The sequence below is a fragment of the Mytilus californianus genome, unplaced genomic scaffold (genome assembly GCF_021869535.1).
Source record: "Mytilus californianus isolate M0D057914Y unplaced genomic scaffold, xbMytCali1.0.p SCAF_31, whole genome shotgun sequence".
Lineage (NCBI taxonomy): Eukaryota > Metazoa > Mollusca > Bivalvia > Mytilida > Mytilidae > Mytilus > Mytilus californianus.
The window spans coordinates 545,369-617,457 of record NW_026262681.1 but is presented as its reverse complement, the minus strand read 5'-3'; the positions used below and the strand labels follow the sequence as shown (position 1 = coordinate 617,457).

Here is a 72,089-nt window from a genome sequence, read left to right as displayed (position 1 = left end):
CTTTTGCAATTAGACTTCTTGTATCATGACATCTTAGCATAGAAATGAGCAAAAAGTAACAAATTTCAATTTCTTATAGCCTCTGTGTGCATTTTTATATGTAAATATGGGCTACGGCCTAAATCGACTCTAAATAATTCTCAGTCTTACATGGCCTAAGACCATTTTATACTCATGTGGTATGCTTTTTGTAACTTTTCTTTACATTTAAAGTACATTTAATATATATGGAAGAATAATGTATGGTTAAAAAACTTCAAAAACTTCAAATTGGTTGAAAAAAATGCATGTTTATGTAAGGCTTCCCTTAATTCGAAAATCTCTATTTTCAGGCACAGGCTCATATAAATTTGACTTTTGAATAACTGAAATAAATCTGATAAATCAAATGAGTGTTCCGTTGCTTTAAATACTTATTATATTAAATTCAAGAGTATTTAAAAAGCAAATTTTTGCAATATTTAAATTTTTTAGGCCAAAATCTTGACAGTTGAAAATATTTGATTTAAACGTCAAAAATAAACATCCAAATTTCAATATTAAAATGGCCCTAGTTTCTATAATATATATCCTATGGCCATGAAACTTGGCCAACTATCTTATAATTGCCTAAGCTTAGGTCATGCAAAGTTTTATTAAAATTGGTCAAGTCTTTCTATCCTATTAGGTCCAAGGACACAGTTATCGTCCTTTGGTTTTCGTTGTCTACAAATATAGTCCCTAGTGTGAACAGTGTATAACTTGCATTTTTTTTTGATACACTTTCCCAATTTATTTCTTGATATTTTATGCATGAAATATTAAGTAAGGGGATGAAATTACATGTTAAAAAAATTTGGGTGCTGAATCTTTATGTTAAGTAGTGATTTGGTCCAGTTAAAAAAGGTCAAAAATTAGAATGTCTGAAGCTGTCAAACTGAATTTTAGCCCCCCTTAACACAGAATTGTCAATATTTTGAGTTAGAGCTGGTAGAAGTTTCTATAATTTTGATATTATTTGTATCAATAGTAGTACACTACACTGTAAAAATCTTTTTGAGATAGAGCAGGTGCGATTTTTTTAATTTGAATTTACTGTCTAAAAGAAATGCACTACGAAATAACTGTGTTCTCGGGCCATGTGTTCTGATTAAAATTTGTTTTCGAGAAAACTCTAATTATCTATTATTTTTAACTGGCTTCAAAATTGTTAATTGTTTTTGACAGTTTATAATTATGTCGTAATGTTCCATTACTGTCTCAGTTTAGGGGAGGAGTGAGCGCTCGCAGAAATGGTTAAACCCACATCATGATGCATGTGCCGGTCACAAGGCAGAAGCCTGTAAATAAGAAGTTGTTGTTGGTTGCTTACTGTCAAATTTGTTTTCGTTTATTGTATTTTACATTATTCAGGCCGTTGGTTTTATCATTTGCATTGTTTTAAATTTTGTCAGCTTTTTATACAGTATTGGTTTTGCTCATTGTGAAGGCCATACGGTGACTTACGGTTCCTTAATTTCATCCACATTATTTTGTCTCTAGTTAACTGGTTCCGGTTGTATGGCAATTTAATTTCCTTAGAAAACTTATTGGTTTAGACTACAGTTTCAAAGAAGATTGTTTTACTGCAAATTAGCAGCAAGAAATAAAGATGTTTTTAAACAACGCTATAATGACGAATTATTTCTCTTTTTCTCTTTTTACCATTAACAATAACCGTTTTTAAAAGTGTGAGATCAATGTTATGATATGAGTTTTAAGACTGCACTGGTGCAGATTTGTTTGCTTTAGTCGAAAGACTGAATTCTTGATCGTGTAAAATCATCCGACACTAAGGGACGACAATTCTATAATTGTCCGTTATTGTTTGTTAGGACGGAATTTCTTCTGTCTAAAAGAAGGTGCAGTTATGTTTATTGATGCAAAACTTTACAACAAAAGAGATTAATTCAGCTTTCAAATTTTGAGCTTAATATTTATATGAAGCAATGTTGGAACAGCATCTTGAGTAGACCAAGAAGACATTATGTTCTAGAACTGGCGTTTCCTATCAAACGTTTTTGCTTATAAACTTCCGAACACAATGTTCCTACTGGTAAGGTTGAGCTTTTTCTCTCAAAAAGTTTACCAAATTAATTGGTTGACCGTTATGGAATATCTGTGTCACAGGTAAACACTGATATGTTTCAATTGTCGTGGCCACAATTTAGTATTTACCTCGATTCTGACATCGACGACGAGGACTTATCACCGAATATGAACTTATAATGAGCCTCATTACGGATGCCACATGCTTAGCAGGATTTGCCTACCAATCTAGAGAGCCAGAGTTCATCCCGGGAATTTGTTTGGGTTCGTGTTTCTCTGTCTTTTGTTTGTCGTATAGTGTTTTGTTAACTCTTTTTTGTTCTTTAGTTGTTTTTCATTATGTGCCATGGTTTTTGGATTTTGATCTACCATTTATTTGTGTACAAAAATGCCTGGGAGCTTATTCACAAAGTATGCGTTAACAAACGCATCCGTTCGTTAAAATTAAACGTGGTATTCACACACGTTTCCGTAAACATTGTGATAACGGGTTCGTTAGTATGCAAATTAGACGTAATTGATGTGTCGGCTGATTTAATTGGTTTATAAATCCACTCGTCAAATACAGTAAAAAAATAGAATATTTACATTTTTATCATAATAATGTAAACAGGCGATGTTTAAATTTTCCCCCTAGTTATGCTTATGAAATTTGCTACAGTACGTCTAAAACAAAAAATTAATCAAGACTTAGTCTTCGTTGAATTTATTTGTTCATTGGTTCATTTGTTCATTTATCCGTTTATTATATTCTTAATTGTTTGTTATTTGATCTTAAATGCTAGTGTAAGTAGCGTGCGCACCTCCAGTGGAGAATGTGGCGGTTCAATTCTTCCAAAAACTCCCCAAGTGGTCTGATGGTTATATTTCAAAGAAAACATTCTTTTTCTATCCAACATAATCTAATATTTTTAAAAGGAAGTCAAATGTCTTGCCCTGCGTCCATCCTGTCGATCCACTTATGCAAAGCCTACCATTAATATTAGATTTATTGTTTATATGTTCTCAGTCTGAATACGCATTAAATATATTCACTGAACATTAAGCAAGCAACAACCAATCAAGCAAATGGTTAGAGTAGTGTTAGTATAATATATATTTTTTTCTCTTATTGGACCACATAAGGATATTGTCTTCCGGAATCGCATGATAACAATGAAATATTTCAAATGATGTCACTACTTAGAAGAAACCCGGGGCCATGTCAACGAAGCTGTCTTAGGACTAGGACGTGTCTTAGGGTGGTCTTAGGACACGTCTTAGTCCTAAGTCAGGTTAACGAAAGTCTCCTAAGATAAGATATGTCCTTAATTTGGTCTTAAAGTTAGGATAGGTGTCTTAGGATAGTCCTAAAATGTACGATGTCCTTAATCGAAATAAAAACACAAATATGGCCTTCAGGCAGCATTTGGAGAATTTATCTCTGTGTAGATACTATACCATGTCTTCTCCTTAATATTATCGTAAAAAGGGTACCCAATTTTTCCATCGGAATCAGTTTCTGGCCTATTTTCTAGGTGTTTTGCAAAAAAAATACTGGGGCCTTCAATAGAAATTTATTTTTTCAAAGATCAATCTTTATCTTTCCGTGGTATTGTTTCAATTGTATATATGATAATATATCTAAAAGATCCAAAATAATTTGCACCTACTGAAATCAACTGTTTATGCGAAAGCACAAAAAAAACTAGCATAAAAAGTCAGAAAGTGCCAATACATAAGTACTCGCGGTTATTAAAAGCAAGTTCAAAGCTCATAACTACTAATACATAAATCAGTTCTACCAGCCTAAAGTACCAACCAGTACACATCCTTCTGATTTAGTGTAAAGATATCATAATAATAGTCTGAGAAAAACATGACATTTTGCAATTCCAAAATACAGATACTTAATATCAAAGTAGGACCATTAGTTTTCCTAAAAAAATAGCAATATATATTTAAGTATGTTTAAATTGATCAAAACCAAAATCCATATTAATACAGATAAAAACAATATTGAAAGAATTTACTACGGTGTAAAATTGATATCATTTAAGTGTTAGAGAAAGTCCAAATAACTGTCCATTTCTGGGAAATAATGGAGCGGAGGCCGTAGGGCCGACGCCCATTATTTTCCAGGAATGGACAGTTATTTGGACATTCGCTAACTTAAAATACACCCTAATTATTAAGAACGAATCTTCAGATTATAACATTTTAAAGAATTTTATTTCGTTTTGTATGGTTTTCTTTTCATTTTCCCCGTGTTGTACCCAATAATCCATGGGCAAAAATTTAGGATCAAGCTGACCATCTACTCACTGAACGAAGTATGTATGAACAGTAGAATAATTACTACAATTAAAAACCAATTGTTCAGAGAACAATTGAAGGTCTTTCCACATCAATGTTCTAAATTATTGATGAGAAGCTACATCCAGTTTACTCAAAATTACTATTGGCGTCCAAGCTTTGGTTTCTTCATACTGATTCAATTTATATATGGTTTCTATATACTTTTGCCTGAAATAAGGGAGATAATTGCCAACTTCCGATATAGAAAATGTCACTTCCGGTCTCATATGATAGCTTTATTTATACTGATTCCAAAAATATATAGTTTGTATATACTTATGCCTGTATAAGGAAGATAATATGCTACTTCCGGTTTATAAAATGTTACTTTCGGTCTCAAAAGATAGGTTAACCTATGGTCATTCAAAAAATATATGGTTTCTAGGTACTTTTCCATGAAATAATTGCAAAAAATACTACTTCCGGTTCACTCAAGGTCGCTTCCGGTTGACATTTTTCAAGGTCATATGTCAACCAACAGTTTGCAAAAGACCCTATGGCTTTATCATGTAATAAGTTGGAGTAATAATCAATTAACCTTAAGTTTAATAATTTCAGGGACAATAACTCCTATAAGATGTCATTGGATTGTTTCAGACCAAATGTATCATATCTTAATCACAATTAGGCAAACATTTTGCACTTGTTCTCTAATTTGTATCTTTAAAAGTGACAGAGGAGATCAAATAACAAGGAAAAGTCAAAATTTAGAATATGACCTTGACCTTTGACCTTGGCCTCAATTTCATTTAAATGAACCAAGGAACTCAAATCAATATACCTTAGGTCTCTATTACTTACCATTCATGCTATACATTTATATATCCCTTATGTCAAATACAGAAGGGGAAATAACTCTCATATGGAGTTTACGTATCGCCTCGGTCAAAATTGGACAAAACATCCTGAGGATATAACGAGCAATTTGGTAAAATAAATTTGTCGCTTTCTTTTACGGTTACGGAGGAGATGCAGTAACAAGGAAAACAGTGTTCAGGGAGATAACTCCTACAAAGAAAATTGTTCGGCTTAGAATGGGTGAAAATAAAAAGCGCATAAACTGTATGATATTATATAAGAAATATCTAAGCGACATCTTGCGAAACAAAAATTTTACGTGAGAAAAAAATTAGGCGGAAGAAAAAAAAAAAAAAATAATAATAATAATAATAATAATAATAATCAGAACAAATACAATAGGTCTTTCCACAGAAAAGTGGAAAGACCTAATAAGATCTTAAATAAAGTTCATCCAGATTTATGTTTTAAGTCATTGGATACGCACGTCTTTCTTGTAGTGGGAATGAAAAGATATTTATTTTTGTCTTTAAGTGATATTTCGGGAGAGATAAAAAAAAAAACTAGTATTTATGCACATAGTTAATGGATTATATGTGTTTTTTTCGTTTGGTATTCTTGGATGTAGAATCGTCTCAGAAAAATGAAATGGAACAACTAGAATAAATTTCCAGGTATGTAACACTGTATAACTAATAAAGGTGTGCTCGATTACAAGTCATATCTGAAACAAAATATGATTCTATATTTCTAACCATTCTATTAGATCAAATAAAATAAACAAGAAAACAGTGTTTCGTGCATAACCCACCATTTTTCTTTCCCTTTGATCATAACAATTAACAGTAATGTTATGCATTTAAGATGAGTCTTAAATAGCAATACAAGCAAACTGAAAATATTTATCATTCTTCCCTATTATCAGATAGGAAGCAAACAGTTTTAGAAGAGAAAAAAACACGTGATTAAAAACATTTCCGGGTTCCGTTTTGTATATATCTAACTTAAGTGGAAAGCTACTTTTTAATTTCATTTTAACACTTCAAGATTAACGCCGTCATTGTGATTATCGTGTTAAAATTAATTTCCAAACCCTTCAGTCTCATTTGCACTGCCGATATAACTGTTATATTTGCCACTGGACATATACCAACAGTGAAATAATTCGATTATGTTACGCTTCACTGTTGAACATTGAATAAAAACCCCGCCCAATGTTTATCACAAGCCTTATTCAAATGTTATTCATACCCCCTCAAATTCTATTCATTAGTACTATATTCAAATTATAACAAAGAACAATCAAATTATATACCGAATATGCCATTTTGATCATTTTAATTTATTGAACTATTTATTCTTTTAAACCACAATATTATTGTAGAAACTATCCGAGTTATTTTTCTGTGTTTAATGTACATATTAAAATGGAACAAACGATTTTTGCTGTACAATATCAAAATACAATACTTTAAATTTCAAGGAAATGATATCTTAAACGGTAAAATTAAAAGCAAATGTTTTAAGTGAAATATATTTTTTGCTCTAATTTTCCGAATGATTATTGAATATTGTTAATGTGTTCAATATTACAAACTGAGAATTCAACTGAGATAACACATTTGATATTTTGTAGATGAACAGAAGAGGAATGGCACTCAATGGAAAATATTCGTTTTTACCAGCTTGGATACTATCCGTGACAGAAATTCAGCGGAAAACAAATTGTGGATAATGTTGTGGAATTTTAGTGAATTCGATACTATATATTTTACGATACTATATATTATACGATGGAATAACGACTGTTTGTTGATAATGAGATATTTGGTGTTCATTGTATTACTAGGATCCCAATTAAATAATATCCAGTATCAGCTGCCTTCTTTAGTAAGTTTTCATCTTCGTTCAAGATGGAGTTACGTCCTTTAGAATTATTTAAATGGGCGAACACTTTTTTTAGAAAGTGCCCATGGAAATATCCAGAGGGCAAAACGTCCAGATGAATGAAGATGAACAATAGAAAATATCTCTCCATTCCTGAAAAATAATGGAGAGTTTAAACAAAAGATTTACGTCACAGGTGTATTTTAAGAATTAGTTAATTCAAAGAATCAAAAAGTTGCGTGAACGTTTTAAATAGTATTTAAACGGGCATCTAAAATGACAGTTTGATGATTTTCACACTCAATAGTGCCTATTTTACGATGTGTGTATAAAAAGGTGATAATGTAGTTTAAACCCAGACAATGTTATACCATTAGTTTTCCCTGAGAATCAGTGATGTACTTTAATTATTACATTATTTTATATTTATCTACCTTTCTTCTGTTTATTTTGAAAAGTTTTCACCTTCAATTGGTCCCTTCCGATACGCTTCTTTGGTTGATCTCCTCCTTTACTCGTCTCTGATTGAATTCTTTTACCAAATCTCTGACCTCCTTTATTCTTACCTTGATTTCAATAAAAAATGAAACTTAATCTCTCATAACGATGAACCAATTCACGGCAATTATTGAAATGACATATGCCATCAATATAATTCGATTTAAAGGGCTCGACCATTAAATCGCGTTATCAGAGGAAGACCAGCAATAGTTCATTAGCGGGTCAAAGCAGACGCGCATGTCTAAATTTATTACACTACATATAAATTAACTGTTCTTGCACTCCTCATCACAAATTTTGCAAACGCTATCTTCAAGGATTTATATTGATTTAAGGTCAGATTATTGAGTTAATTTAGTATACACATGATTACTTGATATTTAATTTTAATACATTCAATCGATTTTATTTGTTTATGTTTATTATATGCCTATATAACGAATTATGATGTTTGATTTAATTCAATTTTTAGTTTCATTCATATTATTGCTTTGTCTTTTATTGAGGCATCTAATGTCGATGCTATCTATGCTAATTACATTTTGTTATGCAGATTATGCTGGTAGCTTCCTATTATCAGGTATGTAATTTATACTAAATATTCGATGCGCGCTGAGAGTCATCTAATATCGCTAGACAATTCAATTATCCATGGTACACCTAATTGTTGTTTGATGTTGTGAATTATTTCAGTGAGTTATATTTAACTAGGCTTCCGTTAAGAAATATTCGGTAAATGCTTTAAATTGACATTTGATTAATTGATTTATTATCAATTCTTTTCCGTCATAGATATTGCGTTGTTCATTTCATGTTTACTTTTATATTTAGTTATACACATATTTTAAGATTGACAACTTTTATTATTTTATTTATACTGTGTTCATTTATTGGAAGGTTAGTGATGCCTAGGGGGAAAACTGTCGCGAGGGGAAAAGGCGTTAAAAGAAGGAGAACAGCCCTAGTTACTATGAATGACAGGACAGCTGCACTGTCCCAAACAGAACATGATGTAGTGCCGCCCCGGATGCAATTTCAAACATCTAATGCACCAGGACCATCTACCATGTCTAACAGTTCAGTGGATTTGCCGAATAATGAAGAGTCCGTAATGCCTGTGTATTCACAAAACATCAATGAACAAGGTACATTTCAAAATTTTGAATCTAATGTCAATTCTGTACATGAAATTCCCAGCATCAGCAATGATTTGGGTAATAATGTTTCGAGCAATATCAGACAAAAAATCTTAAATGGTGAATATATTGATCTGGGTTGTTTATTGTCGAACCCAGTACCTATTGATGATAATTCTAATACTTTTATAATTATAAAAGATGGTGTTCTACAATCTAAACCAAAAGCATCAACAGTAAAGATTAATAATATTAGTCAGTGGACTGATGCATTTCTGATTTTTATTGATATTTATTTGTCAAGTCATTTGGGAGAGGCAAGAGGGCTTCTGAAATACATGAGTAACATACGACTGGGAGCTAGTAGGGTTCCCGGTTTAGGCTGGAAGAGGTACGACGAGCAATTCCGTTTAAAAAAATAAGAATGCCGTCTTGTAACTGGGGAACAGTTGATTTAGAGCTTTGGTTACTCTTCATGTATGATGATAACACACAAAATAACCAAAACCATGTAACTAATGTGTATAAGTGTTATGATTATAACAATGGCTCCTGTACTAGGCCTAACTGTCATTATTCACATAGTTGTTTACGTTGTACAGGTATTCACCCATCGGTAAACTGTACAAGATTTTATGGTGCTCAGACAAATTTTAATTTTAGGCGTGGTCCTAGATTCGCTGCTGGACAACCAAATAACAGTTCGCAACGAGGCTCGAGTGCTAATCCAAGGGCAGCTGTCAGATTCCAGCGACCAGCTTTCCACGGTTCATTCAATCGCTAATACGCCAATTAAATTTGATGTTCTTTGCAAGTTTTTGGGAAATTATAGTAATAAAATAGTCGCTTCGGAATTATATTTGGGATTTTTGGAAGGTTTTCGTCTAAATTATACTGGACATAGGATGACTACTGATTGTAGAAATCTAGTTTCTGTTTTTGGCAATGAAGTTGAAGTTGCAAAAAAATTATTGAAAGAAATTAATTTGGGTAGAATAGCTGGCCCCTTTAACAATATACCTCTTTTTAATCTAAGATTGTCTCCGATTGGCTTATGTCCTAAAAAGGATGGTTCTTGGAGGCTTATACAGCATTTATCGTTTCCACACGGTTTAAGCGTAAATGATTATATTGATAAGGGCTTGTGTTCTGTGACTTATACGCCGTTTGACCACGCACTAGATATGGTGGGTAGCCAAGGAAAGTTCGCCCTAATTGGAAAAAAAGATATCAGCTCGGCATTTAGGCTTTTACCAGTAAACCCGGATGATTTCGAGTTATTGGGTTTCAAATTTTTGGACTTTTACTTCGTGGACCGCTGTTTGCCTCAAGGTTGTAGTTTGTCTTGTGCAACATTTGAGAAATTCTCAACATTTTTAGAATGTATCTTTAAGGACAAAACGGGATCGGATAGTGTTATACACTACTTAGATGATTTTTTGTTTGCAGGCCCGGGGACTGATTCAACTTGCCTTCACCTGATGAGTGAATTTGATTGTTTATTTGATCACTTAGGAGTTCCTTTGGCACATGACAAGACCGTCGGTCCAACTCATGTTCTTACTTTTTTGGGGCTTGAAATTAATACAATTGAAATGTCAGTAAAAATTCCCCAAGAGAAATTGCTAAAATTGAAAACAATAATTTCAAACTTGTTAGGCAAAAAAAGAACAACATTACGTGTTCTCCAGTCTTTTACAGGCATTTTGAATTTTTGTTCGCGAGTGATCCCTACGGGTAGGGCATTCAACAGACGTTTTTATGATGCAATGTCAGGAATATCAAATCCTCGGCACCATTTAAGGCTCACTGCGTCAATTAAGGAAGACATAAGGCTGTGGTCGTTATTTTTAGATTGTTTTAATGGCAAATTTTATTTTCCCGATTCCGATTTGATATGGAGTTATTTACTGATAGTTCTGGGAGTGCATTTGGTGGATGTGCTTCGTATTTACATCCTAATTGGGCTTTCTTTCCTTGGCCGTCATTTTGGTTAGGTTGCGATATATTAAAGGACATTACATTTTTAGAGTTATTACCTATTGTATTAGCCTTTCATTTGTGGTATGAGACCTTTGCGAATAAAAAAGTTATCTTACACGTTGACAATAAAGCACTTGTTCATATCTTAAATTCTAAAACGTCTAGATCAAGAAGGGTAATGCATATTCTTCGTCCTTTAGTCTTAAAAGCTATGGTTTATAATATTCAGTTCAAAGCAATGCATATTACATCAAACAAAAACTGTATTGCGGATGCAATTTCTCGTCAACAGTGGGCACGGTTTCTTCGCATGTCTCCAGAGGCTCTACAAGAACCAGAAAAGGTCCCACAGTCTTTTCTACAAGTGATCTCAAATTTGAATCCAACAAGTTGTTAACGGCGTCAATCTCACCAAACACAAGTGACACTTATGAAACTGCTGTCAGGTCATTTGATCAATTTAGATCTTCACACGGACATGCCATTGTTTGGCCACCCTCACTTAATGGTATCTGTAACTTTATAGCATATTTATCTGTGCGAGGTTATGCTCCGTCTACTGTCAAGTCTTATATTTTTGGTATAGCCATTAAATGTAAAATGTTAAATATTACTGATAACACTCAAAATTTTATAATTAAGAAAATGTTAATTGGAATGGAAAGGCTTGACAAACGAGCGGATTCAAGATTGCCAATTACGCCACAGATTTTAGATAAATTGATTTCATTATTACCATCTGTATGTCTCTCACAGTATGAGACCTTATTGTTTTCGGGGTTGTTTAGTTTGGCCTATTTCGGCTTTTTCAGGATAGGGGAATTAGTAGTCAATAAATCACTGGCACATTATCACACTTTGTCGTTAGATGATTTTAGATTTTTGGAAAATAACGTTTCTATCAACCTAAAATTTTCAAAAACTGATCAGTTAGGCAAAGGTAGTTTAATAATTATACCTTCAATTAATTCTCATGTATGTCCTGTTCATTTATTAAAGAGATATTTTATTGCCAGGCCCAAAAGTATTGGTCCTGCATTCATACACTTCGGTGGAAACAATGTTACACGTTATCAGTTTAACGCTGTTCTAAAGAAAGCTCTAAATGTGGCGAATATTACATCGGATAATTTTCAAAGTCATAGTTTTAGGATCGGAGCTGCATCTCAGTCTTCGAAAATGGGGTTTTCTGATGATGAAATTCAGGATTTGGTCGTTGGGAATCGAAAGCGTATAAAAGATATATCAGAATACCAACGCTAAAGTTAGCAAGTCAAATTTAATATGTGTCATCATTTATTTGTTTGTATATATTGTACATTATTAATTTGAAATTTGAATACTCGCCTGATCGTCACTTTAAGACTTTCAGGTCAACAAAAGAGTGTTTGGTTGGTGGGTTCTTCAATCATCAAACATGCATTTGTACATGCTAGAAGGTCTGTCGATGGTGTAAATTTAGGTTTGGAACGAATAAAAACTACAATATGGTGGCAAGGAAAAAGTGGAATGAGGATTTGTGAGATAATACCCAAAGTCAAACATTTGCTTACATTTGAAGAACCCCCGCAAGTATTAGTATTTCACTGTGGTGGAAATGATATCGGACAAAAAGTGTCATGTGTATTAGGACACGATATTTTAAAAGTAATTGATTGCCTTCGGGTCTTACTACCACAGTCAAAATTTGTTTAGTCTCAAATTTTACCCAGATTGAAATACAGGAATGAGATTGTACACAGATCTTTGAACAGAACTAGAGTTAGATTAAATAGTTTAGCAGCTACTTATATCATCAAACACTACATATAAATTAACTGTTCTTGCACTCCTCATCACAAATTTTGCAAACGCTATCTTCAAGGATTTATATTGATTTAAGGTCAGATTATTGAGTTAATTTAGTATACACATGATTACTTGATATTTAAGTTTAATACATTCAATCGATTTTATTTGTTTATGTTTATTATATGCCTATATAACGAATTATGATGTTTGATTTAATTCAATTTTTAGTTTCATTCATATTATTGCTTTGTCTTTTATTGAGGCATCTAATGTCGATGCTATCTATGCTAATTACATTTTGTTATGCAGATTATGCTGGTAGCTTCCTATTATCAGGTATGTAATTTATACTAAATATTCGATGCACGCTGAGAGTCATCTAATATCGCTAGACAATACAATTATCCATGGTACACCTAATTGTTGTTTGATGTTGTGAATTATTTCAGTGAATTATATTTAACTAGGCTTCCGTTAAGAAATATTCGGTAAATGCTTTAAATTGACATTTGATTAATTGATTTATTATCAATTCTTTTCCGTCATAGATATTGCGTTGTTCATTTCATGTTTACTTTTATATTTAGTTATACACATATTTTAAGATTGACAACTATTATTATTTTATTTATACTGTGTTCATTTATTGGAAGGTTAGTGATGCCTAGGGGGAAAACTGTCGCGAGGGGAAAAGGCGTTAAAAGAAGGAGAACAGCCCGTGTTACTGAGTATGACAGGACAGCTGCACTGTCCCAAACAGAACATGATGTAGTGCCGCCCCGGATGCAATTTCCAACATCTAATGCACCAGGACCATCTACCATGTCTAACAGTTCAGTGGATTTGCCGAATAATGAAGAGTCCGTAATGCCTGTGTATTCACAAAACATCAATGAACAAGGTACATTTCAAAATTTTGAATCTAATGTCAATTCTGTACATGAAATTCCCAGCATCAGCAATGATTTGGGTAATAATGTTTCGAGCAATATCAGACAAAAAATCTTAAATGGTGAATATATTGATCTGGGTTGTTTATTGTCGAACCCAGTACCTATTGATGATAATTCTAATACTTTTATAATAAATGATGGTGTTCTACAATCTAAACCAAAAGCATCAACAGTAAAGATTAATAATATTAGTCAGTGGACTGATGCATTTCTGATTTTTATTGATATTTATTTGTCAAGTCATTTGGGAGAGGCAAGAGGGCTTCTGAAATACATGAGTAACATACGACTGGGAGCTAGTAGGGTTCCCGGTTTAGGCTGGAAGAGGTACGACGTGCAATTCCGTTTAAAAAAAATAAGAATGCCGTCTTGTAACTGGGGTACAGTTGATTTAGAGCTTTGGTTACTCTTCATGTATGATGATAACACACAAAATAACCAAAACCATGTAACTAATGTGTATAAGTGTTATGATTATAACAATGGCTCCTGTACTAGGCCTAACTGTCATTATTCACATAGTTGTTTACGTTGTACAGGTATTCACCCATCGGTAAACTGTACAAGATTTTATGGTGCTCAGACAAATTTTAATTTTAGGCGTGGTCCTAGATTCGCTGCTGGACAACCAAATAACAGTTCGCAACGAGGCTCGAGTGCTAATCCAAGGGCAGCTGTCAGATTCCAGCGACCAGCTTTCCACGGTTCATTCAATCGCTAATACGCCAATTAAATTTGATGTTCTTTGCAAGTTTTTGGGAAATTATAGTAATAAAATAGTCGCTTCGGAATTATATTTGGGATTTTTGGAAGGTTATCGTCTAAATTATACTGGACCTAGGATGACTACTGATTGTCTGATTGGCAATGAAGTTGAAGTTGCAAAAAAATTATTGAAAGAAATTAATTTGGGTAGAATAGCTGGCCCCTTTAACAATATACCTCTTTTTAATCTAAGATTGTCTCCGATTGGCTTATGTCCTAAAAAGGATGGTTCTTGGAGGCTTATACAGCATTTATCGTTTCCACACGGTTTAAGCGTAAATGATTATATTGATAAGGGCTTGTGTTCTGTGACTTATACGCCGTTTGACCACGCACTAGATATTGGTGGGTAGCCAAGGAAAGTTCGCCCTAATTGGAAAAAAAGATATCAGCTCGGCATTTAGGCTTTTACCAGTAAACCCGGATGATTTCGAGTTATTGGGTTTCAAATTTTTGGACTTTTACTTCGTGGACCGCTGTTTGCCTCAAGGTTGTAGTTTGTCTTGTGCAACATTTGAGAAATTCTCAACATTTTTAGAATGTATCTTTAAGGACAAAACGGGATCGGATAGTGTTATACACTACTTAGATGATTTTTTGTTTGCAGGCCCGGGGACTGATTCAACTTGCCTTAACCTGATGAGTGAATTTGATTATTTATTTGATCACTTAGGAGTTCCTTTGGCACATGACAAGACCGTCGGTCCAACTCATGTTCTTACTTTTTTGTGGCTTGAAATTAGAACAATTGAAATGTCAGTAAAAATTCCCCAAGAGAAATTGCTAAAATTGAAAATAATAATTTCAAACTTGTTAGGCAAAAAAAGAACAACATTACGTGTTCTCCAGTCTTTTACAGGCATTTTGAATTTTTGTTCGCGAGTGATCCCTACGGGTAGGGCATTCAACAGACGTTTTTATGATGCAGTGTCAGGAATATCAATTCCTCGGAAGACATAAGGCTGTGGTCGTTATTTTTAGATTGTTTTAATGGCAAATTTTATTTTCCCGATTCCGATTTGATATGGAGTTATTTACTGATAGTGCTTGGAGTGCATTTGGTGGATTTGCTTCGTATTTACATCCTAATTGGGCTTTCTTTCCTTGGCCGTCATTTTAGTTAGGTTGCGATATATTAAAGGACATTACATTTTTAGAGTTATTACCTATTGTATTAGCCTTTCATTTGTGGTATGAGACCTTTGCGAATAAAAAAGTTATCTTACACGTTGACAATAAAGCACTTGTTCATATCTTAAATTCTAAAACGTCTAGATTAAGAAGGGTAATGCATATTCTTCGTCCTTTAGTCTTAAAAGCTATGGTTTATAATATTCAGTTCAAAGCAATGCATATTGCATCAAACAAAAACTGTATTGCGGATGCAATTTCTCGTCAACAGTGGGCACGGTTTCGTCGCATGTCTCCAGAGGCTCTACAAGAACCAGAAAAGGTCCCACAGTCTTTTCTACAAGTGATCTCAAATTTGAATCCAACAAGTTGTTAACGGCGTCAATCTCATCAAACACAAGTGACACTTATGAAACTGCTGTCAGGTCATTTGATCAATTTAGATCTTCACACGGACATGCCATTGTTTGGCCACCCTCACTTAATGGTATCTGTAACTTTATATTTATCTGTGCGAGGTTATGCTCCGTCTACTGTCAAGTCTTATATTTTTGGTATAGCCATTAAATGTAAAATGTTAAATATTACTGATAACACTCAAAATTTTATAATTAAGAAAATGTTAATTGGAATGGAAAGGCTTGACAAACGAGCGGATTCAAGATTGCCAATTACGCCACAGATTTTAGATAAATTGATTTCATTATTACCATCTGTATGTCTCTCACAGTATGAGACCTTATTGTTTTCGGGGTTGTTTAGTTTGGCCTATTTCGGCTTTTTCAGGATAAGGGAATTAGTAGTCAATAAATCACTGGCATGTGGCAGTTAGGATTATTATGTCATTGTTATTTCCCTTGTTTAAAACTATAAATTTCATATTTCTTTATTTAATAATTTACATGAAGCTTATTCAGTACATATTTGTTAAATTGAATAGATATTGATATTTTGAAATCATTGGTTAAAGATATTTATTCATATTCTAAAGTTTAATATTTGCATCGTCGCAGAACCTTTAATTACCTTCTTCGGAAAACTTATATATTTTATATAACTGGTTTGAAATTATTATGTTGAATTGTCTGAGGACTGACGTTCAGTCCAACCTAGGAAAGCCGTGCTTTCCAATCACCCTTTAAGGTTAGTGCATCTGCCATATGCCTTCTTAATACGGGTTAATATTGAAGTCATTGAATGCTCCATTTCTAAACTTTTGGATTTCACACATGTTCTACTTATTGAATAAATTATATATTGTTTTCACTGTTTTTTGGTTTTCATTTACTTAGATACTTTATAGCGCTTTTACATTTGGCATCCATCGTCTCCGTTTAAATCATATCACAAACTAGAACAAGCTGTGGTCTGCATCCCCGAATCTCCAGCAGAATTGTTCCTGCTACAGGTACATTCTCACACTTTGTCGTTAGATGATTTTAGATTTTCGGAAAATAACGTTTCTATCAACCTAAAATTTTAAAAAACTGATCAGTTAGGCAAAGGTAGTTTAATAATTATACCTTCAATTAATTCTCATGTATGTCCTGTTCATTTATCAAAGAGATATTTTATTGCCAGGCCCAAAAGTATTGGTCCTGCATTCATACACTTCGGTGGAAACAATGTTACACGTTATCAGTTTAACGCTGTTCTAAAGAAAGCTCTGAATGTGGCGAATATTACATCGGATAATTTTCAAAGTCATAGTTTTAGGATCGGAGCTGCATCTCAGTCTTCGAAAATGGGGTTTTCTGATGATGAAATTCAGGATTTTGGTCGTTGGGAATCGAAAGCTTATAAAAGATATATCAGAATACCAACGCTAAAGTTAGCAAGTCAAATTTAATATGTGTCATCATTTATTTGTTTGTATATATTGTACATTATTAATTTGAAATTTGAATACTCGCCTGATCGTCACTTTAAGACTTTCAGGTCAACAAAAGAGTGTTTGGTTGGTGGGTTTTTCAATCATCAAACATGCATTTGTACATGCTAGAAGGTCTGTCGATGGTGTAAATTTAGATTTGGAACGAATAAAAACTACAATATGGTGGCAAGGAAAAAGTGGAATGAGGATTTGTGAGATAATACCCAAAGTCAAACATTTGCTTACATTTGAAGAACCCCCGCAAGTATTAGTATTTCACTGTGGTGGAAATGATATCGGACAAAAAGTGTCATGTGTATTAGGACACGATATTTTAAAAGTAATTGATTGCCTTCGGGTCTTACTACCACAGTCAAAATTTGTTTAGTCTCAAATTTTACCCAGATTGAAATACAGGAATGAGATTGTACACAGATCTTTGAACAGAACTAGAGTTAGATTAAATAGTTTAGCAGCTACATAATATATCATCAAACATGGCGGTGCTTATATTAGATATCCAGAAATATCCGAAGACAATCCAGATTTATTTTTAGACTGTGTTCATTTATCAGATATCGGAAATGATTTGTTTTTGTATAGGTTACAGCAAGGTTTATTTGACATTATAAAATTTTCACATACAATTTGTCCACAAAACGGCGAAGTAGGTCCATGGTTTCGGGAATCTGTTAGCTTGTCGTTACGGCGGTCAGATTCCTTAACATACAGGTTTTTTTATTTTAAATAAATCACCTTGAAAGTTCATAGTACTGGTTGGCGGTAACAATTTTCGAAACATTCTGTTATGACAGAAATTTTCTAATTTGTTTAGTGGCGGACTTTATAGGCTGCACCAGTACCGATAAACTTGATTTATTATTATTTAATTTAGAACATTAATCCATTTAATCTTCATTTACACTTCAAACGTAGTTTCTCATGTTGATTTGGACATCTGTTGCCAGGGTTCAATTCAGCACACTATTAATTCATAATTTCATTACATTTTAGTTTTATTTCAATTTTAATTATCTGTTCTATTTTAAAGATTTGATTTGCAATTTTAATTTACGGTTACCCAAAGACCCTTTGTTCATGGGTTGGTAACCGACAGAAGCCGTGATCTTACTTCGCCAATAAATATATATTATTCTTAACATGTGTTATCTCTTATAATTCGATTTAAAGGGCTCGACCATTAAATCGCGTTATCAGAGGAAGACCAGCAATAGTTTATTAGCGGGTCAAAGCAGACGCGCATGTCTAAATTTATTACACTACATATAAATTAACTGTTCTTGCACTCCTCATCACAAATTTTGCAAACGCTATCTTCAAGGATTTATATTGATTTAAGGTCAGATTATTGAGTTAATTTAGTATACACATGATTACTTGATACCCACCCAGCCTCTCCCTTTATTTTCGATACTGCTGTTTTTGTTTTTATTTTACAGATTTATGTGTGTTGTCTGTACATATACTTCAACTTTAAAGAAAACCTGTCACGGCTTCTGCATCTGTTTGTGTTGATGTAAACACAAATAACCGAACTATGACCTCCATATGGCGAAGTGATAATGTATTGACAATAATAATGCACTGATCAAAGATGATGTTATGACCGTCTGTTGCCAGAGGTCATGGACGGCGGACTCTATAGGCTGCACCAGTACCGATAAACTTGATTTATTATTATTTAATTTAGAACATTAATCCATTTAATCTTCATTTACACTTCAAACGTAGTTTCTCATGCTGATTTGGACATCTGTTGCCAGGGTTCAATTCAGCACACTATTAATTCATAATTTCATTAAATTTTAGTTTTATTTCAATTTTTTAATTATCTATTCTATTTTAAAGATTTGATTTGCAATTTTAATTTACGGTTACCCAAAGACCCTTTGTTCATGGGTTGGTAACCGACCGAAGCCGTGATCTTACTTCGCGAATAAATATATATTATTCTTAACATGTGTTATCTCTTATAATCTAGAGAATTATTGTTATTGAATCTGTATATATAAGTGGTCCCCAGAAACCTGCAATTGAATCTCTTAAACAAGTGATACCGAGGTGAACACGTTGTAATTGTATTTGTTTAATGGCGTTTCTGGAGGAAACGTATTGTTAGCAATTTGTTCAAAGGAACAATATGATGGAAGTTATCGTTCATTATACCAGCATACCCATGAACAATAAAATAATATGAAAACTTGCATACTAGTGATTACGAAAGACGAAGACGGTTATTGTAACTGTAATTGAAATTTTTATAGCAATTTTCCTAAGAAAATAGATGTCAAATTATATTTCAAAATAATTATTTGAGAAAAAAACAAATTGTAAAAATGAAATCGGTTATATAATGGAATTTAAGTAAATAGACTTAAATTCAGTTATCGCTGGGGCCACTGACGGATTGTGTTTCATGTTTTAGATTTACCTAACATGAGTGACGTTATATTCTGTGACGTAATTTAGTCCTTTACAGAATTTCATCGCAGCAAGCAAGTTGTTTAAATTTCGTAAGCGGTAAAATTGAAAAAAATGAAAAGTAGTATCTTGTAAATGGTAAAGTAGTGTTTGTATTGTATGGTTATAACCTGCCTCATGCTTCCAATGTTTATTAGAAGTAATCTTAGAAAGAATTCATTTTATCGATCGTCATTTTTTTAACCATATTCCATCAGGAATTTCATCGCCACGTGGAGAGCACATGCAAAGACTGAAAGAGATTGGTCCCATTATTCGTTTTCATTTTTATAAATTATTTAATTTTTACAAATATGAGTAATTAGATGCATTATTGTCCTAAGATTTGCAGATTATAATAATGATTTCGTCATTGTATTTCTACATCAAATTAGATGCAGGTATATAGTCTGCCTGATACTGATATTAAGGTACTCATATATATATATATGACGACTACTGTCTGATAGTCGAGTTTGGCATATTTTTACACCGTTATTGCTAGGATTTCAAACTCCTGTGGCCTAACAATTGTATTTGCGCTGTAACAGATCATGCAGGTTAGTAACGTGTCTTTAATGTTTATGTGTTGTGGGGCAGGCGTTATCTGATGAACTCCCGAATTATAATTAAATTTTCCTTAAAAGGGTATACATCGGTAATTGTGTATCTAGATCTTTCATAGCACATATACAGCAAATATTCCATGAAAGGATATGAAAGTACAAAGGTGTAAAAGGGACGTACCCTTTGGGGCGAAAGGACCCAGGTTCGTAACCGGAATTTCAACTTTCGATACAAATAAACAAAAATCTTGGAAATCTTGCACATAGACCATGCCCGGAGTTAAGAAGCAGTGGCCAAAAATCGTCATGTCTAAATGTTAGCTTGCTGGTGGAGTTAAGCAAACATATATCATTATCTCATATCTGTATATATCCTGTTATAAATTTTGCGTGTACCTACACACTTGTTACTAAAAACTGTCAGAGTGTCGAGTCTGTCACATCAGTCATCACAGTGACATGTATATTTGCTACTACTCTCTAGCTTAGACTAGGTCGATATGGTATGAATAGTTCAGATAAATCAAAAATTTAGTCATAATGTCATCAACAGGTCACAGTTTAAATTATTGTTGTAATAACTTAATTATATACAAATATTACACTATGTCACTATCAACTGACTATGGATTTAAGAATTAATAAATATATATATCATGTATATATACTAATTTTAAATTAATTTTTTTTTAAATTATTGTAACTATCTTCGACACAACTAGGAGTATACGTAATATTTTTATTGTTATTGTTTCTTTGTACAGTCATTTGATTTTGTTATGTCAATGCTGTAGCATGGTGGAACTAATATTTACTTTTTGTTGAGTTGTAGCACAATGTTGGGAAGATCAGTTAGAAAGCAAAAAGTGCGACCTTGCTCTGCCACAGAACACCACCAGGGTTGTGACAGTTGGACCAGAGACCTAGACAACAATGACACACCAGTTTTTACAAATGGGTCACCAGACTGAACTGGATTCACGACTCATCACGCCACTAACTCAACTCCTTTAGGTCACATACATTTGTACATTGGATCATCATCAGACGTCATTTATGCAAACCCCCAGACCTCTGCATTAGTATGTTCTAGTTCACGGTTGATAATTTACCAGGTAATCATCAGATTTACAAAAGCAGTATATTACTTTTAAGTTAAACCCCTACATGTACATGTGATTCTAACATATAACAAACATATGTATAAAGATTAAGGCAACTTTTATTTTTTTTTCCAATCTTATGGTTTAGATTTAAAAGATTTGTGTAATGATTATATCTCAGTTTCTAAACTTAAATCCACAAAATGTTGCTGAATGTGTTATTTTTACAATTTATAGGGGATTCCACATCATGCGTTAGAAATAAAAAACAATTCTTAGATATAAGGTTACAATTTTATATTATTATAAATGTATTACATGTGAAACTTTTAAATGTTGTTTTGTATATTATCATATGATTTGTGACATATGATTTGTAATGGAGAACACTATTGACTAATATAATATTATTTATCTTGATACATAATCTGAATATTACAAATCGATATGCATGTACTGCATGAATACGATGTTGCAATAAAGTACCACAATTATAAAGGACAAAATTTATAGAAGTGTATATTTATTTATCACTATTTTAGGACAGACTACAAATATTTCTGTTTGCCCAAACCCTACCAACCAGTCTCAGGTGTGTGGGAAATTTTCATTATTTTTAATTTTATTTTTTTATATATTTAAGGGAAAAAAGGGGCCATAATGGTTTTATCTTGTAAACATTTTAAAAATGAGACTATTACAGAGTTTTGTGTAAATTGTCAGATGCAGATAAGCGAGGATATATACATGTATGTACATGTAATATTAGCACAAACTAGTACAATTTAAGTAATTATTTACAGCTTGTCTTGCAGTCTGCTCCAAACCAGTTAAAAATCTTTAGTATTTAGGTGTCGACAACAGCTTTAATTTATATATATACTAGAATTTATTGTAATCTTCATTCTGGAAGATTCTAGGAGTTGCTCAAATAGATGAGTATCTTACGCTGTACATTTAGGTGCCAAGCTTTGTTAATTTTAGGCTGGAAGCATTATGACAACAATTTCATTTGCATAAAACCATTGGCCCTACTGGTTGCTGGGCTACTGTTGATTCCAAATTATGGTTGATATTTATTAATGAAAATTATAGTACAGGTTGAATTTCAGTTAGCATGAACACTAGGACTAATTTGAAATGGTCTGCTTTTAATTATGAGGGTACCTAGATGTTGTTAAGCAGCTTGTTTGTGTTTTTTTTGTTTTTTTGTTTTTTTGTTTTTTGTTTGTTTGTTTGTGTAACACAGGTCATCCTTTATAACTTGTTGGTTGTCCTAACAGAAGACGTTTACCATGTTTACTTTGCATAATCTAGGCCTTCTTATGATAATCCAAGTTTTAGGTCACATAGACCTCAAATGGAAATAAGTTTTCATTTGGGCAACCTGGTTCAAACCCAAGACGAGACAGAGAGTGGTTGATGCTGTTATACTAAATGTTTGTTTCTTCTTACATGGATTTAGACTCTAGTATACAGGTCCTCATAGTCATTTTTTGAAATTTGCATTTACCTGAGTTGATCCAGTTCTTCTTGCCTTGTATTTATGGGCAGTTTTATTACATTATAAGAAATTCACTTCTACATGACATCTTACACATTCAGGTATTTCCCATCCAATCTTTTATGGTAATATACTTTACAAAGTACAAAATGTCAGTTTACCTCAAAAGCTAACAAAACATTAAAGCAAACTTATAAAGAAGGAATACTGTTGCCTGCATAAAAAATGGCATATTTTGGCTTCAATATTGATTTACTTGCACAGTCTTTGCATCGGACAAAAACTCATTTATTCTTAAACCAGTTGCGGGTTGATACGGGTTATGTTCCTCTAATATATGTTATGATGATATGATACTAAACCCCCATTGGAGGGATGGTGCTAGATATTTAATATAATGAAGACATAATCTTTCGAACAGGTAAATTGAGGTCTGGAGCTGGCATGTCAGTAACTGTTAGTAGTCCATTGTTGATTTATGTAATGTCGTCATTTTTCAGTTTTTGTTTTGTTTGTTTTGTTACCTATTCTGATATTGGACTCGAACTTCTTTAAACTGTGTGATTTTTACTGTGCGTATTGCTGTGTGTTTGTTGTTTGTTTGTTTGTTCTGCATTTGGTTGAGATTTTAAATAACTTGTTCAACCCTACGCAATTTAGTACCTGTTCCAAGTCTGGAGCCTCTGTCCTATGTTAGCCTTGTATGAATTTTTATTTTAGTTCATATATTTGGGAGTTTAGTATGACATTCATTATCACTGTTCTGGTACAAATTTTTCATTATGGCTGAAGCCATTTCTGGTTTTTAGGTGGATCGCTTCAGATGCTTGGTCCCAACTGCAGATGTTTATCCTGCTATAACCCCACGGGTTTTATTACTGTTATTTCAGACCTTTAGTAACCGTTTAATTGTAAGTTCCACAGCACCCAGTACATACAGATGTATCAGAGAGGACAGTCTTTCTTTTTTCATGAGTTCAGATCTCTAATTGTTTTAATGAATACATTTACTATCTCTCTCTATGAATTGTTAAGGTATTGCTTACTTGTACATTTTGTATCTCTCGCAACAAAAATTGTGACATTACTTTTACTAGGTTTGGATATTTTCTAGGAAAATTTAACAGATGTGTCAAAAAAATAAAAAAATTGAGGTTTGTCAGTTTTTAAGAAGGTATTAAACACTCCAAGCCTTTACATTTACCTTAACAAGAGTCATGCTGAAGTCTAGCAAATATTTTCTTATCTTGTTGTTGGCTAAACTTGGTATGAATTCAGTGTGTTTGAAGCTGTCTTTTCAATTGTTTTTGAGGATTATTAAAGGGTCGGAGATCCAATGCTGACAACTTAAGACAGGGGTTACAGAAGAATTATTATTTTTCTCGATTAATTATGCTTTAAATTGTATTCAATGGTATAACATATGTAACATATACTTCCATGTAGCTATTTGCTGTACAAGAATTGTAGGAGATTTATTAGCTTTAATGTTTGGATAGTAGAATCCTCAATAGTAAGTATGTTTTTGTAGCAGACCGACATCCTCCAAATGGGGTTGACTTAGGTCTAGGCACGGAAATAAATCTTTGTGGTGGCATGATTGTCAAGCATGTTAAAAGTTAACTCAGAACATGAAACTATGAGGATCCACCATATTTCGTAATAAAACATGTAGCAGGTAATGACACAGGTAGTTCTAGAGTGGGATTTTTGCACAATGAGATGACGAACATGATCAGATGGATTATGCGGTTCATCAATTCTTAAGTAAGTATGGTCTCAAATTTGACCAGGTTATTGCAAAGCATGGACTTGTGTTGCTATAGAATATACAACTATATTATTGCCTTTATAATTAGCTGTCAGGGTTGCTACATAAAATATTATGATTTTCGATCAGACCAGAAATTTTTCAACTGGATGTTTTTCACTTGTCACCCTTAACATGCTTATGAAATGAATTGTTAAACATCTTGAATATATATTTGATGATATACTATAATATACTATATTTTATGGTATACAAATACAATCAACTATCTTATGGTTTGGTGTAGTTTTGGTTAGTATTTTTATCTGTGTAGGTAAATATGTTTTTGAACAGTTGTTCACAAAACATCATATAGATTATTTAACATATATATGTACCAAGTTGTACTTTGAATAAAAATATCTATCTATCTATCTGTAGTTATCTTATATCTGGTTCACAGCTTTGCAGCGAACCGCCCTTTTTATGGCGGTTGACAGAGTCTCTGTTTTCCTCCGTCAATGTGGCAGAATTCGCTGCATAGAATCTTAATGTTAACTATGAAATTTTAGGTTTTTGGATAATACAGACTACACTTGTGTATCCCACGGTGTTTTCTAAATTTAAAGCACCAATGTATCCCACGGTGCATCTTTACATTTTCATATATATCTATCTATCTATCTGCATTTTGCAGCAAGGTTGCCATATTATCTTCGGGTAACCAACCATATATCTATCTACATATACATATACATCTATCTATCTATATATATATATATATCATATGAATCTATATTATGAATAAAAGCGGTGGCCAGATATCGCCAAACCATATATGTATTTTGTTTTAATGGCACCATCTGAGATAACTGGTGCCCCAAAGAAATTATTGTAATAAAATGTGTAGTGATTACTGTTTCCAAAAGGAAATTATTGTGTAATGAATAATTCTGTTAAGTGAGAGTTCGCAATACAGTTAATGAAAATCGACCTTGTTTTATAGTTGTTCAAGAGAATTACATTGAGTAAAGAAATTTCTTTTTTTCAATGAGAAAATAGAGAAACAAAGGTGTCAAGAGGGTAATCATAATCATAAGACCGATAAAAAATGGACTGCCCCATAGCTAAATAGAAAATCGACCAAAAGACAGACGACAATAACAAACAAAACACTGAAAACTAATGGTTGAGCACCAATAGCCAGTGATTACTCATGTGCACTTGGAGGATCAGCAGTTCTTGCTCTACTGGTGGCGACCGTTTAGATACTCATTTCAAGTAAAAATCCGATAGTAGTGACAACTGGTTAGGTCACAATCCAACAAATACGACCATACACATTTCTGAATTGCAACATGGAGGAAAATACAGTAAAAATAGAATTTGTACACTATACTTTCACACATTCTTTTCAAAAAGAAGTTTTCTCATTTAATTGATCGGTCCATTGAGAGAACATCTGATTTTAGATTTAATTGCTTCAATCATATGAACCCTTCATCTGTAATAAAAATAATAAATGGGTTTGCTATACTAAATAGAAAGTTTATTTACAGGTTGTATGTATTTCTATCAGAGCCCATTGCGCCTATTTATTGCAGACTTTTTCTTGTATTGACATGAATTACAGTTCATGTCCAAACTTAGTATATATCCGTTTAAATTCAATTTAATTGGTGAATTTAATAACACTTGCCGTTAACTTCATGATATTTTTGTTTTAGACAATTATAGGATTCTCCAATTAATCTGCCGATTCATTGGTACTTTAAATCAATCAAAGATAGAAATCAATAACTATCATTTTTTAGATTTCGATATTTCAGTTTTACCCGTGAAAATATATACAAAAATTTAGTACAAAAGAGACGATGTTTCGTTCCTTGTTGTTAGTTTTCCTGTTTGGTTGGTGGTGTTCCATTGGACATTTGATCTTCTTATGTTGTTGATATTTCCCACCGTCTATAGCATATATCTCCTGAAGATGATCTCCAATTGTTGTGTTCTATCTGATTATATTTCGTTTTCATAAATTTTGATGCTCAAAATAATTGATACAACCACACTGTTTTAAATTCTCAATTTAACCTATGATTTACCTTGTCTTGGTTATAAAAAAATATCTTGATGCGTGGACAATTTATCTTGCTAGATATAGCTTGTAAGAATATCTAACAAATATTAAGGAAAGATAAATCAGTGCTGCACACGTTCCATCTAAACACATGTTGTCGTTATCGATATATAACAACAAGTTTTGCTTACAAAACATTACTTCGACATTAAATACATTTTGACCTTTTATTATATCTTTGTATCTTTAATGAGAGTTTAATCGTAGTCAGCACTACTGCGTTGACATGAACTATCATTGATACGTTTTTTTTCTGTAAAAATTTGTCTAAAACATTTTGAATTATAGTTACACTAACGTTTTTCTACCCTAAATCATAGACAGCCTCAACCAAACTTATCGGAAATTGTGTTTTAAATGCTCTATAACTTTGTATTTAAATTGACCTTTGAACTTTTCTGATTCAATGGCCACTGCTGAGAATGATGAAGACGAAACGCACGTCTTGCGCTTCAAAACATAAGCTTGGGATCTTTGATGGTTTCTGAGGTTTGTCAACAAATGTCATGATCAAATATGAAAAAGAAATGAATGAAAACGTATTTGCTTTAATAAAAGTGAGACGAACGATATCAAAGGTATATACAAACGCACAAGTCAAAAACAAACTAATAATGCAACAGCAAAAACCAAAAACCAAAAAACGGCAAACAACAATTCACACAAAACAACAAAGAAAATTGAAAATTGAGCATCACGATATCCAACTAAATCAGGGGTGATATCAATAACTCCTCAAAGATAAGCAGATCCTGCTTCATATGTGACACCCAGCGTGTTGCTCATGTTAGTATAAAACCGGCGATAGGTCTAACTTTCATTCCTTTATATTTCTTGATATTCTTGTCTATTTTACATTTCAATAATATTCCGACATTTGAATAAGTTTTCATTTCAGAATTATTTTAATGTAATAGATTTAACACAGTGTTACATACCCGAATGATGAGATCTTTTCGCTTCCTGTAATCGTGAATGCATTTCCCCCTTGCATTTACGAACAAAATACTGCCTATGCACTAAAGGCAAATTTCTTGTTTTACTTCTGGTCGAAGTTTTTGGAATCATTTTATCTTCACCTAAAGATAAAGGAATACATATATATTAACGATGATTGATTTTGCCTTCAAACAAATTAAATACAAGTACCACTTTTAAAGACAGTTTGTATTACTAGCATTTTAACATAATAATATATTGATTAAAGTACTAGTACTAGAGAGATTATAAGGGAAATATATATATATTTCAAATCATAAGGTTATGACGAATTTGCAAAGTTAGTCCAAGAAAATGCTAAAATATTGAAAGTTTCGTACTATGTAACGATTCGTTAGCCGTAGTTGAACTTTTCTTGTTGTCAATATTGTCCACGGCTGCTACTGTAAAACCATCAGGCTTCGAGGGAGGAACCACATATTCAACGTTGAATGTTCATAAATCTTCTAGTATTGTAGCTAAATGGATTATTTCATCATTCATAAACGTCAAAAGTTAACTGTGCATTTGGTCATTAAGTAACTCCTTGATTGGTTCTAGCATCCAGACGAAGGCCTTTACACATTAAGAGATGGCTTTAGTTTAGTTGAAGATAATATTCAAGAAGAATAGAGAAAACAGACAGAAGTAACTTTGAAAGTGATAGCGTTGTATTTACCTCAATGGAATCACTCGACTGCATCTGAATATTTGGCCAAACGATTATCAACAAATGTTTTAAAGACTGTGGAAAAAACTTTTGCCTACATCATGTCTTCTTGAACTACCTGCATGTGAAGCTTTTTCAAGTATCGTCGTCATACAAACATATTGTTGTGGTTGTTTGTTTAATTGCAACATTAAAATAATCATTAAACAGAAGAAACAAACACCTGCCTTGTTGATGGCCTGGCAAGATTGAGATTACTGCAATTTTGTAACTTCATTACTATGTCCTTTTCCAGTTGATCACAAAGAAAACTGTTCTAGTCGAGAAGTAAACATTCATGGTTAAGTCTAGCTCAAATATTGGAATAACGTAAGTGTCTATAAGTGATCCCTCGATGTAGACTACTGTTCTTCAAGAATAATACCGTAGTAACTATTTTCTATACTTTCCTCCTAAAATTTTTAATGTTTGGCTTTATTAAAAAAAATGAGCAAACACTTGGTATTATTGGGCACTTAGTTTTATTGAAGGTACGTCAAAACAAAACACTTTGTAACCTGCTGTAAGGGATATTTGTTGATTTTGGCGTCTTATAGTGGCCATCTTGAAATTTCAATTTGGGTCCATAGCTAATATCGTTTGAAGTACCCAGCATTACTGCAAAATTTGACCTTAAATGTGGGTTCATATCTAATATGTTTTGAAACACGCAGTACTACAACAATGCAAAATTTTACCTTAAATGTGACTTTATATAAGTTATATATATTGATTTTTATATTTTATGGCGGCCATCTTAGAAATAGCTGCCATATAAGAATTTCAAGGTGGGTCCATAACTAATATTGTTTGAAACACCCAGAACAACTGCCATGCCAAATTTGGTGCTTTTATCACCAAACCCACAATTTTGTCACCGATCTGCAGGACTAGAAAAATTGATAAAAGACAAACAACAGTACACAAAACACAACATTAAAAACAAAAGACTGAGAAACACGATATTCAACAAAATCCGGGGTGATATCAGGTGCTCCGTAATGCTATGCAGATCCTGCGCCACATGTGGTTCCCGTTGTGTTGCTCATGTAAGTATAAAACCGGTGATAGGTCTAACTTTCATTCCTTTATATTCTTGTATAATTAGCACGTCAATAATATTCCGACATTTGAATGAGTTTTCAGTTCAGAATTATTTTAATGCAATAGATTAAAAACAATGTTACATACCCGAATGACGAGATCTTTTCGATTCCTGTAATCGAGAATACATTTCCCCCTTACATTTACGAACAAAATATTGCCTTTGAACTAAAGGCAAATTTCTTTTTTTTCTTCTGGTAGAAATTTTTGGACATATTACATCTTCATCTAAAGATAAAGTAATACAGATATATTAACGATGAATGATTATTTAAACAAATTAAATACGAATGCCACTTTTTAAGACAGTTTGTATTACTAGCATTTTAACGAATATTTGTATGTCCTACTAAGAAGCCCACGAATAGAGTTTACAGTATACAGTTTCACGTTAAACGTAAATCAAATATTATCATTGTCAGTTTGATTTCTGAGTTTGAATATCCTTTTGGTATCGTTCGCTCTTTATTTATAATGAGCTATGGAATATTAACATAATATAGATAGGATAACCTTCCCGTTGCTGTAATCAAAATAGCTTTACCCATTTCCAATTTGCACGTAGATAAAACAGATATTATCAATATCAAAGTGTGTACGTTGACTCTTCAATGTCATACGTACGAATATCACAGAAAAATAACTAATTCAAAATGGAATTTGTATTAAATTGTGAAAAAGGTAGATATTGTTTCAAAGTAACAGTAACCAAAAACAGAAAAAGCACAAAAAGTAAGTAGAGTTAACCATTTACATTTGAAAGGTCTCATTCAGTCGATAGTAGGTGACACACATACAGACATTTTTTTAATGTAATGCCTACTGACCTATTGATCAATGGAGAAGAAACATTGCGGATATCATTTTTAGGAAGACTTTAATTACGAGTGTAATATTAAGATTTTTTACTGATAAGACTTTATATATTTGGCTATTTGGCAATGTGCGTGCTTGAAAATCAGTACATTTCTGTTTTATTATTATAGAAAGATATTGCTTACGTCATTTTAATGGGTACTTTTTCTCTTGAATATGATATAATTCCCATTATTTTAACAAAAAGGCATGATAAGGCTTTATTTGTTTCCTGAATTCGAGGTCAAATTCAACCATTCTTTTGTCTGACGTTATTGTGACATCACAAATTACATTTTCAATATCATATCAAACTGTTCATTTGTCAATAAAACGAACAAAATAAAACGGTGCTAGGGGCCGTCTATAACATACAGTGAGGTGAGAGTTTGTTTTTGTTTTTGCTCCGTGTTGAATGGCTCACTGTGACTTTGAGATGAAGAAAAGCAATGAAAGCGCTTTTTCTTGGCTTTTTGTGTATGTTTTTTTGCTGTGCATGTACTGATTTTGTGTCATGGAAGGTTACCCCATATCCTTTGTTTTTCTATTATATACTTGTAATGCTTCCCTCATAGAACTTAAAGGGACAAATAATGTCTCTGACACTGACTCCTCCTTTTTATACCTTACAACTATTATTTATATAATTGATTGATTTCCCTATTAGAAAAAGAGTAAAACAATAATACCGAACTCAAAAGCAAATTTAAAAAGGGGAAGTCCATAAAAACTGACAAAATCAAACGATATCAATCATACTTTAGCTTTGTTTTGACATATAGCATACAAGGCCACTTGTATTCAAATGGAGACTTACTGTGTCCATTTAATCGCAGAATATTTCATTTATAAAATTGATTACTGATTTTTGTTGAAGTAAAACTCTAATCGCAACACTAAGAAAATCATTGTCTAGTCATTTAAAAGCAGTATCATACCAAGCATACTGAAAAAGGTCCTAAAACTGACATTTGCATAATGAAGATGTGGATTTGAAAGTAAATAGCTACTCAAATATTTATAAAATTACATTTGTTTATATTCATGTTCATGGTAAGATAATCATTTATTCATATAATAGTTACATATTTCTTTTAAATATTCATATTTACAATATATTTTCAACAACCTTTAAGTGATCAAAGTTTTTTTTTTTAAACTAACGTTTTCACGAAGTACACGACGGACAATGTGTGAGAATAGTTTTTAACTTAATAAAGAAAAGCGTTTCGGACACATACAATTTATAAAATGTTGGTTAATTTGATTATGTAGCCGAAGTTCATAATTTTAGTATTGGGATGCTTTTGCATAACTTGGACACATATGACGGAATGAGGTAATTCGTGCTGCAGCCTATGAAAATCAGTTTTTGTATGAATTAAAAGCAGATAGTGAATATTACTCGAGGCTTAATAAATGGCATAACAGTTTTGTATTATTTATGATATTAACAGTGTAATATGTTCACGTAAATGACGTTCCTGGCCAGCACCATTGCATGATTGTTTTCACATTAATGTATACCCTACATTTCCTCATCTTCGTTTTATTTCACAGGTTCAATCAAACCAAGCTGTGTATAAAAATCAGCATTGTTCTGTTTATTTTCTGCTTGATTTGATTGTGGCGAGTAATGATTTTGAATATCATTTAAATATTCGGATAAAATAGCAGTAAGACGGTATTCACAATCATTAAAACATTGTTGTGACGTCATTCTATTATTGTACCCGTGCATTATTGCAGTGAATGGACTATCATTCACGTGTAAAAAAACATTTTGTTACATTTAAGTGTCCAATATTTTAAAGAATAACCCTCCTCTTTCTTGAAAATATTGGACCGCTGGAGGTAGCAAAATTGATTCCTACAGGTAAATGATAGTTCAAGGACTGATAAAATCCATCAATTCACACAATGTGTTTCTTCATTTTGAAAAAAAAATAACAATGAAAGAACAAATGACAATTACACCAAAAAAACATTTTTTATTAAGGACACTTTCCAATACAATAATTTCGTCACTCATGAACACTGCCAGCGTCAATACTTATTTCATAGCCATTTTTCTCATGTTTTGGGTTGTCTCTTTTAGCACCAATTTGGTTGACAATGCTTGATGTAAGTTTTGTTTTTGGTGCTTTAAGGTATTGATTTTGCATAAGGTTTTTGATATCCTCGTCCGTCTTTTAATATAAAAACCGACATTTGCGTTGCTCTCATTCCTCCTAGCATCATTTTCAGCTTCAATGAAAATGAAAAATATAAAATAATGCTTCTTACGCTTGATAGATCATGCCACAATACGAGGACCACAGATAAAATAATTTTGTTACCATAATTAGGAGAAATTGTTCATCTGAAGTAGATGTTTAATTAAGTGTTGATGTGAAAGCCACAGATTGTTCCTTGGACAAAATAGCTAATTAAGAATTTGATTAACAACCTAAACTTCACCCTGTGTACAAAGTGCTAATCGAGAACTTGCTCCATGAACTAGGGGGCTACAACAGTTTTTATAATTTTTAGGTGTCGGCGTTGATTTGCTAGTTGTATAGGAATATAATACAAGAATTCGCTTATCAACAACGGTAAATATAAGAAACAGAAAAAAGGAACACGATACCCCAGGTTAAAGAAATCAATCGTGTGTCCGATTCGCACTTTGTTCGAAATGATCTTTTTTTTTATGTATAGAAACCACTGTAGTCCATTGAAATTAAATAAACGTAGGTGCTAGATTAATCATATGTTTGTTAAATAAGTTTCTAGACAGTCTGTAATTGTGTTATATAAATTTGAAAATAAAACCCTTTCCTGCATTGCATTGAGTGAAAAAAAGGGGGAGTTATTAATGAAGGTATTTTTACTATATATAACGTCAAAATCTGAATTACATTTTTTTTGTCTAATGTATTTATGAACAGTTTCAAACACTTAAGATCTCAAAAGTAATACTGATTGATTAGAATAAATATATATTAAGCACAAAAACAAGGATATGTTCATTTTGTACACGTACAATGCTTTGTTTTAAAGAAACAAATGAAAGCGTTGTTTGCAAAGGAAAATCGAGGGACAAAAAGAAATTTCGGTACTAAACATAAAAAAAAAAAAACCAAAAGGACAGCAATACGCAAATAAATTAAAAAATGAGCGACACGGACCTTGCAGAAAAAAAAACCCGGAAAGGGGGTCTGGGGTATTCAGGTGATCCGGTTTAGGTAAACAATAACTGTCTCTTGAAAGGCGACCACCGAGTCAAGGTCAATTTATGTGAACGAGGAAGGATAGAGGGGCCTTCGTCCTACGGGAAAATTATGAATCAATATTTTTGTTCATGTATAGTAGGTAAATACGTCTCATCGATTTCTTGATCTCCGGATATTTCATCGTGATGAATTTAGATATTATAACTATATTAATTTATTTTTGCAAGTAAAAGATATAATATTTGGATCATAATTCATTGAAATAATAAAAAAGAGGGAAATTCCGATGAAGAACAAAAGAATTGAAATTCCTTGCACGCTTGTTATCTCTTCATGTATGCTCATTCATTATAATGAATAGTGTTGTATTTGAAATAAAATTGCTCGGTGCACTCGATATGGTTTAACCTTTTTCTGCAACGTGAACCTGTCTTCAAGCTTCATGTGGTTTTCATTTTTTTTTCTCATTCGCCTAATGAGAAATAAAACCCAGAAGGAATAAGGAAGTAATAGGACAGGACTACATTTTAAAATATATATAAAACTTGCCATTATTAGCTGCTATAACAAAATCCTCCTCGTTGTTCGCACTGCAATCGGATATATTTGAACACATAATTGATTTTAATCCAACGTTTTAAACAACACAATCACTATATTCGACATCGCTATCTTCTTGTCGGAAAGGATTTTGCATTAAGAATATACTTTCATAGTCTTTATCCATTATCAAACACCAAACGCACGTGAAGGAATTCACGGAAAATGTATAATGTAGTCCTAGCGCACGCATAAAGCATCATACACATGTACTAGGTTTTCATGTATATGTAGCTATACAAGTCATGTAGTTTAACTTCAGCTGTACTTTATTTTTTCTTTTGTTTAAGTTGAGACAATGTTTATAGGGCCAACATGTAGGATAATATTAATAAAGTTTATCCAAAACAATTTACCTGATGAAAATAAATCTTAACAAAAGTTTGTATTTGTTTACTTTGTTCACCTTCTTTGACAAGTTAAACAATGTTTCAAGTAAGATATAAGCCTCTAACAGCTCATTCTGTCCAATATTTTACAGAAAGAACCGTTATCGGCTTATATCCTTTACGTAATGCCACTTGGACGGTCTGTATAAAAAGATATCAAGGAGGATACTAAACACCATGAATAACAGACAATTTTGTAACTCAAGTTCCCCTGATGAACCAGTTATGTAATATTATTATTACATTATTTCTATATCTATTTACCTTTCTTTTGTTTCTTTGGCAAATTATTCCCCTCCGATTGGTCCCTTCTGAAACGCTTCTTTTTTGGTTGATTGCCTAGTTTACTCGTCTCTAATAGAATCTTACTAGCACCAGCATCAACTCCACCATTTGTACCTAAATTTGAAAAAACCAACGTAACTGGATCCCTTATAACGCTGTACCTATTCATTGGCATTATTGAAAGACAAATGTCATCAATATGATCCCTACTGGAACTTAGTGTTATTGAATGTATCAGACTTGGGGTCAATTACATTGAAATGTAATTAATTAAATTACACATTACATTGCAAAAATGATCAATTACACTAATTACACATTACACAGTTTTTGAAATGTAATTAATTAAATTACAATTACTTTACTAAAGTAATTAATTGAATCACACATTACATTTCAACATAACTTTCATAAACAATATATATCATGTATAAATATAGCATGTGTAAAATATTCATGTAAACTTACAACATAGTTTTAGCATTGCATTCGATCATTATTAGTATTTTTAATGTTTTGTCATTTACTCTGCATCTCTCTGGTCTGAACACTTTGTTTCGACAGGAGCTGATGTGGCAGGTATTGCTTGATCATAAGATGTTTTGATAGAAGAGGGAATGTTTTCCTATTAACAATGATTAACTTGCCAATACATTATGGGGTATTTTGACAACTCAGAAATGAAGCCATTTAATTAAACATACTTTACAAGTATTCAAAAGTATGCTTGTCACAATATTGAAAATAATTTTTAGTACAAAAAATGTTAATGAATGAATGTATTATGTCTAGATATTAGCAATATTTTGCTAATTAGATAACATACATGTAATAGTGGCATTGTCTCTAGGCTGTTTTATTACACATTTAATCTGATTAATTGCCATTTGTTTTTACAGCTGATAATTTTTATATCTATAATCCCTTTGTGTATACTAATTTGACAAAATGATTGTGTGCAGTGATTTAAAATTCTAAATGAACTGTCTAAGAAAGATTTTCACATTTGTTAAACCATACATACATGTACTGATGGTATGTATATACATGTTATCAATCTATTTAGATAAAGATCTTTCTTAAAAACTGAACAACACCAATATATGATTCTCACATTTTTTTTAAGTTATAAGACTATTTAGCAAACATTTCTGTATGTCAAATAAATAATAGTTATATTAACACAATCTCTATCATTAACACCATAAAAGTACATGTAATTGAAATGTAATTCAAAAGTAATTTAGCATTACATGCTTTTTTCAGTGTAATTAATTAAATTACCATTACATGTAATTAAAAAAATGCTCAATTACACATTACATTCAATTACATAGAAAATTGTAATGCATTACACTTAATTACCATTACATTTTCAATTACCCCATCCCTGGAATGTATAATATATAAGTGCTCCCCAGAAACCTGCAATTGAATCTTAATAAGTGTTACCTATGTTAACACGTTGTGATGGAATATATTGTAACGATGTGACTGAAGGGAACGTATTGTTAGCAATTTGTTCAAAGGAACAAAATGATTGAAATTATCGTTCTCTATAATTGAATCGTAGACCAGCGTACCCATGAACAATTGAATATTATGGAAACTGACTATAGTGCTTATGAAAGACAGTTAACTGTAACTGTAATTGAATTTTTTATATCAATGTTCCAAAGAAAATAGATGTCAAATTATATTTCAAAATAATTATTTGAAAAAAAAAAATGTTTTAAAAATAAAATATGTTAATTTCTGGTGCCCCAAAGCAGTTGTTGCAATTAAATGTGTTCCCAAAGTTATTGTAATGAATTCGATTAAATAATAGTTTGCAATAGAGGTTTATTAAAATCGACCTTGTTTGATTGTTGTTCAAGATTAATAGGTTGACCGTTATGGGATAACCGTTTCACAGATGATATCGGATATGTTCCTTATGTCGTAACTACAATACCCTTCCCTTTTCACGAATGTGACCTACCGAATTCGACTATTTACCGGATTTGTAATAACATATGCAACACGACGGGTGCCACATGTGCAGCAGGATCTGCTTACCCTTCCGGAGAACCTGAGATCAACCCCAGTTTTTGGTGGGGTTCGTGTTGGTTAGTCTTTAGTTTTCTATGTTGTGTCATCTGTACTATTATTTGTCTGTTTGTCTTTTTATTTTTGGCCATGGCGTTGTCAGTTTGTTTTCGCTCTATGAGTGTGACTGTCCCTCTGGTATCTTTCGTCCCTCATTTAGTAATGGAATCTGTTATTGAAAATGATTGATAAATGAACAAATGTGTTAAGGGTTATCAAAATTATAAGACCGATAAAAAATGAACAACACTGTGGCGAAAAATAAAATCGACGAAAATACAGCCAACCATTAACATTACAAACTAATGATTGAGCACAAATAAGCAATTATCAAACCATATGTATCATGTATACTCTGAATGAAAAATAATCTTATTCAGATTGTCTCATACAACTGCCAAGGACTTAATTCAATTGAAAAACGAAGAAATGTTTTAGGCTATCTAAAAGCAAAAGATTGTAACATGTACTGTCTTCAAGATTCTCACTTTTTTGAAAAAGACGAACAATTTGTTAAGAATCAATGGGGTGGAGAATGTGTCTTTAGTTCCTTTTCTTCAAATCAAAGAGTAGTGGCCATTTTATTTAATAATAATTTTGAATATAAGATTTTACAAAGTAAAAAAAAGATCAAAATAGTAATTTATTAGGATTGAATATTGAAATTGAAGATAACAATATTAAATTAATTACATTATATGGTCCAAATAGTGACAGCCCTGATTTCTATGACAAAGTTGGTGGAATAATTGAGGAATTTGATAATCAGACTGTCATTGCGACGGGAGATTATAATTTAGTGCAAAATCAAGACCTTGATACTTTTAATTACTTAAATATAAATAATCCAAAAGCCAAAGAAAAAATTCTAGATGTAAAGGAAATTTATAATTTATTGGGAGGGGTTTGTGGATATTCAACAACTCTCTTCTGTATGATCCAGATTATGTCCATATTGTTAAAGAGGTTATAAATAAAACTAAAGAGCAATATGCATCCTTGTATATAACAGAGAAAACCTAAACTTAGTAGACTCTAGTGATATCGATTTCACAATTAGTGATCATTTTATTAGAAACATTATTAACTGAAATAATGGGGAAAACAATATCATATGCTTCATTTAAAAAGAAAGAAACAAATAAATTAGAATATCTGATAGCTGAAGATATAAACAAGTTGGAAGAAATAACATAAACAGATGAAATTTTGGAACAGATTGAAAAAAAGAAAACAGATCTCAACATTCTAAGACAAAATAAATTGAGGGGTCAATATATAAGGTCAAAAACACAATGGGTAGAAGAAGGAGAGAAACCATCAAAATATTTCATGAATTTAGGGACAAAAAATTACGTAAATAAAACAATTCCTAAATTAATTGATAAATCAGGAAATATAATTGAAAACCAAAAAAAAATTCTAAACGAAGCCAAAAATTATTACAAAAATCTATATTCCAAAAATGAGACAATAAAATACTATTAATTTGAATAATGCTATACACCATAAAGATATACCAAAATTATCGGAAAATATAATAGAGTCTTAGAAGGGGAAATATCAATTATAGAGTTGACTGATGCAATTAAAAGAATGAAAAATGAGAAAAGCCCTGGATCTGATGGATACACAAATGAATTCCTAAATTTGTTTTGGATAGATATAGGTAAATTTGTACATAGATCAATTAAATATGGTAATAATCAAGAGGAAATGTCTATTTCCCCAAAACAAAATATTATAACTTGCATACCAAAAGGTGACAAACCAAAGCAATACATGAAAAATTGGCGTCCAATCAGTCTTTTAAATACTATTTACAAATTAGCATCAAGTTGCATTGCAGAAAGGATAAAATCGGTTTTATCAATCATAATTAATAATGATCAGACAGGATTTATACCTGGTAGATATATTGGTAAAAATACCAGATTGATATATGATTTACTACACTTCACCGAAGAAAATGATATCCCAGGCAGTCTCCTCCTCATTGATTTTGAAAAAGCTTTTGATTCTATCTCCTGGATTTTCATAGAACAAGTTCTTGATTTTTTAAACTTTGGAAATTCCACTGGGTTAAAACTTTTTTTTACAAATACCAAATCAGCAGTAACACAGAATAATTTTCTTTCAGACTTTTTTACAACTGAGAGAGGTTGCAGGCAAGGAGATCCTTTATCCCCTTACATCTTTTTGTTATTTTCTGAAATGTTAGGAATACTACTTAGAAAAAACGAAAATATTAGAGGTATTACTATTGAAGACTCAGAAATTTTGATATCGCAATATGCTGATGACACCACACTTATTTTAAATGGTTCATCAGAATCCTTAGATGCATCTCTTTGTGTTTGAGAATTATATGCTGAATGGTCTGGTCTAAAGATGAATTTAGAGAAAACAAAGGTAGTTTGGATTGAGAAATAGAAATAAAGCCAAGATACAATGTGTGTAAAGTGGGGATTGGAGTGGGGTTCCAACAGATTTACGCTCCTGGGTATTAAATATTCGGTTGACTTACAAGAAATGGAAACACTAAATTGCGAACCCAAACTTAAAGAGATAGAAAGAACAATGAAAAGTTGGTCAAACAAATATTTATTCCCAATTGGAAAAATTACTATAATTAAAAGTCTTATAATTTCAAAACTCAATCACTTATTTTTAACTTTACCTAATCTTAACAATGGATTACTTAATCAATTAATTAATTAATTTTATTTTATGGGATGGTAAACCAGACAAAATTAAAAGAGCAACAATTGCTCAAATATATGAACTGGGTGGACTTAACATGTTAAATCTAAAACAATATATAAAAGGATTAAAACTAACTTGGATAAGAAGAATAATTAAACAGACTAATAGTTATTGTAAGTTACTAACTTGTTCTGAAAAAATTAAATTAAATGAATTGCTCTATGTTGGTCCAAGAACACAAGTAAGAAATCCATTTTGGCAGGAGGTTTTTAATACTTGGACTGAACTCAAAACTAAAGTAGCTGTTAAGAACGAATATGATTTTACCGCATCTAATCTTTAGAGTAATAAACAAATTAAGATCGGTAATTAAATCCCTCTGTATAAAAAATGGACTGAAAAGGGAGTCTGGCTAATAAATGATATAATTGATAATGATGGGTATTAAATGAACTGGCCGGAATTTCAAAAAACATATAATATTGATACCAACTTTCTTATATTTCAAGGATTAACCTCAGCAGTTAATTCCTATATGAAAAGTCTTAATGTTAAATGTAATCAGCATTTAAAGCTTTATGGGCCAATTATACCAATTACTATTGCTATATTTTTGAAATCTACAATCGGATCAAAAGACATGTACAATGTTTTAAACGAAAAAATAACAAACATCACATCACAGGAAAAGTGGTCCGTAATCCTAAATAGACATAATATTATTTGGAATAAAGTATATAGACTGCCTTTTTACATTACTAAAAATTCAAAATTACAGTGGCTCCAATACAGGATTAATCACAGAGTTTTGGGAACAAATAAATTACTTTACAAAATTAAAGTCTCACAAAACAATAAATACACTTTCTGTACGGACTCGATAGAAACTATAGAACACATATTCTGGACATGTCCAAAAGTATTTGATGTTTGGGAAGAACTTAATAAAGTGATATATTCAAAAGTCCAATTTGAACTACCACTTAATTTAGATATTGTCTTATTTGGGATATTATAAAAAACAGAAAAAACTACATAAGAAACCTCATAATATTATAAACTAAATATTATATATCCAAAACAAAAATGCAATGTGGACCAGTGAATATTGTAGCCTTAAACAATTATCTTAAAGAAAATTTGTTTATTGAAAAAATAATATTTTATAAAAATAAACCATTGCACAAAGCGTACTCCTGCTGGAACCCCTGGCTCCAACTAATAGAATGACTATACAAGTAAACTTTTACATGTACGTTATAAATATATCTACCCAATCCATGCTGCCCAGGTTAGTTTCTCTTTTTTTTACCATTAAATTATTATTATTTACTTTTTTAAGTTTGTCAAATGTTTCAAAATATCAACTATATGTACTTGTCTCGATTTTGCTGATGTAATATGGACTTACTTACTATGATGATTTATATATGTAGTTTTTGCCAATAAACACATTACAAAAAAAACCAAATAAGCAATAGGTACTCATATGCTCTTGAAGGATCAACAGAACTTGTTTCACTAATCGTACCCGTCGTGATACTCATGTTAAGTAAAAATCGGATAGTTGTGACAACCGGTTATGTCACAGTCCAACCTACGATCATACACATTTATTGCAGTAGGAAGGAAAATAAAGTAAACATAGACTTTGTAGACTTAACTTCCACACAATCTTATCAAACATAAGTTTTCTCATTTAATTACTTGGTCCATAGAAAAGTTCTGATTGCCAATTATTCGCTTCAATCATATAAAGCTTTCATCTGTAATGAAAATGGGAAAGGGACTAAAAAATACTAACCGGAACTGTGAAAAGATAATTACAATGTTCAATAATTGACATCAAATACACTTCATGTCCAAACTCAGTATAGATCTGTTTAAATTTAAATTAATTGGTGAATTTGATAACACTTGCCGTTACCTTGATGTTATTTTTGCTTCAAACAATAAAGAATTTTCTAAATTTTCTGCGAACTCGAGGAAACTTACTTTAAATCAATCTAATATAAAGATTAATAATCGTCCTTTTCTAGTTTTAGATATTTCAAATTCACATGGGAAACTATTTACAAACATTTATTACAAAAGAGACAATTTTTCGTTCCCTGTTGTTAGTTTTCCGTTCTGGACGGTGATGTTTACCGAGCCCGGAAATTTAGATACGATCCGGGTAAACTTATCGATCCTTTAAATAAATTTATTTCAAAGGTTACAAACTGAACACTGTAACTAGACCTTTGAATATTGTTTTTAGTATTACTTTTGATTTTGTTATCAGTAAATTGAAATCTAACTAAATATATATATATATACACATTCATGGCTCTACAATCGTACATGTATCTTGACAAGGTCATGTTTTTCTCTGACTGTTTATGATGTCTTTACACTAAATCCATCGAATGTTGGATGTGTACTGCTATTTAAGTCTTTGATTCATGTTTTTTTTATTAGTTGTTATTGCCTTTGAACAAGGCTTTCAGTAACTTCGAGTACTCTTAGATCTTTACTTAGTGTCTTTTTTCTTGTGGGATGTAAAGATACGCTGCCACGTTCGGTAGGTGTTTTCGTTAGATGTTTTCTGCTTAGTATCGATTTTTATAGTGTGTTCTTATGTTGTACTGTTACAGCACTGTCCAAGTTTAGGGGGAAGGTTTGGCGCCAGCAAACTAGTTTAACCCCGCCCCATTCTGTATGTGCCTGTCCACAGTCAGGAGCTTGTAATTCAGTGGTTGTCGTTTGTTGCTTTATATCATATTAATTTTGTTTTTCGTTCATTGCTTTGTACATAAATCAGGCTGTTAATTTTCTCTTTTGAATTGTTTAACATTTGTCATTTCGAGGCCTTTTATAGCTGACTATGCGGAATGGGTTTTCTCATTGTTGAAGGCCGTACGGCGAACTAAAGTTGTTAACTTTGCATTTGGTCTTTGCAATCATAAAACGTTTTCTTATTTCTATAATAACGGTTAGTTTTTTTTAACATGAATTAAATTATTTTCTCTGAGAAACTATTATACAATTATTTTTCAAAGGAATTTCTAACAGATTTGCTACATTGTCATATTAATAAGACCAAACAAAATTTTGTTAATTAGTTAATTAAACTTAATGTAGAAATTTGCGCATAATAGTAATTCTAATGTCGTAAAAAAGAAAAGCCAACGTTGATAGAGGTATCTTGTCTCAGGGTGGGATAAAAAATTACTCTGATTCAAACACAAAATACTCTGAAACTGACACTATCAAGATGTTTGACAACATATGTGTTACGTTTAGAGGAAATGTTTCAACAAACATTCGGCATTGCCATAGAGACCACTTTGCTCCTGTTCTTGCCGACTTGTTCCTTTATTTGTATGAAGCTGACCTCATACAGAAGCTTCTTTTAAAGGATGAAAAAAGCTAGTTTATCCTTTAACTTTATTTTCCGCTATAAAGATGAAGTCGTCTCACTAAATGATTCAAAGTTTGGTGACTACGTTGAACGCATTTATCACTTCGAACATGAAATAAAAGATACAACAGATACAGTTAAGTAAGCCTCAAATCTTGACTTACATCTAGAAATTGACAATGAGGGTCGGTTGAGAACAAAACTTTTCGACAAAAGGGATGATTTTAGCTTCCCAATTGTAAACCTACCATCTTTCTATGTAGCAACATTCAAGCAGCGCCTGCATATGGAGTATATATCTCCCAGTTAATACGGTATTCCAGGGTTTGCGTTTCCTACCATGATCTCCTTGATAGAGGGTTGCTGCTCACAGGGAAGCTATCAAACCAAAAGTTCCAAGTGGTGAAGTTGAAGTAATACATTGGAAAGTTTTACGGACGCCATCGCGAGTTGATCCACCGTTATGGAATATCTGCTTCACAGATGACGACGGATATGTTTCAATCGTTGTTATCACAATTCCGTCATCCTTTTCCGCGAACTGACCTCCGAAATAAACTTATCACATGGTTTGTATTAACATGAGCAACACGACAGGTGCCACATGTGGAGCAGGATCTGTTTACCCTTCCGGAGCACCTGTGATCAACCCCGGTTTTCTATGTTGTGATTTGTATACTGTTGTTTGTCTTTTAGTCTTTTTTCTTTTTGTTTGCCATGATGTTGTCAGTTTATTTTCGACTTATGAGTTTGAATATCCCTTTGATATCTTTTGCCTCTCACTTATATCATTCAGGAGAAATACAATTTTGAAAAAAATTCTTTCGAGTAGAAATTATATGCGTATTAGTTTCCCCAGAGGATTTGTTCAAAACTCATTTTTTAGAGGAAATTTGGTTCAGTAAATTTCCTTCAGGAAAATTTAGTTCTGTAAATTTCATTAAACATGTTAAAGGGAATTACATTTCTGTTAAGTACATCAAAGGAAATGCTAGTTCTGGTTTTTTCCTAAAAACAATCAAGTTCTGTAATTTCCTTACGGGAAATTTGATATTGTACAACATCCTAATGTAATATCGTTTGGACAGAAACAATATTTTATTACATACAGACAAATGTGTAATTCATTGATAGACAATATATTTTGTTATACAATCATTTGTTACAGTCGTACACGTACTACATGTATCCTGCGGACAATTAGCAATCTTGCACATTTGGTTTTTCGCTAAAGGGAATTAATTGAGAGTAAATTATGGTAAATACTAAAATATCTGATAATGTAAAATGAATTAAGCACCAGTATATAAAGGTTGAATCTTAATCCTTTGGTAGATGAAGTTAAGGGTACATATGTTTGCGATGTTATAGCCATTGTTCATGATGGTTTCTGTAAATGGGTAGTGCTTAAGCACGTTTGTTTAGAGAAGACACATACTCTAAATTTTCAGAATCCAACCACTTCTTCGAACGATTAACATAAGTGATGTTATGTTATAAAAATGGTACATTCTGTTGTATGTTGTTAAATTACACCATTATTATATAATATCAAAAAAATAAGAGAGAATTATCCTCAGAAACTATCACATGAATGACAAAAATAGATATGTTTTGCTTCCAAAGGACTCTAAGTATTTTTGTGGTAGATCGACATTTGTAACAAATGAGAGGCATATTTGAACTGCATTTATAATCAACAATGTGTAAGTGCAATGTATAATTGATATAAAATGAAAACTAGCATTAAAGTTAGAACGAAAATATTTGAGAGATATCTCAAGAGATTAGAATACAAGAAGTAAATAAGATTTTTTTTTCTCAACAAAAGGTTGCTGTCAATAGTGAAATATATAGTCACGAACAAATTGTGCAACACGTAATTTAAATTTTATGAATGGAATCTGAGGTTTCTAAGATTGGTGATATGTTATATAGATACAATGGATAAGCGTGGATTCTTGAAAAAGAAACCATGAGCCCGGAGGGCGAATGGTTTGTTTTTCATGAATCTACGCTTATCCATTGTATCTATAACTTAAACTATTGTGTTGATTTCTTTTCAAAATTAAAGCCTTTTCTTAATTAGAAGGTATTGCAAGTGAGTTTAAATAACCATGTTATCGTGTCCAACGATGCATTGATAAATCTCAGATCACAATTAATTGGTTAACAAAACACAAATATAACACTTCTACCTTTAAAGATCTTGATATTACCAGGCATATGAATATTATCTTTTTATACAAAATAAGACATATTCGAAATTATTTCTAATAAAATTGAAAATGGAAATGGGGAACGTGTCAAAGAGACAACAACCCGACCAAAAAGCATATATAAAGTATATATATAAGAAGTATGTTATCGAAATTTTTCTAGCACTCTAGGCACATCACGATTTTCTCGCATAGGAATTTGCAAACAAACCTTTGTTAAATTATGTAATAAAACAGATGAAATCATACTATATTTATAAAACAAAAATTGACAAATAGAATTTTATCATTTTTGTTTCAAACATGTGAAATAGCCAATTATAATAAAAAAAAAAAACGGTAAAAACTCGCTATTATTTCAAAAATATCCACTATAACATGCAAAATTAGAAAAAAAACCAGAATAACTTAAGAATTGGAACAACAGAGAGAATACAGGGATTCGAACCTAAACCGACAAATCCCTATTTTTGACTCATTGATTTTAACCATGCTAACCTCGCGGCTACCAACTCATACTATACGACTGCCTATTGTGTCTATATAAAGGTACAAGCCCTGTGTGTCCGATGAACCAATGTATATCAGATGTTCATTTAAATATATAAAATAGACATCTACAGTGTAACCCATTGGTAGCCGAGAGGGATCGTCGATGTGTTGATGTCAGTCAAGGAAGGGTTCGATTCCCAGTGAAGGCATATAAAAATTACAAAAATTAAAGGTAAGTTTTTAAATTAATTCCATTAGTGAACAGAAATCAGTAAATTAGCCAATTCAAATGAAATTAGGCACACAAAGGAAACAATTGAATATAATTTAGTGAGTCAATTTCAGCGGCAGAGTAAGGAAGCGTTGATTCTAGGAAAAGAATCCACGGTCAATGAATAGGATGACGTCATAACAATGGTTTAATTAGTATGTCTATTATTAGTGTTAAGAGTAAGAAAAAGAAGAAGAGAAACGAAAAGATAAGGAAGTAAACAATAAATATCAAATGGTTTCAGCTCCAATGGCTGGAACGGATGTGACTGATTCCATACAAAATGGTTTCCTCTGCACCATTGCACAAGGAAGAAACTAAACCAAAGACCAATACTACGAGCCTTTTGAGAAACATGTACTCATGGCTAAATACGTCAACAACTTAGTAGTGGAACTATATTGTTAAATCATCATAAAATGCCTGACAAAACGAACTAGCGGAAGAACAATCTTGTAAATAAAGTGTTTATGAACAATGTATATATAAATAAGAAGATGTGGTATGAGTGCCAATGAGACAACTCTCCATCCAAGTCACAATTCATAAAAAGTTAACAATTGTAGGTCAATATACATGTAATCCATAAGAATTTATGTAAACTTTGTATATAGAATTGAATTGCGAACTTTTATATTATATTTAAAATAATATAAACTGTATATTATGAAGGTGGCGGATGAATTTTGCCAAGAAATTACAGATTTAACATTAGTACTTATAACCATATATGTAAAGGAAGATGAAAACGTGAGGAACAATATAAATTGAAAACCGAATTTTGGTTCTTGTTGCCAAGGGAGAAATGTCTAACACAATTTGTATAGAAACAATATGTTATTACATACAGACAAAGGTGTACTCTATTAATAGACCATAAATTTTATTAAACAATCAATTTTGACAGTCGTACATGTACTACATATATCTTGCGGACAATTAATAAACTTATACAAGTCAAGGAAGATAAGAAGATATAAAAACTAGCAAAGAAAGAGAAAGATGAGATTCCACCGGTCTCCTCCTCCGTGGGTAGGATAATAATTCATTATCAACACAATTCGTACACGTCAACATTGAATCTATACGTTCATGGACCAGTGTCACATAAGGGAACTTTTGAACATTCTTAAACCTATATTTACGTAATGAATCGTTACTTATTTTCCATGATTTCGGAGAAACGTGATGTGCCAGAAATTAGCTTTGCTGAAATAGTTTGTTTAATATTTCTTCAAAGAACTTTTCAGTTTTGTTAATTTTTTAGGGGAAATTTGATATCGTTAAATTTTCATAGAAGAAAGAGATTTCCTTTGAGGATATTGTTTGTTTAAAATTTCCTCATGGAAGTACTAGATCTAAAAGTAATTTCTTAAGGGATCTCTATTTCCTTGCGGATACGAAAAAAAAAATTCTCAGAGGAATTTCAAAAAGGGGCATAACTCCTATAACAATGGGTCTTACGTCCACTAAAAAACCCCACAAAAATCCAAAAACAAACACAAAATTGTTTTCACATACCAGTGTATCATAAATATTTTTATATTATTTATTTACAGTATCCAGTATCGATATGCGAATCTGGTGAAGTAAAATTGGTACCGTTTATGTTATAACCCATTTGCTCAAAGTCAAAGAGATCATGATTTATATTAATGGATTGAAAAGGAGACATTACTTTCACATAGACATAGCTTACTTATTTAAAGAACTGTTTCATATCACACATTTCATATGTACGTTTATGAACATAATGTTTTTAGCTGTAATCATTTAATAGATGATTGATGGATTGCTTTTTTTTGTGTTATACGCCACTTTCAGCAATGTTGGTTATATCTTGGCCGCTTACTATTATTGGTGAACCACCGACCTGCAGCAGGAAATCAGATAATTGTAGTCAATAAAGATTGGGGTCGAATGCTTGACTTGAACTCACAACATCAGTGATAGGCTTGTGATATAGTTTTATATAGTGATATAGATGAACTACTTAGACTACTTGGTCACCGATGCCCCCTTTAATAGTTTTAAGCGAGTATTAAATCACATAACAAGTGAAATAGCATGGCTTGAATGTTTTAAAATACAATACTCTAATATTGGAGTGTTCTTTTATCTTTATAATAAAAATTTTGAAAATATCTTCTATGCTTAAACATTTTATCAGATGTTACTTACTATTTAGCCTTAGTTCATGCAAAAACAAAACAAAAGATAAAGATTCAGGAACAACATATAAGGAAATAGATAGCTTCAATGATCTATGTCAGAGTTGTCAATTTCATTGCTTAAGCAAAATAGGTGAATTGACAGTATATTCTAGCTATAAAACTGAATTTCCTCCCTTTTTAGTCGAGTTATTTAAAATGTTTATGAAATTGTGTTGTGTTTATTAAACATGTAAGACTTGTGATCATAAGATAAGAAAATAAATATGTATGTATTAATGAAAATTTATGCAACTAAGTCTGCATTTCTATGACCTTAGATGGATTTTGCTATTTGTTTAGGTTCTTTTTTGTCACAGAGCTATTCAACTGTTTCGATTTTCATACATTCTTGGCTTTCAAATATTTGGCTTTGAGCGTCCCTAATAAAGCTAAATCAAGAAAAGAGCTTTGGAAGCATGAAATCTATAACGTGTTGTTTTCATCTTTTGGAGACACCATATTTTTCAACACCTGAACCATTATAGATGGGAACCAACAACATTGCAAATCCCGTATGAAATTATAAGGCGTATTACGCCTGGAAATAAGGCGTGAACCAGGCGGAAGTGGTACTTACGTGTCTAGATCCAGGCGTAAGGGAGCAGGAAACGTAAATTTGTAGTCCTTACGGGCGTAGAAAAAAGTGGCAAACCTGGCGTAAATTGAAATAAGGAAGGCGTAAATTTTCTTACGGGAGTAAAACTGTTGGTATGGCGTAAATCATAATACCCATAATGCTTTGTTTAAAGGATCATGGGAATTTTTTTCAAAATTTGGCTCTTTGATTTTAGTTTGCAAGAGTTGGACTTATGGTGCTTCATATGTTCAGGGATAATTAGCTTGTTTTGTGCTTTTTGAAAGAATTTGAAATTGGAAATATGGAATCAAATTGATTAATAAAAATTGTGAAAAAATGGAAAGTAAAACATGGTAAATAATAATTATGTGAGTATAACCTAAGTTATTAAGTTTTAAGTTCTAACAGTAATTTTGAAATCCCAAAACCTTTAACCTTGGATAATAACATTAAAATCTTTTACATGAAGTTAAATTGCAGTATTATCATTATATTTTAAAGGACATTAATTTATAAAAAACTTAGTTAATTAAAATGCTTAAGTTTTATTTCAAGAAAAATTAATTGTCATAATTCTTATTTAAACTTTAAACTTATTTGAGCCAGTGGCAGTGACTGTCTAAAATGTATTTATTTATATATTAGCTTCTTCAATGGTTAATATTTCCAGTTTTATGTCAAACAATGAGAAATTAAAGCAACAGTACAGAAGTTTGTATTAAATACACAAAAGAACACAGCTAGGGTAATACACTGATTTGAAATAAGTGTACTATTATGTAAGGATATTACGTCTGGTTTATTTATTGACCAGGCGTACTCATTTGCATATTACGCATGGTTTTCTCTGGACCAGGCGTACTCATTTAAATATTACGCCTAATTTTACGCCTGGTTTCCGCCTCAGATACGCTTGGTTTCCGCCTGGTTGACACCTGGTTGACGCCTGGACATGCATTCCTTAAACACTGCAATGATTGTACAGGATTAACACTGATATTTATTGACATTTTATTATTATCATTATATTTCATTGTAAAAAACATACAACATAAATAAGTATTAGAAATTGTAAGTAGTTGGTCTTGTTATTGTTAAAATTTATAAAATCTACCAAAAAAATCTCCCTTTTACGATAACATGATTAAAAAAGTAAAATCAATTATATGGCAATGAAAGGGAAGTAAATTTGTAAATTTAAAAATGGTTTGAAGGGGAAAATGAGATGAATTGATTCCCGTATTAAGGTAGATTAATGTAACCTTATGAGATAACTTTGTTCGAAACACACAAAACTCATTTGCAACAAAATGATGTAATTTTTATACAAATACTCTATCTTTTATTTTATCCCATGATTAAAAAATAATTCTCATCTTTAGAAAAAATATTACCATGGGAACAAAGCTTTTGGAACTTAAATTACCCTATGGGATCACTAGCTTTTCCCATCGAAATTATTATTGATTTTTTTCGTGGCAAACCTATAATTATCCTTGAGAAATTCATTTATCAAAGTACATGTGATCTTCTGAAGTGACATTGGTTTAGTTTTGACCATATCCGTCATAAGTGTCAGGATTGTAAACGCCCTTAGAAGACGGAACGTATAAGGAATACCAATGTCCGGCCGTCCGTCCGTCCGTCCGTCAATACTTCGTATGATAATCCAAATTTTCTAAAACAATTTTCATGTTATTTTCACACATAGGAATTGACGGATCTCAGTTTTGAAAATTTTTGGCTTTGTCGTTCCAGAGTTACGGGACTTTAATCATTTGAATTAAAGCAATTTTACAGATATTACGCACTTACTCAAGTACTAATATGTCTGAATTGAATTCCTCAACACATTATTGTTGTGATAGATAAATGAAAGGTCCGTTTATATTCTATTTATTCTGGTTTGTCGTTATGTTGTAGCATATCTTAATTTTGCTTTGATTGATTAACTGGAAACTTCAGATAGTTTTTGGGAATAGGTGAACATAACACACTGTTTGTTTAAAAAAATATCCGTGATGTTATTTAAGGGTAATTGTACTATTACCGTCAGATAAATAGAATATAAAAATAAGAAGCTGAGGTATGATTGCCAATGAGATAACTATCCACCAGAGTTCAAATGAAGTGGATGTGAGCAATTATAGGCAACCGTAGAAGCCAGTATATAGATCAAATTACTAAAAACTCAACACTGTTGTTAGGATTGGTAAATGTAGACTTACTTTAGATTATGATAATGTTCTTGTTTTCAATTCCAGAGTTTAGGGACTTTAAAGAGTTATATTTGATACAATATTTATACGCTTAAGGGTATTCTCATGCATGTTTTTCTAAAGAGACATTTTGTTTGCTTCTAATTAAATACCTTCTAGATATCATTCTTTATTTTGGAAACAATTTCAATATCCACAAAAAGGCCGTTTCGTGTACTCTTGGCTAAGCTACTTATTTGTATTAATACCCTGAGGATTATAGGTGGTTTCAGAGAAGATATGTCAAATATAACCAAGTGATACCAATAGTTCAAATGGCCCTTCAGTTCACAGTGAGCTAGAAATTAGTAGGGATACTACGATATTACATAACGACAATGCATAAAATACATTTCATATATATTTAGAAAAAATCATATTTTCAAAACACATGTACAGACATTCAAACTTGTAATTACCTGGTTCTGATGCAATTTTGCTGAACAGCTCTCCTTCCATTTCATTTGGAGTTAAAAAAATTCTAAAACTTCTAAGTGTCACCATTCTTTCAATTCTTGGCATCAAACGATCGATTTCCTTTCAATACCTCCTTCTACAATGACGGTAAAAAGATGGAATCATTTAAAAACTCAAATATATATATAAATAAACAAAGAGTTGTTTGTACATAGCAGTAACAACGATAGGTTATAAATTGGTAAACATGTAACAACAAAATTTTTTTTTTAAAATACACAAACGGTACATTTTAAGTCAATTTATTTCCATGAGTTTACAATATGTGTAAACTGACCAATATGTTGAAGTACATATTATCATAAAACAGCATTTGAATATTTATCAGAGGCCTTATCATAAGTTGATGTTCTACAACGAATACATGTTATATCTACAAGAACAGTCAATATTTGAATACAACGTAGCACAATAGATAAACAGTTAACTATAACTGCTCCTTTTCCATTGTTCATAATTTTGTAAACAATTATATTGTATGCTTCAATCTGTGTCAATATTCAAAAAAGATAAAATTTTAAGATTTTAAACTCATTATAGGTAGTAGACAACATGGACAATCTACAAATAACTTATATATATAGTCATGAATTACTGTTTTCTATCCCCTTAAGGGAACAACCGTGTAACTTCGGAAATTAGGGGGTTGGGGGAACAAACTTTTGATTAAATTAAATTAAAAAAAAAAAAGAAATACAAAGTATCTGTCGCACAATTGGCCATAATGAAAAAAATTGTTTTACAAAACTATGACAAACAAGAATTTTTACCATTTTGAACAGTTTCTCCCCCCTTTCTTCGGACAATGAATCAGTACTCGTATTGAAAAGATCTATAGTGTGTATTCTAGCATAGGATATTTTTCAAACAACCACCTGGGTCATTTTGTTACAATAACCCTTTTTACTTAATAAAACCGTTGACGTGTAGGTACGCGAAAGAAAATTTAAATCAAATTGAATAATCTACACATATGATTATGCATATACGTTTCTCCAATTAATAACCCGTTTCGATGCCCTTTTAGTGGTTACCCCAATTTTTTGAAATGCTGGATCAGCATCTGAGGATAGATATTATCAAATCCTTTTTTAGAATCAAAACTCTTTTCTTTTAAATCTACAGTGATTTTGCATATAATGTATTTTAAACGATGACTTACTTGACCTACTGTCAGAGAAAATGATCTCTATATCTATCCAAACCGATTTTACATAGTAATTACAAAGTAACAACAATTCTTGGAATATGACACTTCAAGTTATTTTAAAATTATCTTTAAATCAGCAAATAAATGATATTAGCATCACAAGTGCCGACCTAATGGTTTGACTGAAAAAACCAGTCACAATTGAATAAAATAATTAAGAATTTAAACCAGTCATGATCATGCATTGTTTTCCTACAATATATTTAAGATATCCTAAATCGAAATTGAAATTATGCTAACAAGTACTTGTTCGTTGTTACTAATCTGATCTAATCTAATTTATCTTTAAAACCCGTTTGTAGAGGAACCATATTTTCATATGTATAACAGGTGCTCTTCTTGTATACAGTGCTGGTACTCCCTCCACCATTCGACATCTTACCATGTTTTCATGTGAAGAACGGTTGCTCTCTTTATGTACGGTGATGTTACTCCCTCCACCAATCAACATCTGTTGTGCACATAGTTACAGTGAAAGTCCTATCCACACACAAATTTGTGTAAGACCATATACAGTTTATATCATCAGTTTAAGTCATCCCTTCGTAAATTTTATGGACGCCATCACGAGTTGGTTGACCGTTATGGAATAACCGTTTCACAGATGATATCGGATATGTTCCTTATGTCGTAACTACAGTACCCTTCCCTTTTCACGAATGTGACTTACCGAATTAGACTATTTACCGGATTTGTAATAACATAAGCAACACGACGGGTGCCACATGTGGAGCAGGATCTGCTTACCCTTCCGGAGCACCTGAGATCACCCCCAGTTTTTGGTGGGGTTCGTGTTGCTTAGTCTTTAGTTTTCTATGTTGTGTCATCTGTACTATTATTTGTCTGTTTGTCTTTTTATTTTTGGCCATGACGTTGTCAGTTTGTTTTCGATCTATGAGTTTGACTGTCCCTCTGGTATCTTTCGTCTCTCTTTTATATCACTTGGGTCACCTTATTCTTATATTTGCACGTATTGTTAAAAAAAATCGTTCTCTGAACCACGCCATCACTTATAGATGATCTTTAATCATTCACTTATCTTATTGTCAATTCGCACTAGATTTATTACTGACCATATAACATCTTGTATCGGGCTATAGCAGTTGATGTAGAAGGCGTCGAGTAAGGCGTTCTATTTGTTCTAAACAAACTAGAGAGAGTTTCTTTGTTTTCACTACAGGCGGTATATCCAAAATATGTTGTAGTTTTTCTTTGCATGGTTGACAAATTGAATTCCCATTGTGTTGGGCGTTGTAATTAGTTCATGAAGTATGGTTTCCACACTTTTTTCAGGCTTTCACATTTTAAAATATAGTGTTCTATATTTTCTTCTTTCTCTGCACAAAATAGACATTTCTGGTCGGTCTCGTACATTTTGATCCTTTTGATCTGTATGATATACGAGCCTGTGAGCAGTTTTAATTTTACTGGCAAGCTTGCTGTATCAATATCAGAGTGGCAGTTGATTTTGAAGAGAGGATATATATATAAAATGAGAATTTTCTTGATTTTATTTTTTGACATTTCAAAAACAAATCCCCCCTCTTTTCCAAAACAAAATGTTGCCTAATTTGTAAAACCTAAAGTCGTAGCATTTCACCCGAAAACAACGAAAATTACTTTGGTTTTCAGTTTCATAATCCAATTTGACTAAATTGAAATTGACTTTTCTCAGACTTTTGATTTTTGACTTTTGAGGTTGCAATCTTCATTACGGCCACTTAAATGAAAATGTCCAAGTAAACTCTGCAAAGGTTATGCTTCAGATATAATACATTTCTTTAAATTTGTAGCGAAAACAGGAAATTGTGAAACTAATTTATATGGTAAGATGAGGTACGTTATCTATGGAACGCAACAGCTGCCTTATGATATATAACGATAATCATATCATTAAGGGTTGAGATATAACATGAAGCAAATTTTCTATACTATTACGACATTTGACTATACTACTCTGTCAATTTGCCATATTACTAAGATAAATTTATATACTATAAAGACGTTTTGATATAACATGGAGCTACCTTTCAATACTATTCTGTCATTTTACTTTGTCATGAAGATATTCTTTTATACTATGAAGACATCTTGATATAATATGCAGCTACCTTTTCATACTGATTTGTCATTATACTATACTATTCTGTCATATTACTATCCTACGACGATAAAGTCGTATAACACAAAGACATATTGATATAACATTGAGCCACCTTTTATTTTATCACCTCACTATGCTATTCTGACAGATTACTATATCATAATGATACATCTTTATACTATAAAGACGTAATGATATAACTGTAATGCTGACCAAGGAATTTAAAAAAAGGCGCAAGTTTTTTTTTGTTTATGTAGAATTTAATAAATTCGAGGTGAATATGGCATGTGAAAAATTGCCTCTCAACTTTTTATATGAAAAAAGTCCATAATTCTGAAAAGCAAAATCAAAATTTTCACCAAAAATTATACAGACCATTAGACTATCATTAAAAACAACAGTGTAAAGTTTGAAGTTAATCAAGCAAGGCATTTTCAAGATACCGCGCGACGTGAAACCCCCCCTTTTTAATGAACAAAGTCCATTAAACTAAAACGAAAGGTTAAAATTTCACCAAAAAGTATACAGACCTTGAGACAAAGAACTGGGAACAGTTCAAAGTTAATTAAACAAGGCATTCTCAAGATACAGTGCGACATGTGAAAAATTGTCTCCCTCCGTTTTGAATGAATAAAGTTCATAATTCTGGAAGGAAAAATCTAAATTTCACCAAAAAATATACAGACCGTTAGACTATGATAACAAACAACTGTGTAAAGTTTGAAGATAATCAAGCAAGGCATTCGCAAGATACGGTGCGACATTTTTACGACGGACAGACGGATGGACGGACATTTGTATACCATAATACGTCCCGTCAAAATTTGACGGTCGTATAAAAAAGGGAATACATGTTGTTATAAATAAAAAATATAAAAAGGATAGCATTTGTCTATCTTGAGAAAACATTCCTACCAATTAACCACTCCGTCCTGGATAATCTTGGGATGTGAGGTACATGAACAAACTTGACCCATTTGGCAGTTCATAACAAAATATCTAAACATGAAAGCGTAAAAACAAGATCTTGAACTATCAAGAAAATCAACACTGAATGCAATGCATTAAACACAAGTCAACAATTTAAACAGACAGAGGCTGAAAAACGGGACCTTGTTGTTTTCTGAGCTGCACAGATTTTGGGGGAAAATAACAAATTCTGTAACGAAATTGTTACTACATGTAAATGTAAATGTCATTTCCCTAATATTGTTTTTGAAGATTTTTGGTAAAGTGACACAGAGTCTTACTCACATTTTTTTATGAAAATATTGAGAATACATATTTCTTAATTCCGTCTGGAAATCAATAGCCTACAATAACTCAAAAAGGAAATTTTATTCACTTTTTTTCAATTATCTTTTAAATTGGTGAACAACCGTCGCAGTAAATTAATATTAATGTTAGCACAACGAAGTTCCTGGTACTCACACCAGGAGCCTCACAACTAATCATACAAACAATTTCTGGAATTTGTATTGGTTAAAAAATTTCGTACGAGGAGCCTGGCGGCTAATCGTAAGAATTGTTCGTTTGCGGAGCCACATCCATATTTTTACAGGGATAAAATTCAAATGGTTTTATTGCTGACTTTATACTCAAAAGGGTAGCAGTAAATACCAATAACAAAGTATTTTCCAAAAGACGGGCATCAACATTTTGAGACAGTTGTAGGTCCATAAAAAGTGCACGTTACATGGGCATACAACTTTTAGCACATGAAAAATCATATAAGTATCATAAGTATCATTTCTTATTAAAAGTTATTGCATATTACCTGAATAAGTACGCTTTATAAAAAAAAACTATCATTTCAAAATTAAGAATTTTATCACTATGAAAATAAACTTCAAACTTTACACTGTTGTTTTTAATAATAGACTAATAGTCTGTATAATTTTTGGTAAAATTTTGATTTTTCCTTCAAGTGTTATGGATATTATTCATATTAAAAGTTGGGAGGTAATTTTTCACATGCTATATTCACCTCTAGTTTATTAAATTCTACTTTAAAAAAAAATCTTCCGCCTTTTTTATATTCCTTGGTCAGCAATACTGTTATATCAATACGTCTTTATAGTATAAAAATGTATCATTATGATATAGTAATCTGTCAGAATAGCATATATAGTGAGGCGATAAGATAGTATGAAAAGGTGGTCCAATATTATATCAAGATGTCTTTGTGTTATACGACTTTATCGTCGTAGCATAGTAATATGACAGAAAAGTATGAAAAAGTTGCTCCATGTTATATCGAGATGATTGTATAGTATACACATTTAACGTAATAAGATAATAACATGACATAATAGTATAGTGAGGTGACAAAATAGTATGAAAAAGTTGCTCAATGTTATATTATTAATGAGATGTCTTTATAGTATATCATTATGAGATAGCAATATCACATACTAGTATAGTTAAATGACAAATCAGTATGAAAAGGTAGCTGCATGTTATATCAAGATGTCTTCAAAGTATAAACGAATATCTTCTTGACAATGTAAAATGACAGAATAGTGTGTAAAGGTAACTCCATGTTATATCAAAACGTCTTTATAGTATATAAATGTATCATAGTGATATAGCAAATTGACACAGTAGTATAGTAAATTTGCTTCATGTTATATATCAACACTTAATGATATGATTATCGTTATCATAAGACAGCTGTGGCGTTCATTAGTTATTTGTATTGTTCAGTATGTTAGCTGGATTTGTTTTTTAAACAATTCAGTAAAATCGTTTTACGTTTCAACTTCGTTTCAGGTGAGTGCGCTGAATTGGTTTTACATGGATAATCAATACAAAATCATAGCAACCATTCAACACAAAAACCAAAAACTCTTTTTAAGAATATAAATATTTGATGTGTATTGATTATGATTAATTGTTAGTTGTAATAAGGTAGATCTGATAGAGTTACGTAAAAATCGTGCTTGTGTGAGCTGCCAAGTATATGTAATAAAATTTTGCTTTGTTATAAACTGTTCACTATCTTATTTTCTCTCCTGTAAACGTTTAAGTCGATCAGTTCTGCATCTTAAAATATACACTGCACTGAACGTTGTTTTGGGTTAAGCAACAGTCCTAGCTATTGTTATATCTCGTATATATAGATTTCACCTGAACAACACTTTGTAATTCAGAAATCAGATACTTAATTGTCAGAGGATGGAAACTAACTACTTTTCATTTGTCTTGTCTTTTTTTAATACTGTTCTTTCAATTTATAATGAAGGTGAAATTATGAAAGTATACGAAAAATTCCTGTTGATATATCATGTGTAAAATTTCTGATATAAGTTAATTGAATGCACAAGAACTGTATATTCGATGTAAACAAAACCTGTGTTTGATTTTTTTCACATTTTGTCATGTCGAGGGATCTTATAGCTGACTATACGGTGTGGGACTTCTCATATTTGAAAGCCGTATGGTGACCTATAGTTGCTTAAATCCCCGTCATTTGGACTCTGTTGGATATTTGCCTTATTGATAATCATACTTCATTTCTTTTTTTTTATACAGGGTAAGGAAAGGCGCAAATTAAAAACCAAAAGCCGAAAAAAACAGACTACACAAGGCCCATACAAAAACAGTACAAGACAAACGAACAGACCACGAAACACAAAAAAAGAAGAATCTGCAGATTTTAAGAAGTAAAAAGTTACCGTTGTAACAATTAGTGGTACATAACTTTGCCTATAACGATTGTAAACTGAAACGGGTTTCGCTAGTAGAACATTTGATGTTATTACCAAAAGACGACCGTATAAATACAAACTAACAAGTCAAATTTTATAGCTCAGTTTTCTCTTGTATTTGTGACCAGCATTATGTTTCCTAAAATATCAACTACTCATCTAAAGTTCAAAAGTAACAAAGCAATGAACATGTTTTGACCACTATAACATAAGTATTACTATCTTTAGTGTTATTTTTGTCTGACACCAAATCTACTACATTAGTAATTAATGTGTGTATATATATTTCAGCTCAAATAATAACGACAAAAACATACCTTAAAAAAGAAAGATGTGTTTCCTTCTATCAGGAATTTAAAAAACTGCACAGAATTATATATTGATGCCTTTGCTTGCTTACTTGCCGATCGTTTGTTTCCTAAGCAACCTATTGTGACTATTCTATTAGGCAGGTGAGTTTATTAATTTTTATGCAACACGCACATCGATGTTAAAAAAAGAATATCAATCTGATTAAAATCCAACAATAAACATGTTTTCAAAGGTTGGTTTTATTTAGGTTTTATGGACCAAGGCGGCGGTAAAAAAGGTAATTTTTTTTTATATTTCCCCAAAAACCGATTTCATACCAGAGCTACTCAGTATTCAAACTTTCAAACAAGACTGGATTGAATGTTAAACAAATGCAAAGTCATTGCACCATTGTGAAATAATGAGAGTTGTTCTGTGAATTGAATACAAACAAGAAAAATGATGGAACCGATTGCCTAACGTTATCAAGAAAATATTTAATTATACTGTTCTATTTTTTCCAAAGCAGAATTTTTGAAATCTAGTATACTATATTTTATTTCTGGGATTGGTATTTTCACATCAGGTGCCCAATCTAAATCTAAGCGTCGAATGAAAAAGGATTAAGCCCTTGAAAAATTACACTAATGTTTGCTTTCAAAGTCAAGAAAAATCAGTTCTCCCTACAAATAACAAGTCTTGTCTTCAGGCTTACAATTTTCTGTATCTTATTATATGACCAGCCTCAAAAAGGTATGTGCCTAATGAATTCACGCAAAATGCGTTAGAAATATTCATGATAACAAGTCCTAATTCTATCATTACAAAATATGGGTTTTGCTTATTGTTGAAGGTCATACTGTGACCTATAGTTGTTTACAGCCACGTCGATCCATCGGTCTCTGGTGGAAAGTTGTCTAATTGGACTTTATCAGGTTGGGGACAATCACCCAAATAGGGTTTGATATCCCATTTAGGATATAATTAAATACTTCAAATGGGATAAAATCTATTGTGTAAAAAAAGATCTTTGTTTAGGATTCAAAGGATAATATTTCAAAGTGTATATGATTACATAAAATTAGAGACATATATATACATTTGAATAAATGTCTCTGCTTATATTCTTCTTATAGTCCGAGTATGTTATAGGCCGTCTTTGTTATAGGCCAAGTTTGTTTAAGGTTTCACGATACCGAATAACGTTAAGCCACGAGTTATCTTCTTGTATTTGTCGACATCCATGAAATTGACGGCAAACATAAAACCTGATGTTTTATATTAACTTAGAACGAATTAAACAAACAATTGGCCTCAGTCTGGTATAAATTAGTTAAAAGATAAATGTTCTTTATTTCAAATTTGCAAATATATGTGATTATATATTAAAAATACCTTCATTTTAGCGACGCTTTCTATACTTATTAGCAAACAAAAACTTTCATAAATGAAAGAACAAAAATGATAAAAGTGAATCACACTTATGTTCATAGATATCAGTCAATGTAGCAGGTTCCATCGTGTTTCGGGCGGTTATCGACACAATACATGCATAGGCCCTACGCTGTACTTTAATCGCGAAATATATAAATAAATAAAAATCCTTTTATCTTTGATAAACATTTTTAACTGCAACTTTGCCTAGATGCAGAGTGCCGAGAGATTTTATGTAATACATTCATTTTTACATTGATTGCTTCGTCGTCTTCCGAAAATTCTTCTGCTCATTCTTTACATACATTGTAAAAAATACTTTTTAGACGTTCTGTTTCTATTGATAAGTAAGCATTTGTACGATTTATCTTTATAAAATTATGTTCTTATGCATAACAGACTGAGTTTTTTTTTAATTTTTTGTTGTATTTTGCAATAAATTCTTATCTATGATGCACGCTGTTTTTCCGATGAAATTTTGTTTTGAAAGTAGAAATCCAATTTATAGAAAGGCAGGATGATGTGTAAAAGTACTGGGAATTGTACGACTATTAATGCAATTTCGTTAAGAAAATCATTCGTTTTAAAATGGTCTTCAAAAAACGCTGCTAGAAAAATAAAAGTTGACAAACCCTGTGCAGCACAGCCTTGGTGGACTAACCCTGTGCATGCACAGCATTAGTTGACTAACCCTGTGCATGCACAGCATTAGTTGACTAACCCTGTGCATGCACAGCCTTAGTGGACTAACCCTGTGCATGCACAGCATTAGTTGACTAACCCTGTGCATGCACAGCCTTAGTGGACTAACCCTGTGCATGCACAGCATTAGCGGACTAACCCTGTGCATGCACAGCCTTAGTGGACTAACCCTGTGCATGCACAGCCTTAGTGGACTAACCCTGTGCATGCACAGCCTTAGTGGACTAACCCTGTGCATGCACAGCCTTAGTGGACTATAAGATAACCCTGTGCATGCACAGCCTTAGTTGACCAATCCTGTGCATGCACAGCCTTAGTTGACTTACCCAGTGTATGTATTGTTAGTCCTTTGAATAAACTAATATGAAACTTTTAATAAAGCAAGTCATGCAAAAACATGTTTTCGTACATGTACAAACCCTTGAAGTTCTATGTTGAAACATATATTCTTTAAATAAAATGTAGACTAAGGCTTGCTTAATATATGTACTTTAACAGTGCATTACAGTTGCACCAAATAATTATATAATTTATACACATACAGCTTAGAGGAAATTGTTATCCATGTAACAATTGGCTTTATGCAGTTACTCTGTATGCACAATTACAGGTTTGGATGGAATTTGAACTTGTTTTCTAAAACTATAGACAGGTTTATGTATATTGTTTTGAATCATTTTAATAACTGCTCTGACAGATCTATTCAAAATTCATACAATTGTAAGTCGAGGATACTGATGATTTTCTTTTGTTATCATTTTAATTGCTCATTGATATATATTTTGCAGGAGAAGAATTCACATTCTACCTATTAATAACTCAGGAAAGCCACAATTTAGAATTGGCTACTCAATTTGCAACAGTCCAAGTTAAAAATACATATGGAATAACCATACATTGTCTTAAAAGTTTAAAAATTTATCGGAACAATTATCAGAAACAGGAAGTAATGAGGCATTTCTATCCTCATTTGTGCCTATTAAGGCAATAATGTATTACACATGGCCAGATAAGAGAAAAAAAGACAGAAGACATTTACTTTATTAGTCATAATAAAACATAAATTTGTTACATTCATTATATAAAATAAGAGAATGGCAAGTTGTAACATAAATTCATGGCAGTTGTGGTTCTGATTTCAGAATGCCTTTATTTTATTAATTTGTTTGTAAAGTTGATTATGGAAACTACTATTTATATCAGTTGAAAGCAAGTTTCAAAAGTTTAAATAAGTCTAAAGGTAAAAAAATGAAAGAATGTTTTAAAAAACTCATTGTCTGATCATCAATTTCATATTAACCTCTTTTCAATTTGTTTTTTATTTATAATAATTTCTATGTTTATCTGTTTCATTTTTTATTATTTTATTATTTTTTTCATGATCTGAACCTGAAGTCTTTGTTTAAAAAAGCTGTCTTCAAAATGGAAACCGTTTCAGAGGACTAAAAGTAATGTCTCCTTAATAGAAAAATCAATAATGAAACTGCATGATCAGGTTTCATTTTCATCCAAAATGTTCAACTCATTCATTACACAAGTCTTGTGTATTTATGAAAAAAAAAATTCAATAAAATACAATCTTGGTTCCTTTAATGATTTGTTTTATGTCAATTCTAAAAAAATAACTTACAAAAAATCATACAATGAAAAGACAGTTTCATTGTTAAAACTGGTCCGTACAATTCTATGAAATAACATGACATTTTCTATGTCAAGATAATACTATTCAAGAACAACAAGAAACATCACTTTTTATACCACATTAGAGGTCATCTAAAAAGCATGAGAGTTCAAACAGATATTTGTCCATGTTTTAATGCATTTTTTCATATAAAATAGTAAGAGATAACACATATATAGGAATCCTTCCTAATTTCTTTATAAAAAGAAATATGTTTTTCAATTTCTCAAATCTAAATATGTTTAATGAGGTTGTTAATGCAATAATTGTAATTTCTACTTAAAATGTTCAATCCATTCAGAAAAAAAAGTTTAAATGTGGCCTTGAAAAAAAAATATTCGGAGTTTTTGTTTCATGTTTCATTTGATGCATATTTGACATGTACTCCTTATACTTGAACCATGTATATATTTGTTCCGGACCATATGAGTATTTGGACCATACGCGTATGGTCATGACCATATGCGTATACTCAAATGGTCCGACCATACACATATCGTCATGACCATACGCGTATGGTCCGGCTAATCAAATCGATGAATGTTGAATTCTTTAATATTGTTACTTTTTTCAGGTATGACCCTTCGAGTTGTTTTAGAATAAAGCTTTTAATAATAATTTTATTGTTTGTTTTTATCAAATGCTTATAATATTACATGATTTATTAATTAAGTATTAATTATAAATAAAGTGGAAACGAAAGCCCAAGTGAATTTTACTCAGTGTAGAATTATAATCAAAATTATACATGGTCATTTTTCATATCTTTTTATTCAAGAAATGACAATAAGTCGATTTCGAAGAAAACTTCAATCAATTTATAACTAAAATGTTCGACAAAAAGTCAACTGTTCTCCTAATGGATGAAAAGGTCAACATAATAACGTCACTTTTGATTAACATCACAGAAGGAAATAAAGCAGATACTGCAAGATACAGCCATTTGTTAAGTTTTTAACAACTTTTTATTCGATCACTCAGACACAATACATACGTGTAACAAGAGGAATACAATATTTACATATATACAAACAATACAAAAAATGGTGGGTATAACAAAGGAAAAAACATAAAAAATACATTTTTAAACAATCATTTTACAAAATGTTCTTAAGTTTACTTATAAAGATGTGTTAGATTTTTTAACACTTTTACATTACTTAGTGATAATAAGCCTATCATTTTTTGATAACATGGATATCTATTAAAGTAAATAGGATTATGTTTGTTTCGTATTTTTACTACTGTCGGAAACTGACACTCAAAAAGGTAATGAAATTCAGTGCCAATTCCTATATGACATAAGTGGCATATTCTTTATTCTATTGGAATGTTTGTCCACCTTCCGGTTTCTATGGGTATTTTTAAATTACAACACCTCAATTTTGCTAATAGTTGTCGTTCTCTTGGAAGTAATTTTAGAAGGTAGTTTTCCAGATTAAATTCTAATTTAAACTGACCATACAATTTTCCTCTTGATGAATTTTCTATTTGGCTATACCATTTTTGAATGAACTGATCTACGAGCCTTTGCTTTACAGTAACTTTTAATTGGACTGAATTAACTGGAAATTACTGAGTCCATACATAGCTGAGTCCCGTGTTATCAAAAATAGACTTTAAATGATTTATCCACTTAAAACTAGTATTACCTGATTGATTAAGCTTAAACATTACTCTATATAGCACACTGCTTAATTTGTTTTGATTGACAATAAGCTTATTCCAAAAACAGACCATTTTTAAATTAATAGCTACCTCAATTGGAGTTCTGCCAAGTTCTCTATAAGACATGAAATTAGGAGTAGTGGTTCTTAACTTTTGCAAAATTGTAGGTGATTTTTTTCTATCACCTGAATGTTTTCAAACCCCCACACTTTGCACCCATAAGTCAGGATGGGAAGTATGAGGGTATCGAATAAGCTAATCTGTAAATCAACAGGTAATGATATATTGCGTATTTTTCTGTATAAACTGAATAATGCTTTTTGCGCTTGCTCGACTAATTTTGTCTTGGCTTTAACAAAAGAACCATTGTAACTTAAAATTACTCCTAAATAAGAGTAGGAATCTTCTTTATCTAGATTATTGCCAAAAAGTTTAAAAATTGGGTTATGTTTGGGTTTTCTCTTGCAAACAGTTACAACTTTCGTTTTATTCAAGTTCACTTTCAACTTCCATTTAGTACAATAGGCTTCAAAGATATCCAAAGCGTTTTGTAAAGACTCCGGTGTTTCTGCAAGAATTATGGTGTCATCAGCATAAAGCAATGCAAATATTTTGACATCAATATCAAGATTATCAAAAAAAAAATTCAACTTTTTCTAAGCTGCAATTATTATTTTGGATAAAGAAATCTTCTAGGTCATTTAAGTAAATTGCAAAAAAGAAAAGAGACAGATGCTCTCCTTGTCTTATGCCTATGTCGCACATAAAGAATGCAGAACATTTTTGACTGCTTTTTACACAAGATTTAACATTATCATATAAACTATGCAGTACTTTGAACATTTTTCCAGTTATATCTGCATTTTGTAACTTAATCCATAATGAGACTCTAGATATTGTATCGAATGCCCGTGAAAAATCAACAAAGGTACAGTATAATTTTTTGCCAAGTGACTGGTAGATAGAAATTAAAGCATACAAAGTGAAAATATTATCAGTTGTGCTATATCCTTTTCTAAAACCAGTTTGAGCTTCTGTTATTAATCCTATCTCATCTGACAATTTGCTAAGTCTTTCATTCAGGATAGCAGTGAAAGTCTTACCCAAACAAGACACTAATGTGATAGGTCTATATGAACTTGGATCATAAATATTACCTTTATTTTTAAAGATTGGTAGGATAATACCTTCTGACCAAGAGCTTGGTATTTTTCCGGAATCTAATATAATATTTAATATTTTGCAGTATATAGGCATCATAAAGTTAATTGTATTTTTTATATGTTCGTTTACAATGTTATCATATCCAGAGGCTTTATTGTTTTTAAGTTTTTTCACAACAGCCACAATTTCGTCTTCTGTAATTGACGAATTTAGAATATTATCAATATTCTCTGGAGGAATTTTATCAAAATTAATATCATGTTCTTCATCCCCATCAACATTCTCATTCAACTTTTTAAAATATTCAGAAAAAGTATCCAAAGTTACCGTATCCAAAGTAACCTTGTCGTTATAACTACATTTGGATTTGTCAATATTGTTTAATATTTTCCATAAGCCTTTAGGATCAGTCTTAGATTTTTGTCTCAGAGTATTAGCAGTTTTTATCTGATAATCTTGAAAATGCTTGTTCATCTCTCTTCTGTACTCTCTATTTGCCTTCTTTAATGAAGTTTTATTTAGCTAACTTTTTAAATACCCATATTTCCTTTTAGCTCTGTGAAAAATCTTTCTTTTCGATGCACATTTTGTATTATACCAAGGCTTGTTATTAAATTTCTTATATTTGGAATTTTTACATGTCTTACCAAATACGTTAGCAGATGATTTTTTAAACATATCACACAAATTATTCACAACTGTATCAATATATAATAAGGAAAAAAGATTTCAGCTGGTTTATTGTTCCGTGCTTGGTTAAGAGGATAAACTTCAACTTTTACTTTCAATTTCAAATTGTTGTGACTGCCTTTAACACGCAGAAGTGTATGGTACGTGGATTGGCTGAATGGATTCCTATCTACAAAAAAAAACTAAATTTAAATCAAAAACGATTTAAATATTTTTACAAAGTTAATAAAACCATGTGCCTAAATGTAATAAAACTTTTCTCGTGCATTTTCATAAAATACCTATATGGTCCTAATACTCATATGGTCCGTCCAGTTAATGAACAAACGAGTATAATCATATGGTCCGACCTTACGCGTATGGTTGGACCATATGAGTATACATATATGGTCATGACCATGTGCGTATGGTCCAGATACTCATATGGTCATGGTCGGGAACATATTCATTATACAGCACATTATTAATTTTGGGGTACATATGGAGTTCATTAATAGGGGCAAAACTTATCAAACATACATATATAGAAATTTTAGACCATTATTAACAAAATAACCATGATCCATATATATATATATATATATATATATATATACCATTACATATATCACATTCTAAAAAAAAAGTAAAAATTTCTTTAATGATAATAAATGTTATTAATTATAACTATCACGGTTTTTTTTTTCACTTATTAAGCTTGGTTATCACATTAAAGGGCATATGATACACTCATATATCACATTCTAAAAAAGAGTAAAAATCTCTTTAATGATAATAAATGTCATTATTTATAACTATCACAGTTTTTTCACTTATTAAGCTTGCTTATCACTTTAAAGGGCATATGATACACTTGCAGTGGAGCTAAAATTCATTCGAAGTTAATGCAGTATTTTTGCAATAATAACAATTTGAGAGTTATTATAAGAAGACCGTAAGACTGTTTATTTTTTTATCATGATATATTAAATAAATGATAAAAATATAAGTTATGCATACAATTTTTGATCGACAGCAGAAATAACTTCACAATGACATATAGAATAACAATACATTGTCTCAAAATATAAAACTTATTAATAAGTACAAGGCTTAGAAACAGGATGAATGCGAGTCTGGCCCAAGCATTTCATCCTGTTTTGAGCCGATTACAAATAAAATTTATATTTTGAGACAATGTATGGTTATTCTCTTTATACTGCAACTCTGAAGTTTCTAGTAATTAAAACATTTTTGATAAAAACCAGCATTTTGAATGTTGAGGTAGACAACATTAAAATTTACTTAATCTGTATTCTTTATTGACCTTATATTATTAATTCAAGAATCTTGAAAAAAATGCACAAAACAATTACTGTTTCAAATTTTTTACATGCCATTGTAGTGCAGAGAAAAAAATCTATGGGTCACTTATACTATTGAAATTATAAACCAAAAGACAGATTGACTCTTTGTGTACACAATAAAATAGCACCATTGATAACCATGACAATATCTATTTCTGTTAATTTTTTTGAGAAAACATTAAAGTATGAAATTTTGAGTTTTAGATGAAACATGCAAATTTCAACAAGAAATTTTTCGAAAAAGTAATTCCTAGAGACATATATTTTTTCATATTTCAAAAATGCACATCAAAATTGACTTTCAATTAAAAAAATAAAGAAAGTTTCACCATGGGATCTTTACTGTATCACATGTCTTTAAGAATCAATAACAGTGCACATATAAAATTGTCTGAATATTTGTCACACATATCCAAGAAACATTTGCAACTCTGTTACTGCAGTTCTAACTTGCCATAGTTTTAAATGATTAAACATAAATTGTCACTATTTAGAAGTAAAAAAGAAAATAAAATGTTTGTCCCCTTTATTATTCTTTAATTTGATTTTAAATTAATTACATTTTGTGGTAAACTCTTCTCAAGACCTTCTTCAAATTCAAATGAGTGCACCATTTGAAGGAACATTTGGTAATTCTCATCTGTGTATCTTGCAACACTAAGGACTGTTGACATTGAATCTTTTGACATCTGAAAAATTGATTTACATTACATTAGTTTTAGGCTTAATGATAAATATGTCTGTATCTTGTATCAAGGTAGTAAAACTATGATAGGTAGGTGAAATAATTAATTTAGATTTTTTTATTATTGTTATTTTACGAAATTTTATCATTTCTTTTCTCAGCACAGTAGAGCGATATGAAAATAATTGCTAGAAACTGAAGGTGCACATGTCCTTGTCCATGTAACCATGAATAACATTGAATATAGCAATAAACAAATTATCATTGGTCATTTGAACTCAATTGCATTCTCACTTTCACTATTTGTGGTTTCTGAAAAAAGACATTTGCAGTTTTATTTCAGGACTGCATTGTAACTTCCAAAAACAAAATCTGTTACTGCATTGATCATATTAAGGAAGGAAATGTTAATCAACCCCTTTCCATTCTCACAATAGAAAATCCTGAAGATATTCTGAGGAAAAGTGATATAGGAGGTACTTCACCTTGAATTTACAAATGCAATATGCTCAGTTCAACATCACAAGCAATCTTGTTATATTTGTCCATTAAACAGCTGAACAATTTGAAAATAAATTTTTGAATCATACTTAATCTGGTGTCCTCACTCAAACTTTTTTCAAATAAAGATGTATATAGAGCAAATTTTAACTCAATATGACATAATATTTTTAGTGTATTAAAAAGACTTTAAAAAGTATGTTTTGTTTATTAACTAAAACCACAGTATTCGGTTACATATACTATTCTGTAAACAAGGGTCAAATTTCATCTAACAATTACGGTATAACAATAATTTTATTGATTCTAATAAATATTGAACTTCACTTTGGGTTTCTTACTCTTAACATTCTCTGCCTAATATAGACAAGAGTGGACACAGACCAGTGTGGAGAGTATTTAGCATTTTGAGAGTATTGCATAAAACTGTGAGTAAATTCACTAAGGATACCCCCATTCCATATTTAAGGACACTATATTCAAGCTTGATACAGCTATGAATTTGGATTGTGATTAAATTTTTGACACAGCATAAGTTTCTGACACAGAATGAATGTGTCACTACTTTTAATGACTTTACATTAATTCACATATTACAATAATTAACTGAAAAATTCCAAATAAATGAGTAGAGTTATCTCACTTTGTAAATACAATGAGATACAACACCTGTTATAATTAATGCATTTAAACTAATAAGTGCAATTATCTTCCTTGAAAAGATTCTGACCAGGACTATCTTCTTTCATGCATATATTCTAAGGTCATGTACTGCAACTACATAAAATTTCATGAATATTTATCCAGGAGTTGCACTTAAAAAATCTGTTGTCACATATTGCTATATTAAAATTAAGAAAGTTCAATTATCTCCCTTGAAAAAAATCCAAACAAGAAATATCCTCCTTCATGCAAATCCTCAGGTTGTGTGCTACAACTGTAAAATTTCATCAATATTGATACATCCATTTAGGAGGAGTTGTGCTTACCAGACTTAAAGCCACATATTGCTTATATTAAAACTAACTAATTTCAATTATCTCCCTTGGAAAAATTCCGACCAGTAATTTCCTCCTTCATGCACATTCTCAGGCTGAATGATACAACTGTGCAAAGTTTTATCAATATTGATCGATATGTTTAGGAGTAGTTGGGCTTACAAACATATGGACTGACAGACATTCAGACCGAAAGACGGACAGGGTGAAACAAAAACATTTTTTTTTTGGGGGGTAAAAAAACATTCAGCTATTCTACCTGACGAAAAGCATTGTTTACAAGTTTCATAGTATTTGAATGAGGCAAGTTTAAGTTAAAGAACAGAAATGAAAAACTGCAGAAATTCTGCAATTTTTCATTAGAAAAGGGGCATATGTTAAAAGTGATGTCACCCAAACTCAAAGTTTATATGTGTTTTGTGGTAATAAGCATTGTGTTTAAGTTTCATAATATTTGGTTGAGTCATACTAAAGTTAGAGATCAGAAACCAATTTTGGGACGTTCAGATGTAAATTCAGATATACAGCCGTACATATTTTGCTACATATACAGTGTTGGCTAAGATGAACCAAGGTTTTATCGTTCTCACTGCATGATTAATTATCTAGTGTAAAACAAATTTTAATGTTTTGGATTTCATATTATTCATAATAAAACATTATTGCATGCCTATTGCTTTCAGTAGAGACCAATAAAAGTGTCTGCTACATGTATATACTCATGTACTGTACTAAATGTATAAAATTACCTGCAAAGTCCCTCAACCTGGAGGATTCCTGAGGAAACAGGGACTTGGCCGATTCCAAGTTTTGAGAATCTGTCTGGTTCACAAATGCTGTTTTTAAAACAGATAGTTTTTTTTCTATCTTCAACCATTCTAGTCCTTTTTTAAGCCTTCTGTTTTGGATTTTTGTAGGGCAAGTGTAACAGTTTCCTTATTCAGACCCTGAAGAATTCTAAATAACTGAAAAGTAAAACAACTAGATAATTATTATTTCTAAATGTCCATGATGTTATTTTTATTCATGACCCATAAAGGATGCATTATCAGCTCTTATGTTAAAATGAATGGTTTTTACTGAATGTTTCAAAATTAAAATGACTCAGTTATATTAGTTATCTTGGTGTAATCAGGGATGTACAGAATTTACGAGTAACGATGTAATAATCTGTTTCCCCTCATGATTATTAAACTAAATTTTTTATAATTTTATTGGTACACTCCTCGAAACATAACAAAAATGCAAATTAAGCCTTCATTTTTTTCCTTGTTTCTAAGCCTTGTACAAATTATTTCTATATTTAAATGGAACAATGCATGGAAATTCTATAATCAACTTTAAATATTGAATACACATAAAGTGCCACATATCAAAATGAAGTAATAAACAAGAAAATGTACCTGCACTATCATTTTCCATGTTCAATATAACCATAAATTGGGATCAATCTCTAATTGGCATAAAATTCAATTAGATTACATTACAATGAATATATGCACTATGTTTCAAGATGATGTGACTTCAATTTCATCATAAACTACCTTGACAAAAAACTTTAACCTGAAAATATACTGTTTATAAGGAAGGAAACAGCTAGTAATTATCTTGCAGTTTAGTAAATATCTTTTAGTGGACGACCATTTGATATTCTGTTGGGGAGGGGGAGGATCTTTTTGGGGTGAGTTATTTATCTTCACTTTTTTGCTAAAAGGGGTTATTTTATTTCACGGCTTTGCCGTACAACCATTTATTTTCAATCTCCTTTACAACTGAATCGTGTATATTCTTGTAGTATGGAGAACAGATTATTTATTTGTTTCCTGATTTGAGCTGAGATATCTATTTTCAGCTATTGCCAGGAAAATTTATATATTTTTTCAAAATCCTCCTGCCCCCATGCACCCCTCCCCCACAGAATATAAAATGGTTGTCCCCACCCCCAAAAAAGAAAATAAAATGTTTGTCCCCTTAATTATACTTTAGTTTGATTTTAAATTAATTACATTTTGTGGTACACTCTTCTTAAGACCTTCTTCAAATTCAAATGAGTGCACTATATGAAGGAACATTTGGTAATTCTCATCTGTGTATCTTGCAACACTTAGGACTGTTGACATTGAATCTTTTGACATCTGAAAAATTAATTTACATTACATTAGTTTTAGGCTTAATGATAAATATACCTGTATCTTGTACCAAGGTAGTAAAAATATGATAGGTAGGTGAAATAATTAAGATTTTTTTAATATTGTTTTTTTACAAAATTTTATCATTTCTTTTCTCAGCACAGAAGAGCGATA

General features: G+C 31.5%; 1 protein-coding gene and 1 long non-coding RNA gene across 2 annotated transcripts; one reads left to right on the top strand and one right to left on the bottom strand.

Moving 5' to 3' along the window:
* Positions 1–10,623: 10,623 nt before the first annotated feature.
* LOC127736433 (uncharacterized) lies at positions 10,624–12,489 on the top strand. The gene is made up of 3 exons (XM_052246977.1): positions 10,624–10,673; positions 10,946–11,684; positions 12,042–12,489. Exons 1-3 carry the CDS (start codon positions 10,624–10,626, stop codon positions 12,402–12,404), a joined length of 1,152 nt encoding a protein of 383 aa, XP_052102937.1. The 3' UTR covers positions 12,405–12,489.
* Positions 12,490–27,706: 15,217 nt separating this feature from the next.
* LOC127736454 (uncharacterized) lies at positions 27,707–59,013 on the bottom strand. Its single transcript, XR_007998971.1, has 5 exons — positions 58,944–59,013; positions 51,545–51,678; positions 34,878–35,012; positions 29,642–29,782; positions 27,707–27,842 (listed from the first exon to the last, which is right to left on the bottom strand). It is a non-coding gene; the product is annotated as an uncharacterized LOC127736454 (long non-coding RNA).
* Positions 59,014–72,089: the final 13,076 nt, after the last annotated feature.

Coding starts and splice junctions, on each gene's coding strand:
- LOC127736433 (XM_052246977.1), top strand. CDS start 10,624: ATGGAGTTATTTACTGATAGTTCTGGGAGTGCATTTGGTGGATGTGCT. Junction 10,674..10,945: donor GCATTTGGTGGATGTGCTTC/GTATTTACATCC, acceptor TTCAGTTCAAAG/CAATGCATATTACATCAAAC. Junction 11,685..12,041: donor TACCTTCAATTAATTCTCAT/GTATGTCCTGTT, acceptor TTATTAATTTGA/AATTTGAATACTCGCCTGAT.